The sequence below is a fragment of the Pinus tabuliformis genome, chromosome X, assembly GCF_031772625.1.
Source record: "Pinus tabuliformis cultivar Carrire ecotype Pingquan chromosome X, CPIR1, whole genome shotgun sequence".
Taxonomy (NCBI): Eukaryota; Viridiplantae; Streptophyta; class Pinopsida; order Pinales; family Pinaceae; genus Pinus; species Pinus tabuliformis.
In genome coordinates, this window is record NC_142308.1 from 1251868534 (window position 1) to 1251940622 (window position 72089).

Genomic DNA, 72089 nt, shown 5'->3' on the forward strand with positions numbered 1-72089 from the left:
CATTCCCCTAAGCTCTTAAACCCCTGAACCTTAAGCCCTTAACCCGTAACCCCCCAAACCCTTAAAAAATAGCCCCTTATCGCTAACCCCTTAATCGACCCTAACAAAAATAGTCAAATAATATTTCTAGGTCACATCAAGATGACAACATAGTTCAAACACCTCCCAAAAAAATATTATAAAATACATTTACAATACAAAGATAATACAAAGACATACAATCTAAAATACAATATACATATCAACATTTACAAAAACATTCTACAATACAAAGACATATGATAAATAACTTACAAATGGATGACATTCAAGTCCTTTGTCACCGTGTGCATAGTCTCTACAATGCTTTTTAGCTTATTTTACTAGAATTCTCCTTAGCCTCAAGCCCTTGCAATTTCTACAAAGGAAATAAAATTTTCTATCTTTAGAAGCCCTCCATGTTGATCCCACGTATCCTTGGTCTCCTCAAGGAATGTCATGTGATATTTTTGTCACTAAACTTTCAATGATGATTTTGTTCAAAAATTAACCTCAAAATAAGCCTAAAAACCTTTCAAAACAATCACAACTAATATATATAACAATTATGTCAAAGTTATCTAATGTTGGGGCATGCACATGCACACACACAAACATTAATCTTTATTATAATTAGAGTAATATATTTAATAACTTTACATATATAATTTATATTATAATCATCTAATATTATATTAATATTAATAGATATTAATTAATATTAATAATATTATATTTAATTATAATATTAACGTTATATTTATTTTGATTAATTAAACCAACCAACATAAATCGGTCTCATATTAGACGTTTTCTATGCAAAAGCCATTAATGGTGGAATTGAATGCTATGCAACGGTAATTTGTCATTTGTCGGAAATTGGACAACACATTTTCATATTAGATATAGCGTCGAATATCCAATTGTAAAATAAATCTTGTTGATTATTCGACGACAAGAGGGATTATAATAAAACATTTGATAATCAATGGAATATGAAATTCCATCAAATATTCAACTGTTGAATAGCTCCCGTTGAATAAATGGGAGTCAGGATTTTAGAAAAAACAAAAAACAAAACACATTTAACCTCAGACACCTTTTTTTATTATATCTGTTTCATCATATTCCACCGTCAGAATTTCCCCTGAAATGTAGTAGTGATTCTCAGGCTGAGTCAATTCAAAAGATGAGGAAATCCTACACAAAGAGAAGATGAGAGATCCATTGAACTACCTTCCAATTTAACCTGATCTGCAATAAAATCAATCTCAATAAATTATAGTTTACGTTATCATAAGATCTTTCTAGATCCAATTTGAGGACAAAATCCTTACGATATTTAACCTTAATGCTCTGGATTACTTCCTACGCAGTTCAAATTGCATCATGAGTCGTCCTTCTAGAAAGGAACCCAAACTGCTCCATAGATAGCTTGGAAGATAAAATATTTTTAAGCTGATTTGAAATCACTTTGGAAATAATATTATAGATTAAATTAAAAAGTAAGACTGACCTAAAATCACTAAAAGAGACATGCTTGGATGTCTTCAAAATCATGGCTATAAAAGTAGAGTTAATTTCCCAGAGATATTGCCTTTTAATATAGTTTCCTCCACAACATTTAAAATGTCATGCCCCATGTTGTAGCTTATATTGTGTTTAAGCTTTATTTATCAGTTTTATCACAAAACAAAACAAAAAGATCAAAAGAAATGAGAAATTAAATCATTGTTTAAAGGTTGGTCAGGTTCAAGAGGTGATGAAGCCAATAGCATATGTTGCAGGGTTCAATCTCAATAAAGTTCTCTTACCCCGAAAAATCTTAAATAATAATAAAGTTTTTGTTTGATGGAATTTCGAAATAATAAAGAGAAACAAGTGATAAAGAGTGGCAGTTATATGAAATCACCCCTGGCCGGACCCGAAAGGCTATATATCGCGTTTATTACTTCCACGGGTCCGCAAAGCAATGGATATTGGTTCCACCAATTGCGATTTGCGATAAGCAGATCCAAAAACATAGTTAGTGCATTTTATAAGCCCGGCGGGTCCGCGATATCGCATAATGCTTTATGCATATGCGTTGGGTTCTGCCGATTGTGATCTACGATAAGGGCTGGACCCAAATATATATATATATATATATATATATATATATATATATATATATATATATATATATATATATATATATATATATATATATATATATAGATATATAGATATATATATATAATGTGTTTAATAACTCCGGCGGGTCCGCAAAGCCTTTTATGCATATATGTTGGTTCCTTTTCCGATTGCGATGAACGATGGAGATTCCGGACCCAACAATTTATATATTATGTTTAATACTTTGATGCGTCCATCATATCACAAGTTGTAAAGGATTGGGTTAATACACCATTGAAAAGGGTCGATTGCGATTTGTGAAGGGAAGTTAATGTAATGCTGAACGGCGGATCCGACGGAGTTATTAAACTGGGTTAATTCTTTTTCAGTTCCACTTTTGCGTGTCTGCGTTAATTTTGTTGTGTAAAGGGAAAAATCAGTATTAGAGCCGAACCCAAAGAGGAATGCAATTGGCATTGTTTCCTTTGTATTTTGGCCAATCAAAACACCTGATACATACGTAAGTCCATTTACGCACAACTAACATAGTTTATCACGACTAAAATGGATTAATCATTATTTAAGAATATACAGAAGAACTCAGCGACCGATTAACAGAGTAAGCTAGCAGTTATCCTCATCTTCTAGTTCAGTTATCTTTTGTTATTTGACATTCTTGTAGGTGTCTTTTACCCTATGTAAAATTTTGTAACAGTTCTTACTTCATATAGTTAGAGAAGCAGTTAAATAATTTGGGCAGTTTCACAAATCAACAATTTTTCCACAATGTATAAAAAGATGAAAATTTACAAAGAAGAGGTTCGAATTTTGGAGAACCCGGAGACAAGGCCATTGTATTCATGATATAATTGTTGATTAATGAAGAATCAGAAGTTTCCATGCATTTGTTGGGTATGATTTTGTGACTTCTCTGTTATGTACCATCTTATGTTTTCTTCCTTCAAGTATGGTAATGAAGCTGCAGGTCTTTATTTGCTTAGGTAGATAAAGTTAAAGTTTCTTTCTAAGTTATAGATAGTAGTTTCTGTGCAAGGCAACATATTATCTTTAACTTCTCCAAGAGTCATAGATAGTAGGTTCTGTGTTAAATAGCATATTGTCCATGATTCAGTTCTCACCTTCATAATTCTTCTAAGTTACAGATAGTAGTTTATGCGCAAGGCAGCATACTATTTTTAACTTCTTCAAGCTTTCTTCACTTATCATTCATATTCAGCTAATCAAAAGGCATTCTGATATTTCCTTGTCACCTAAGTATTGGGGAAAAAAAGGTCTCCAGTCCTTTATTCGAGAACACGACATATATCTAAGTGACAAATAAGTGACAGTAAATAACATTTTTTTCCCTTAGAAAAATTCGTAATTTCTATTAATAATGAGAAATTACATTCTATAGATGCCATAGCATATGCATATTGAGGTTGATTGCCTCCCCAAACTGTTTGTCGAACCAGCAACAAAAAAATAATTTCACTGTATTCTCCACGCAGGGAGATCATGAAGGTCTCAAAATTGTTGTCACTTATCAGATTTTAACCGACAAAAAACAACAATAAAACCAGTAAACTGAATTCTCCATGCAAGGAGATCATGAAGGTCTCAAAGTTTTAATATCATTGAAACAATCCTTACTGAAAGGTTGTCAAAATAGTCTCTAGAAGAGAGTTATGTAGGAGCATATGTACTGAAATATAAACAGCATACGAAAAACTAGGAAAACCAAAAAATATAAAGACAAAGAGCTTATGTCCCCAGGTGAACGTGAAGATCTATGAACGGTCTGTTATAAAACTGATGGAAGGTTCCATCAATTTCTTCTTGTATCAACCAGTCCTCTTCATGTCGGTGCGTTGCCTCGTTTGCTAGGAAGTCTACCCCTGAGTTGCGCTCCCTATAAATGTGATGACAGACAAAGTTATCAAAGGATGCTATAAGTCTGTGAGCCTCATCCAAAATGTGCCTCAATGAGAATGCAGAGCAATGAGATGTTCTATTAAGCCAGTTGCAAACAAGTTTGGAATCCCCAAACAGTTGGAGATGAGTGCAATGTTTTTCAAGAGCAAAGTGGAGGAGATGTTTGGCAGTGGCTAGCTCAGCATAGTTGTTTGTGCCTCTTCCCAGGTTCATTTGGATTTTGAAACAGTGAGATTCCCTCAGGTAGAGGATTCCCCCCCCCCCACAGCCCTCTTCTTGGGCTGACCCATCAAAGTAGGCCCAAGGAATTGATTTATCTATGTGTTCCGGTTGTATGTCCCTAGGGGGAGGCTGAGAGACTTCCTCAGGCAGAGAATCAAAGTCGGCTATGATTCTAGTTCTGATGGAGAGCCAGTGGGGATCCTTGTGGTCAAAGATGGCCCGGTTCCTTGCCATCCAAAAAGCCCAACACATCAGAAGGGGTAGATTCTTGTCTTTTCCCCAGTGTCTACCTAACCAACTAAGCCAGGCCTCACATATAGTCCCCCCGCGCCATCCCTGAAGGGAGGGGTAATGTGCCAGGATGTTGTTCCATTGCTCAGAGACGATCGAATAGTCCAGGAAAAGGTGCTCAGTACTTTCCTCGTTGCTTCTGCACAGGTGACACCAGAAGGGTCCATGGAAAGATCGCTTCATTAAGTTTAGACCGGTTGGGATTTTGTTGAAGAGGATGGACCACATGAGCAATCGCGATCTAGGGGCCGCTTTTAGCTTCCAAAGGACTTTCCACCAAGGCTCAATATGCTCAGGTTTTGTAGCTTCCATGAGCTTTAGGTACCCATCCTTAGGCGAGTATCTTCCATTTTTTGCATGTGCCCACACAATTTCATCCTCCCCTTCTGATATCTGAATATGTGCTTGAGTTAGGGCCTTGGTAAATCCATCCCAAACCTGATGCCATTGGGCCGGAAGGTGGAGGTCCAGGGCCGACTTCTAGGCCTGCTGAAACAAAGTTGTGTTTGTAGGGTCAGCAATGTGACAAAGATGTGTGTAGCCTTGATCCGCTAGAAGACCAGTCACCTCTGCTGGGAGCCTGTGAGCATTCTCACATCCAATCCAGGGGTCGACACCTATTCGAACTGCATTCCCCTCATGGATCCTCCATGTTAAACCTTCACGAATGAGGGGAAGGGAGTTTAGCACCGCCTTCCAAATGATGGAAATATTGTTGTTACCCGATGGTCCATCCAGATCCAATCCATAGTATTTGAAGGGGAGATATACTTAGCATAGGCAACCTTTGTCCAGAGACTTTGTGTTGTGATTAGCTGCCAACCCAATTTTGCTGCCAACACTTTGGCGAAGATGTCCAGTTTTTTGATGCCCCAACCCCCCCATCTCTTGGGTCTAGCAATAGTATCCCATTTAACCCAGGCAAAGAGACTTCCCTATTTGTTGTGTTTCCGTAGAAATCTCCTGCAGATACTTTGTAGCATGGCCAGAATCCCCCTAGGGATCCAGGCCAAAGTCATAAAATATACTGGTGTCGCTTCCAGAACCACTTTAATGAGGATTATCCTGCCAGCTCAAGAAAGATATCTATTGAACCAAATGTTCAATCGCTTTTTTGCCTTAGAGATGAGCCAAGTTTAATCCGCAATTTTGTAGCCCTGAGGCTTCAACCGGAAACCTAGGTATTTCAGCCCCTCCTCCAGAGAGTGTAAAGAAAAGGGTAACCGGTGAAGTGCAAATTGTACTTCAAGCTAGGAGCATCGTGCTGCAGTCAGAGTAGACTTGTGAACACTGATAACCATGCATGTTTCCTTCTGAAAGAGATAAAAAAAGTTCTATAGAACTATGGTGTCTCCAATACTGCCATTCAAGAAAATGAGAACATCGTCCACAAACAGTAAGTGGGTTAAGAAGCAGTTGTCCATAATCTTTATACCCACTATTCTGCCCCTTCTGTGCTCAGCCCCTATAGTTCTACTAAGGCCTTCCATGATGAGAAGGAATAGCAGGGGAGAGAGAGGGCATCCCTACCTTAGGCCCCTCTCGGCCGAGAAAAAAGGAGTAGGAGCACCGTTGAGAAGAACATTGTATGAGACATTGGTAATACAACTCATGATCCATTTGATGTATATGTAAGGGAAGCCCAGGTGCGTAAGTAGCAGTCGAATATAAAGCCAATTTTCTCTATCAAAAGCCTTAGATAAATCCACCTTTAGGATCATACCTTTTAGGTTCCTTATGTGCACTGAGTGAAGAAGTTCTTGTGCAGTTCCCACAGCTTCATGGATTTGGCGGTGCTGAAGGAAGGCAAATTGCTCGGGGGAAATATGAGCCGAGAGGATGGGCATGAGCCTGTTCGCTATGATTTTGGCAATAATCTTGTAAAGGAAATTGCACAGCGAGATGGGGCAGAAGTCATTAAAAGAGGAGGGCTTGTTAGATTTGGGGATGAGCACAATGAAAGTAGACTTGATATCCAGGGACATCCTTCCAGAGAGGCGACAATTCTCCACCACCTTGAGTAGGTCATGGCCTAGGATGTCGAAAAAGCAAGGTAGAATTCTATGGTCAAGCCATCAGGCCCAGGGCTCTTATCTCTTTGAAATCCTTTGATGGTGGCTTCTAATTTGCCCAAGGTTACCTCCTTGGATAGTTCCTCCGCTTCCTCCAACTCAACAAACCGAGGGAAGAGTTCTGCCATGCGCATGATCTCCAGAATTCTGGCCTCTCCAGGGGTCGAATATATGCTTTTGAAATGTGAGCTAGCTAAGGATGCCAACTCTCTGGAGGTATTAACCTTTTGTCCCTGATCATTCTGGAGCTCCCAAATGGTATTAATAGTCTTTCGCCCATTAGCAAAACGATGGTAAAACTTTGTGTTTTCATCTCCTTCCTTTAGCTAGGTCGCTCTGCTCCTGAGGCACCAACTTTCTTCTCTGTCCTTAAGAATTTGGGATCTCTGTTTTATTAGGAGAGCACACTACTCTTTTTGCTCCGGAGAGGTAAAAGTACCCTCCGATTGTTCTTCAAGATCTGAGATGGCCTGTTCTGCTTGTTTTAAGTTAATGTCCTCCTGTTCCCTCTTCTTGTGCGCCCATTCTCTAGATAAGCCCTTTAGATCCTTGAGATTACTGACAAACCCTTTTGCAGGATCCGCCTCCTCTGAGATCGGATGGGATTGCTAGAACTCGGTGACCAGCGTGATATAGGAGGGGTCCCTAAGCTAGCTTGAATTGAATTTGAATGGAGTTGTGATCTTGTGGGATCTGTCATCCAGTTCTAGAAATATAGGCCGATGGTCTAAGATTCCTCCATTTCCTACCCATTGCCTGGATCAGGAGTGTCTGGCATGGAAGGCCTCCTTAATAAGGAATCGGTCCAATCTCCTAGCCAGACTTTGGCTTCCAGTGCGATTGTTTTTCCAAGTGTGCTGGATCTTAGCAAATGGGATGTCGATCCAGTGATAATCCTCTAACATATGCACAAAAACTTCAGATAGTGGGTCTATCTGAGCCATATGGCCCCATCATTCCATGAATCCCAAAGAGAAGTTTAGATCCCCACCAAGGATCACATTGTTTGCCTGAAAGAGAGAGGTGCTGAAAAGTCGTCTCCAAAAAATCTCTCTGTTTTGACAGGGGCCATAAACATTGACAACCCTTATCTTGTCCTCCAAATCCTTGGAGAAGATATCAGCTCCGATGAATCCCCCACCACTTCTACATTGTTGGTTGACTTGGCCCCTTGATTTATCCCCTCAAAACTACCCAGAAAATTCTGTAAATTTAGGGTTGTGATCCCTACCAAAAACCTAGAAAGGGTTTGCTATGAATTTGACCATCAAAATTCGAACCCAAATAGCTTGGCCCCTCTCCACAACCAGAAATTATTGCTTGTAGCACAGAATGATGTTTGTTTCTCTGATACCATTGTAATATTCCTAATTGGAATTTAATATCTAATACCAAGCAATGGACAGATGTTCCTTATTTCAATTGTCCTATTCCTGAACCCTATAGCGACCCCCCCCAGATCGTCCAGAGGCATCTAGAGCATGGAAGGTCCAGTACAGAAACCAAGATTCCAAAAGGGGAATGATCAAATCTGCCATACTTAAGGTTTCTTGTAAGAAAATCACATCAAACAATTCAAACAGAAAAAGTCACTTCAGGGCTAATTTTTTCTCGGGGCTAGCCAACGCTCTATAATTGAAAGATAAAAGCTTCATGGAGGGGGAGGGGGGAGGGTATCCTTTGCTCTAAGAACCCTTTCAATTGTTTTCTGCTTTCCCTGGACAACCTCATCACCAGCTTGTGCAATCGCCTTGTGAAGGTTGGAAGGTCTACCCTTCCCTGGCCTGGAAGAAACCAGGGGAGAATCCACATCAAAGCCTACTGCATCCAGCTCTCTCTCCTTGGTTTTGGAGCGGGTAGAGTACCTTGGGGTAGAGTTAACCGAGGGGGAGGTTGGCGGAAGAGAAGGGATCAGGGTAGAGGAAATGGAGCAAGAGGAGTAAATAGGAAGAGGCACCGGGAGGGAGCAGGACATATAGGATTGTCCTGCTCGATGGGGAAGGGGGGGAATCTGGGGGCCCAGAACAGGGCCAGAGGGGAGAGGGGGAGGGGAAACCAAAACCTGTGGGGGAAACTGGGAAGAGAGTGATAAAAAAGATGCAGAATGTTGAGATGCTGAGACATTAGAAAATAGAGACATACCCGAAGAGAAGATGTCGCCTTTTGTAGCCCTGGAGTGCGTCAGAGGTGGGGAGGGAGGCCGAATAGGGTTCTTTCCTCTCTTCTTCAGAGCTGGTGCAAGCGGCGCTTCCACTGTATCTGGGTCTTGTTTTGCTTTATCACTTGGGTCTCCGCTGCCTGAGGAGGAAGTTGTTCAGCTGGCTGTACGTGTTCCCGCTCTTGTGAGACCTTCTTATGTTTCTTTAGGGGGGGCAAGCCTTGTAGAGATGACCCACCTGATGACAGCTTCTACAGTGATAGGGGATACCTTCGTAATCTAGCGGCTGTTTCCACGAGAAGGATCTCCATTGTATGGTGATGAATTCCTGAAGACCTCCTCTGGTATCTAAGTGTACAAGGATTCTTGCGTAGGCCATCATTCCCGTGGTCTGATATGACTTGTCGAACTCCATGAAAGTGCCCAGGGAATTCCCAATTTTCTGAAAAATGTCCTCTGACCAGTACTGTAGAGGCAGACCAGGGAGCCTAATCCAAACTGGGCCGACCCCAATTTTCTCAGTCTCCGGGTCGAAGAGAGGCATCCAACGCTTGAGGAGCACAGGCGCATTCTCAAAGTGCCAGAAAGAAGAGAGAACCCAGCTTGTATGGTCGGCCCTTGCAAAGCGTAAAGTAAACCATCCGTGAATGAAAGTTTGGATGAAAGGGATATCAGCCAAGTGTTGTCCCCAGATCTCCGTGGCCCATGATTTCAGTTTGGCCGCAGAATAGTTCCTCCCTCTAATTTGACCAACCAGAACTCTGTCTGCATAGTCCATTGCATCCCCCCACTGTATGTCCTCCTCTAGCCGAAGAATAACGTCAGCAGGCAGGGATTTGAAACACCACCGTTTCTTTAGGGGAAGAGAGGGAGGGTGGCTAGGGTTTACGGAAACCCTCACCTCTTCCGGAGCTTCAGGGTCGGGGGGGTTGGGTTTAGGGTCAGCGGGAAAATCAGGAACGACTTTAGAGAGGAGGGGAACTGAGGAAAAGCTACCCGAGGGGATGGAGTGGGCAGAGGACGGGAGGGGGGTGACCGGCAGGGGGGCTTCAGGTGGGGCTCCTAACAGAGGTGCAGACAAGAGGCTTGGCGGCACAGAAAGACCCGCGAAATCTAGAGAATGGTGAAAGCATTCCGAGAGAAAACCCAGGGTAGCCAGAGACGGCACAGAGAAAGGCGGCCAAGATGAGGGTTCTTCCGCAAAACAGATGCGGAGTGACTAGGACCAGAGGACTGAGGGAAATCAACAAAATTACCAGAGAGGCCTTCGTTGTACATACCTTCAGAAGCTGCAAATGTGGAGTGCCAGATGGAGCCTTCCTCTAGAGGATCCTCCAAATAATCCACCTCGTCAACGTCCATAATGACAACTGCAGTAAAAAATGGCTAACCACCTCGGAACCTGTTGGCCGACGGAATACCAGCACCGACAGCAATGGGAACGGAACCAGGCAAATACGAAAATCGCGGGGAGAGTAGAACGATACGGGATCTAGGGGAAGAACAGTCGCATAACCATTGGGGAAGAGGAGGGTGAGAGCAACCTACGCAAGCCCTCCTCAAGCAAACAAAACCCTAATTAATGAAAACAACCCGGCCGGAAACAAAATATTTTATGGTTTTTTAGGCATAAACAACGCGGGATTGGGTATCGAGGAACTGTCAGGGGTAGCTACAGGCCATGTGCCAACGGCTGCAGTACCCCATACCTGAAAACGCCATCCTGTTCAGGCCATTTCATTCTGTATCAGAGGGTCGCCATCATCCCGTTCATGTTCCATGCTATGCTTGAATCCGTCATTGCTAGTCCTATTGGATAGATAGTTGGAATCTATTGTTAATTCGGATGATCAACAACCTGACGATCGATAGTAAATAACATTTATTAATCTCTTAAGCACAATTTCTGTACATCCAGTAAATTGGTTCTTAAGGTACAACATTAATTGGCACCATTGTTGGGGAGAGAAGACAATAACACTTTTCCCTGGGTTTTTCAATATTTTCCTCTAGTTGTTCAGTGAGGAGGAAATATTTGGTTGTTTTGAATCAAAGCAGTAACTCTGGCTTCAAGAAGACCCCATACAAGATCAGACACTTCACAACAGAATGTTCAAGCTCTTTCAGATCCTGAAAAGCTAGTTTCTAAGAGGATTGGAAGGTCTAAGATTCCAATTACACCAATTCCTACATTGTCTACATCAGGCAGCAACTCACCTGAACATTCATCTAATAAAGAGTCATATTTTTCATCATCTTCATTTAAGAAACCTGACTGTCAAGAGAAATCTTTAGAATCTATTACTTTTCATTTATCTACTATAATCATTCAACCTCAACCAATATCCACATTACCACCTCTACACATTCCATCTACCTCTCAGTCAGGTTCCACATCTGTGGGTAATCAAAGTTCAATAAACATGGCAACACCTGCATTCTTGATGAATAGGTATGCACCTCTTCAACTGCCACAACTATTAAATCAAATGCCACAGGATTACCTCAAAATTCTTCCTTGTTTTACAGGGGAAGATGAACAAACTACAGAGAATCATGTGTCAATATTTTGCAATTTTGCAAAAAACAAAAATGTTGAACATGTAGATGTTTTTATAAGACTTTTTGTTCAATCCTTGGATGGAGAAGCAAGGAAATGGTTTAAAGGGCTTCCCAATAATTCTATTCCTTCTTGGGAAGAGATGTAATGTCTATTCATTCAAAAATGGGGAGAAAAAAGAGATCATGGGTATTCATTAATAGAGTTTAATGCCATAAAGAAAAAGTCTGATGAAACTGTGGTCGAATTTGTGAGAAGGTTTAACAAATTGTACAATAGTCTTCCAATGGAGATTAAGCCTCCTCATGCTGGTGCAAAAATAACTTTTGCAGGGGCTTTTGAATCAAATTTTGGATTCACATTAAGGGAAATAAGATCTCCAACCCTTGATCAAATCCAAACAGATGCATTAGAGATAGAAGCAAATCTAGTGGCTGCAGGAAAAGCGCCAGAAACAGCCTATCCAAGACAAGGGAAAGGCAAAGATAGAATCCTCTCAAAGTCAAGCATTTGAGGCTATGTGTAATGTAATTAAAACTTTGTCAGATAAGGTAAATAAATTAGAGTTAGAAAATAAGAATTTTCATAAGCAAATGCAGTATAGTAAGAACTTTATTCCCCAATACAAAAGACAACCTTTACAAATCTTGCAAATGGAAAGAAAAGATCAAGATCAAATTCAAGCACCATTATATATAGAAGCATATCCTAGTGAAGAACCTGAAGATCAAATTTCTACGTTATATGCAGTGGATGAAGAAGAACTTGGCATCGAAAAAGAAGAGTATTTATATGATGAAACATATGCCATTCATGATGAAAATGAAATTGATGAATATTGGAAACAATTCTCTGAATTTATGTAGGTTGAACTACATAAGAAATATGACTTGAGGTCGAGGAAAAGATCAAGAAATCAAGAAAATGAAAGTGAGCAGCAAGTTTCAACTTCCTCACCAAAGGTGACTCCACAAAAATCTCAGCCTGCAAAACAAGTGAATAAAGGAAAATCAACAACAGAATGCAAATGGCAAGACACAGATACTTCAATGTGAGTCTTCTCAAGATCAAACTGAAAAAATTCCTTTGGAGAAACTTGTTTCAATTCCTCAAGTAATTCCAATCATGAAGAAAGGTGAAGATGAGAACGAAAGGACTGTAAAATAGGGTCACTTGTTTAGTCTTACTAAGGTGTTGGAAAAGGTAAGAATACAAGTTCCCCTTACAGAATTCGCAAAAACACATATTTATCAAAAGGAGATTGCTGAGTTTATTAATTTAAAAGAAAATGAGACTATAAATGACATTATAAATTTGCAGGAAGATAAGCCAGTAGTGGATTTTGGTCCACATGTAAAGGAAGTAGATTCTTCAATACCTTCTTTTTATATTTCCTTATTGGTTCATGATTTCCTCCTACATAATTGTATGTTTGATTCGGGAGCTTCACATAATCTTATGCCTTTGTCAGTGATAAAGTAACTAAATCTACAAGTGACCAAACCTTATAGGGACTTGTATTCCTTTGAATGGAACAAAGTCAAGTGTTTGGGGGTTATTAAGGATATGGCAGTGTCACTAGCCCAAATTCCAGCTAGAAGCTTGGTCATGGATGTAGTAGTAGCAAATATCCCAGCTAGATTTTGAATGCTTCTATCTAGGTCCCGGGGGGCTAAATTGGGTGGTGTTTTGAAACTGGATTTTACATATGTTGTTATACAGATTTTTGGTGGGGAAGAGAGGAGATTGTACAAAGAAACTAGATTTGTAAAAACAATTACAATAAATGGAGCAAATAATTCACCTGTATATAGCTAGGAGAAGGATGACTTTGCTTGTTTGACACTGCATGATAATGTAGAGCTGGTTGAAGATAATCAGAAGTAGCTTACTTTAGCCAATGTAACTACAAAGCTGCAAACTAAAGGAGTGTGGAAATGCTTCTTTGATGGAGCTTATTCCAAGGAAGTAATAGGTGTTGGTTTTCTTTTAATTGCACCTGGAGGTAATATGTTCCCTTTTTCCTTTAAATTAGAGTTCAAGGCAACAAACAAGGTGGCAGAATATGAGTCCTTGATTATTGCTTTACAAACAGCTAAATAGATGGGAGTTAAGTCAATTTCTGCTTTTGGAGATTCGAAGCTTATTATTAAGCAAATAAAAGATCACTGACAATCAAAGCACCCTAGGCTTAGGGCATACAGAAATGAGGTATGGGATTTGATTGAGAGCTTTTTTGAAGCTTTTAACATTCAATTCATTCCAAGAGATGAGAATAGATTAGGATATTCATTAGTTGTGGTTGCTAGTACTTTCAAGCCTCCTATTAATCCAAGACTAAGATATGAGGTAGAAATGAGGCACAGACCCTTTGTTCCTAATAATGTTAAAAATTGGCAAGTTTTTGAAGATGATCAGCAGATTAAAGAGTTTTTTACTGTGGTTGAAGAGTTTGAGAGCACAAAAATTGATCAGGATGAGGAAGAGACAACAGAAATCGTAGAAGTTAGTGATTTAAAAGATTCAATAGCAAATCAGAAGATCTTTCAATTGAAAGATAATATTCTTCCAAAGGGACTTGTTCCTATTGAAAGGCTTTTTAATTCCAATGATGTGGTTGTTGACTCAGGGAAAATTTTACAAGATGAACATATTTAGGATCACAACATTGGAACTCAGGAGAAACCCAGGTTAGTAAAATTGTACGATGGAGTTTCACCTAATTTTCAAGAGAGATATATTAAACTTTTCAAGAATTATGTTGATGTCTTTGCATGGTCCTATGAAGATCTCAAAACCTATGATGTAAATATTATTCAGCACAAGATTCCCTTGAAGGAAGGAATTAAACCCTTCAAACAGAAGCTTATACAGATAAATCCTTTACTTCTACCATCAATTGAAAAGGAGGTCAAAAAATTGCTTGATGCGAAAATAATAGTTCCGCTCAAGTATTCTGATTGGGTGGCTAATTTAGTGCCTGTGAGAAAGAAAAATGGAGAAATAATGTTATGCGTGGACTTCAGAAATCTCAACAGGGCTTCTTTGAAAGATAACTATCCATTGCCCAAAATGGATCATGCACTGCAAAAGGTGATGGGATCTTTTAGAATGTCAATGCTAGATGGATTTTCTGGTTATAACCAGGTGGTTGTGGATAAGACGGATCAAAAGAAAACAACGTTCACAACTCCCTGGGGAACCTTTATGTATGCTAGAATGCCTTTCAGATTGATGAACGCAGGTGCTACGTTTTAGAGGGCTATGGACATTGCTTTTGTGGGAGATAAATTTGTAGTAATATATTTGGATGACATTATTGTTTTCTCAAAGTCTAATGAAGAACATTTGGACCATTTGAAAAAGACTTTTGATAAATGTAGAAGATGTGGGCTTTCCCTGAATCCCAATAAATCCATTTTTGCTCTGGAAGAATGAAAACTATTGGGGCACATTGCTGCCGGAGATGGAGTAAAGATAGATCCGGCCAGAGTACAAGCCATGCGAAAAATACCACTGCCTAGAAGTAAAAAGGATATCCAAAAATTTATGGGAAAGATTAACTTCTTAAGACGATTTGTGTCCAACTATGCAGAAATCGTGAAAGAAGTCACTGATATGCTAAAGAAGGAGAATGAAGTGCGTTGGACCAAGGAAGCTAAAGAATCATTTTCCAGGATTAAAGAGGCATTGCAGACAGCTCCAATCCTAATTAGCCTTGATTATCAAAAGCCTTTCCAAGCTTTTTCATTTGTGTCCTCAAATTATATAGTCGTTGTCTTATTGCAGAAAAATGATGAAGAGAAAGAACAACCAGTCGCATTCTTCAGCAAGATTCTCAGGGACGCTGAGCTTAAATATAATATTCTTGAGAAACAGGTATATGCTTTGGTAAAAGCCCTGAAATCTTTTAGAACTTATGTGTTGCATTCACAAATCATTACTTATGTGTCAAATGTTGCAGTAAAAGATGTATTAGTACAGGCTGACGTAGAAGGCAGAAGAGGAAAATGGATAGCCAAGATCCAAGAATATGACTTGGACATAAAACCCACAAAGTTGGTCAAAGGGCAAGGATTGGCAAAAATGTTAACGGAATCAAACTTTTAGGCATTGGGAATCAACTTGCTGACACCTATGAATGAAGGAGCAGCTGAAGAAAATGGAGGAAAGCAAGACCCAGGTATGAAGATCAGGTACAAGTTTTTGTGTTTAGAATGGTATAAGCATATAATTCATTATTTGTGCTTTCTTTCCTACCCCCAATCTCTAGATAGAACAAAGTATAGAGCACTAAAGATCAAAGTGCAGCCATATATGATTGTGGAAGGCAGTTTATACTGGAAGGATCATGTTGGAATTTTATTATTATGCTTAACAGAGGATGAGTTTACAGGAAAAATCAAAATATTATTATGAGGGGTTATGTGGAGGACATTACAGTTAGAATATGGCTGCACATAAAATCCTTCAGGCAGGATTTTATTGGCCTACTTTATTTGGTGATACATATAATTTTTTAGAAGTTGTTAGAAGTGTCAACTTTGCTGAGAAAAAAGAGATTGGCTCCTTTACCTTTGATTCCATTTTTCATAGAGGAACCATTCAAACAATGCGGATTGGATTTTGTAGGAGAGATTAATCCACCTTCAAGTGGACAACACAAGTGGGTTCTCATAGCAACTTATTACTTCACCAAATGGGTAGAGTAAATCCCTACTAAGAAATCAACTGATCAGATAGTAATGAAGTTCCTGGAGGAGAATATTTTCAGCAGATTTGGATGCCCCATTAAAATTATAACAGACAATGCTCAGGTCTTTAATTCAAGTAAATTCATTTCTTTTTGTCACAAGTATAATGTTATTTTGTCCCATTCAACAGCTTACCATCAGCGGAGAAATGGATTAGCTGAATCTACTAACAAAACTTTGATGAAGATCCTTAAGAAAACCATTGCAAAAAATCAAAGAGACTAGAATTCTAAGTTAAAGTTTGCTCTATGGGCTACTAGAGTAACTACAAGAAGATCTACAGGGAAATCACCTTTTGAATTAGTAGATGGGACTCAGGCTTTATTTCCAAGTCAACATGTGAAGCCGATGATTGTAATGATTTAGGAGGCGAAAGAAGAACCAAATGCTTTGATAAGAAGAATGAATAAAGTGATGGAGCTAAGTGAGAACAGGGACAAGGTAAGAGATAACTTGATCATGTATCAATCCAAGATGAAAAATATTTTTGACAGAAAAGCCAAGGAAATTGACTTTAAAGTTGCATATTTAGTATTGAGATGGATACCAGAAGAGAAGATAAGCGTAAACATAGGAAGTTTGATCCTCTCTGGTATGGCCCTTTTATAATTGCTGAAGTAAGATCCAATAATACCTTCATTCTTGAGAATCTTGATGGTGAAACTCTACAGCTGCCTGTCAATGGGCAATACTTAAAGCATTACTTCCATTTTTTAGGAATAAGTGTCATTTCGTTGTAAATACCAGAGTGAAATCAATGTACAAATGCCTTAACATTTAAATTTATGCGAAGCAATATATGACTCCATGCCCAAAGTGAAGGCACCAATCTGCGGTTCTTAGTGCTTCTGTGGCAAAAGCACTATCCCCGTGTGGAGCCAAATGTTGTAGCTTATATTGTGTTTAAGCTTTATTTATCAGTTTTATCATAAGACAAAACAAAAAAATCAAAAGAAATGAAAAATTAAATCATTGTTTAAAGGTCAGGTGGGTTCAAGAGGCGATGAAGCCGATAGCATATGTTGCAGGTTTCAATCTCAATAAAGTTCTCTTACCCCACAAAATCTTAAATAATAATAAAGTTTTCGTTTGATGGCATTTCGAAATAATAAAGAGAAACAAGTGATAAAGAGCGGTAGTTATATGAAATCACCCCTTGTCGGACCCAAAAGATTATATATCGTGTTTATTACTTTTGCGGGTCCGCGGAGCAATGGATATTGGTTCCGCTGATTGCGATTTGCGATAGGCGGATCCGAAAACATATATGTTGCATTTTATAAGCCCGGCGGGTCCGCGATATCGCATAACGCTTTATGCATATGCATTGGGTTCTTCCAATTACGATATGCGATGGCCGGACCGGAAACATATCTATATATATATATATATATATATATATATATATATATATATATATATATATATATATATATATATATATAATGTTGTAAAGTTCCGGCGGGCCCGCTGTATAGTAAAGTCCCTCATATACATGCATATGGGTTTCGCCTATCACGATTTGCAACGACAGACCCGAAAAGAAATATATTGCGTTTATAATGCCAGCGGTTCTGCAATAACACAGAGTGCCTATTATATATGCATGTGGTCCCGCCGATGTGATCTGCGATAATGGTCAGACCCGAATATATACATAATGTGTTTAATAACTCCAGCGGGTCCGCAAAGCCTTTTATGCATATATGTTGGTTCCTTTGCCGATTGCAATGAGTGATGGAGACTCTGGACCCGACAATTTATATATTATGTTTAATACTTCGGCGCATCCGTCATATCACAAGTTGTAAAGGATTGGGTTAATACACCACTCAAAAGGGTCGATTGCGATTTGCGAAGGGAAGTTAATGTAATGTTGAACAGGCGGATCCGATGGAGTTATTAAACTGGGTTAATTCTTTTTCAATTCCGATTTTGCGTGTTTGCGTTAATTTTGTTGTGTAAAGGGACAAACCAGTATTAGAGCCGAATCTGAAGAGGAATGCAATTGGTGATATTTCCTTTGTATTTTGGCCAATCGAAACACCCGATACATACGTAATTCCATTTACGCACGGCTAACACAGTTTATCACGACTAAAATGGATTAATCATTATTTAAGCATATATAGAAGAACTCGGCAGTCGATTAACAGAGTAAGCCAACAGTTATCCTCATCTTCTAGTTCAGTTATCGCTTGTTATTTGATGTTCTTGGAGGTGTCTTTTACCCTCTGTAAAATTCTGTAACAGTTTTTACTTCATATAGTTAGAGAAGCAGTTAAATAATTTGGGCAGTTTCAGAAATCAACAACTGTTCCACAATGTATAAAAAGATGAAAATTTACAAAGAAGAGGTTCGAATTTTGGAGAACCCGGAGACAATGCCATTGTATTCATGATATAATTGTTGATTAATGAAGAATCAGAAGTTTCCATGCATTTGTTGGGTATGATTTTGTGACTTCTCTGTTATGTGCCATCTTATGTTTTCTTCCTTCAAGTATGGTAATGAAGCTGCAGGTCTTTATTTGCTTAGGTAGATAAAGTTAAAATTCCTTAAAAGAGTGCTCCTGTATTTGAAATTTTCACTTTCTTTCTAAGTTATAGATAGTAGTTTCTGTGCAAGGCAGCATACTATCTTTAACTTCTCCAAGAGTCATAGATAGTAGGTTCTGTGTTAAACAACATATTGTCCATTATTCAGTTCTCACCTTCATAATTCTTCTAAGTTACAGATAGTAGTTTTTGCGCAAGGCAGCATACTATTTTTAACTTCTTCAAGCTTTCTTCATTTATCTTTCATATTCAGGTAATCAAATGGCATTCTGATATTTCCTTGTCACCTAAGTATTGGGAATAAAAAACCAAGTCTCCAGGTCCTTCATTCGAGAACACAACATATATCTAAGTGACAAATAAGTGACAATAAATAATATTTATTAATGTCTTAAGCACAATTTCTCTACAGTCGAGAAATTGGTTTCTTAAGGTACAACACCCCAGAAGCTCGAAAAAAGCAATATATAACTCCACAGTCCAACCATCAAGTCCAAGACTTTTATCCTTGGTGAATGATTTTAGAGTATCTTCAATTTCCTCCAAATTTATAGGATCCCCAATCCTATTTACTTCCTCTTCAAAAACAAAACACAGAAATTGTTTGATAACTTCTAACTGGTCCTGAATAGTGAAAACACCTTGATCTTTGTAAAGTGCCAAAAAATGATTCTTTGTTGTCATCCCCAAATCCTTCTGAGAACTAATCCAGTTTCCCCTTGTATCCTTCAAGTCCCAAATTGTATTTTTATTTCTACGAAAAGAGGCAAAATTGTGAAAAAAGTTTTGTATTACAATCCCCCTCCTTGATCGAGATTGTTGTGCTCTTTAACCACCAATTTATCCATTTGATTTTAGTATAGAAACTTTCTTATCAAACAAGATTCGAAGATGTGATCTAAAATCTTCAAGAAAACCCGAGTCAATGAAGGAAGAGGCATAGTAAGAAATCTAATTTTCAATATTTTCAAGATCCTCTTTTTTATTAGGAATATAGTTGTTTGCCCAAGTTTTCACAACAATTTTAATCCTTTAAAACTTATTATCATATACAAAGAAATATATTATGATTGTGGTAAGCATTGTTAAGTTCAAATAAAAAAATTCATATTATTTTGGTATTCAATGTGAAATACAAATCAAAAGATATTAGTGAGTTGTAACTATGTAAACTAGTTACCATTGAGATTATTGTTTATGAACTTGTCTATTATATGTTAGCTTAGTAGATCATGTTTACAAGCACTTAAACCTAAAGAAATTTAATAAACATTAACAAAAAAATATAATACACTTAAATCTTGTCATCTATAATTGTATGCACACAATAAATAAACAAATTAACATTATAATTTATGCTAACATGACAACAATATTAGCAATACATCACTTGAAAATTGGGCTAGGTGAATACTTATTGACAACTATTTAGTAAGCAATGTATCAATAAATACAACAATTTAATAGGTGATGTATCAAGTAGTATAAGGATTCTGCACATAACTACAATTAGTCAATAAGTGATATATCATATTGAGCATGTGTCACCTAAAAAAATTATAAATAAATCAATTGTTTTTTAATTAACAAATTTAAATAAATTTTATTATTATATGAAAATAAACTTCCAATTAAAAAAAATAAATTATCTTAATTGTTTTTAAACTAACGTATTCAAAAAAATTATTTTTTATATGAAAATACACTCTCAATTCTAAAGAAAATTACATTATAATAATTACAATACATGGTAATAATTACAACACAAGAAATCTTAAGGTTTAATATTTATTTTAGGGTTTATAATATTTATATTAAGGTTGTAAAAACGCTGTTGTGCGCGCGCTCGCTCGGCCCTGCATCCTGAGAGATCCGCACTCTGCGGAACTGGAATACTGCGCGCGCGCCCGCCCTCTGCATACTCCGATCCCTGTGGGCGGGTCCGCCGAGGGCTCTAACTTCTGGCTGCGGTTGGCTAGGGTTTGATCTGCTGGCTCTTCATGGAGGAGTCGGCTCCCCCCCAGGGGTCTTCCTCCCCTCCTCCATCTTCCGCCGCTGAGGCCTTCAGATCCTTGCTGGCCTCTTTGCTCAAGAAGAAAGTTGTGGAAGTTGCCAAGTTCGTGAAAAGGCTTGAAGATATCCCTGAGACCGCTCTTCCTCCTGAAGGTCCGATTCAAGTAGCATTATCTTTGGCAGATCGTGCTTTGGTCAGTTAGTTTACAGGTCTCTGGCCCTCCCCGAAATCAACAGAGAATTAGGTTGCTAGGAACTGGGCTCCGCTGATAAAAAACAAGGTTACATCTTACTTCCTCGGAAGAGGATACTTCTTATTTGAATTCTCAGAAAAAGAGGACAAGGATCTCATTTTCAGAAATGGCCCCTACTTCATGGGCCCTCAAGGGTTGTATTTAAATAAATGGACGCCAGACTTTGATCTGGCGGTGGATGTGCCTTCTGCGGTCCCGGTGTGGGTAAGGCTCCCCAATCTACCGGTACACTGTTGGAACTGGGACTCTTTGAAGCATATCGGAAACACTCTTGGGAAATTCATAGACAAGGCCAACAACAAAGACCAGTACGACTGCGCTAGAATTTGTGTGGAGGTAGATCTGGAGGTCGGACTACCAGAAGCCATCAAATTAAGGGTAGGTCCTTGGACGTATGTTCAGAAGTTGGACTATGAACAACTGTCGTTCAAATGTTGGAAGTGTCAAGTCTACGGACACTTCGCCAGAGATTGCCCGTCTAAAGGGGTAGAGGAAAAAGGGAAGGAAGAAGGATGGAATCAGAAAAAAAGACCCAAAACTTCATTCAGGAAGAATGCAAATGTTAACACTAGAGCCCCCCAAATGGGCCCTGACCAGCATCCACCCATGGAAAGCCAAGGGAACAAATTTGAGATCCTTGGATCTAGAATTATGATTACTCAGGAGACAGAAATTCCGAAAGAAGTGTCTCCACCTAAACCCAACAGCGTACCAGAGAGATCCAAAGGGAAGATCTCAGAAGAAGAGGAGTAAACCCAAGAGTCTGAGGAATCAGAGGAAGAAGGGGAAATTGGGGATTCACAGTCTACCCCCAGAAGATCTACAAGAGGACGAATGTCAACAAAGGAAAAGAGGGATCAAGAAACATACAAAGACAAGCTTCAGAGTAGCCAGCCAATGCTAGAGAAACTCCTAGCAAAAACCCCTAAGATGAAGAGGATCGAAACCTAGAGCTCCAAAGGAGCTCATCACAGCAAAAGTAAATGATGAAGATAGTCTCCTGGAATTGTAGGGGAATGGGCTCCAATGCTAAGGAAGAAGCAATGAATAGTCTAATAAGACTGGAAGCCCCGGACATTCTTCTCATCCAGGAGACTAAACTGGAGGATTCAGCCTTCCTCCAAGTAAGCAGAAAATTTTGGAAGAAAGACGGAGCGCATGCAACCTCTACCCGTGGAGCATCGGGAGGGCTTGGGTCGCTCTGGAATTCAAATAAGTTCTCTCTAATCTCTGAGTCCCTAAACACTCATTAGATTTTTTTAAAATTGCAGCACTTAGAATCTAAAGAAATTATTAGTCTGGTCAATGTATATGCTCCTAACAATGCAGGTGAAAAAAAACTTTGTTGGGAATCCATCAAAGATTTGGCAGATCTAGAAAATTTGGAGAACATAATCATAGCCGGAGACCTCAACCTCACCCTCCTCTCGTAAGAAAAAAGAGGAGGCAGTATTATCAGAGATCCGGCAAGAGAAGCAGTGGAAGGTCTCATGCAAGATTGGGACCTGATAGACATTAAGCCGACTATTGGCAAGTACGCGTGGTCAAACAAGAGGGCTAGCCCGGGTCACATAGCTGCAAGACTGGACAGATTTTTGGTGCAAAGTTCCTTCCTGCTTCTTGGATTAGAAGCTAGATCGCGCATTCTTCACAGCAGCATGTCAGATCACAAGCCTATTAGCTTGGAACTGCTAACCCCCAAGGACCTGGGGCCTATTCCATTCAAATTCAGCTCTCTCTGGATCAAAGAGGCAGACTTCATGGACAAGGTCAGAGACTGCTGGAAAGACCTAGTCAAGGGATCCGCCTTCTATGTGTGGGAGGAAAAACTCAGAAGAGTCAAAGCCATGCTAAAAAATTGGGCCAAGACCCTGCCCAACCCTACTGTGCAAAGGAAAAAATCCCAAATCGAGCTAGAAAACCAGCACCTTCATCTTGAAGCAGCGAAAATTACAAAAGAAGAGTTGGAAAAGGAGGCCAGGCTCCAGCAAAGCTTCCACAAGGCCTGCCTAACAGAAAAGGAATATTGGAGGCTCAAGTGCAGAAGTCTTTGGCTTAAATCTGGTGATATAAACTCCTCCTTTTTCCATAAACAAGCCCAAACAAGGAAAGGGCGAAATTCCATCATGGAAATAAAAGAAGAAAACAACGTCTTGAAGGATTTTACATGCATAAAAAAGGCAGCCTCTAAACACTTTGGGAAGCTGTACAGGGAGGATCTATCAGCTGAACACAATGACAGCCTGCTAGACGTTGTCCCTAGCCTCATCACCTCCAAGACGAACCAGACACTTGAAAGCAAAATCATGCACAAGGAAGTCAAGGAGGCCCTTTTCGCAATGGATCCCGACAAAGCCCCGGGACCGGATGGTTTCACGGCTAGATTTCTTCAAACCTGTTGGCAGATCGTCGAGAAGGAGTTCCTCAAAATGATTCAAAAGTCCCAAGACTGCCAGAAGATTGGAGGTTGCACAAATTCAGCCTTTCTTGCCCTCATTCCCAAAGAGAAAGGAGCAAACTCTTTCAGCAGATTCCGCCCAATTTCCTTATGCAATATTGGGTACAAAGTTATAACCAAAGTGATAGCCAACAGGTTGAAAAGAATTCTACCCAAAATCATCCCCGACAGCCAAGGAGGATTTATTCAGGGCAGGCAGCTGGTAGACAACTTTGTGCTGGTTCAAGAGGCGATCCACTCCAGCCTTCATCGAAAGGAAAAAGGTATGGCTATTGAATTAGATCTTGCAAATGCATTTGATCGTGTTAGGCATAAATTTCTGTTTGATGTGCTTCATAAACTGGGGTTCAATCAAAACTTCATCAAGTGGATCAGAGCATGCATTTCAGAACCTTGGATTGCCCCCCTGGTGAATGGTAGGGCGGCGGATTTTTTCAAAGCCTCAAGAGGACTGAGGCAGGGGTGTCCCCTTTCACCCCTCCTATTCGTCCTTCAGGCCTCTGTCCTCAGTTTCAACTTAGAAAAAAAGCAACAAGACCATGAAATCGCGGGCCTATGCATTGCAAGAGGGGTAAAAAATATCAATCATGCCCTCTTTGTGGATGATACAAACTGTTGGGGGCTGCTTCTCTCCACTTAGCTAAAAAAATTAAAGAAATCCTGGAAGATTACAATAAGGTTTCAGGCAGCATATTAAACAAGGGCAAAAGTAATATTTACTGTTGGAATACCCCTGTTTCAATTGCAAACTCAATAGCCAGATGTCTAGGATTTGCTGCCTCCTTTTCCTAGTCCTCATTTAAATATCTTGGGCTGCCAATTTTCCACTTGAGGGCCCTGAGCAAAGACTGGTATCCGCAGTTACACAAATTCAAAACCAAAATGCAAGCTTGGGGAGCTTCTTGGCTTAATATCGCCGGAAAATCAGTGCTCATTAAAGCAATGCTCAACAGTCTTCCTTTATTTAAATTCTCAATCCTTCTGGCACCTATGGGAATCATCAAAAAGATGGAGGAGCTAATCAGACAGTTCTTTTGGAAAGGAGGCAAGCAAAATGAGAAGAGGATTTCTTTAGTCAATTGAGAAACAGTCACCAAACCAATATATGAGGGAGGATTGAATTTTAAAGAGCTCAGAGCCCAAAATATAGCCATGGGAGCCAAAATATTATGCAAAATCATAGCGCCTAATCCAGGTTGGGTACAAGTTGCTCTATGGAGAAAATATTTTTAAGGCACGAGGCTCAGATGTCTAGAACATCCAAAAAATGAACTCAGAACTCCCCTCAGTTTATTCATCAATAGAATCGGCCCTCTGATAACCAATCATGCTTTCTAGATCCCGGGGAATGGCAAACAAATTCAATTGTGGACTGACAGTATCCTGGGCAGACCACCGTTGGTTGAGCTGAGAGGCACGTCAAAATTGAAACACTGGATGTCTGAGCAGAATATCATCACTCTGTGGGATGTTTCTACCTAGAAGGACGATGCCTGGGCGGGCTGGAAGCAGCTCCCTGTTCCTCCCGCACTGATCTCAGAGCTGGCTACGCTCTACACGAATTTACATGGGCTGGCTCCCACTCACGCGCGCAGGCAGGATGTGAGAGGTTGGGGCTCAATGCGTGCAGGCTACACAGTTGCTCAGGGTTATGCCAAGTGCCTAGAGCGTCCCCATGTGCCCCCCAATCCTGCCCCCTCGGTTGGCGTATGGAAAATCCCATCAATTCCAAAAATTGATCACTTCTGTTGGCTCCTCTGCCATGGAAAAATCCTCACAAAAGACAGGCTCCAGAAAAGGGGTATCCATGGCCCCTCTAGATGCATGATGTGCAAAGAAAACTCAGAAACCGCCCTCCATCTTATGGTCAAGTGCCAGTTTGCAACCTCCATTTGGTAGGAACTTCTTGAGGCCTGGAAATACAAGTTCACTTTCCCCACCTCAATTTTGGAACTGTTCGCAGGTTGGATGACCAGATATCTAGGTCCACTCCCAAAAAACAAAACAATCAGGGAAGTGTGGAGTGCTTTGCCTAAATTTATCAGTTGGAAAGTCTGGTTGGAAAGAAACAGAAGAATATTCCAGAGCAAGGAACAGAACCACAGATTAGTTGTCAACTCAGTGAAAAGCTAGCTAGCTGAGTGGCTGGCAGACAAAGAAGATGATTTAAACCTAAATCAACAGGACAGAGATTTAGGAGTTGTCCTCAACTTCAAATTTCAAAAATTGAGCAGCTCCCCTCCACCACTCAAAGATTGGCAAATCAGGAAAAACGAAGAAGACTTCCAGCACTGGTTGTCCAACCAACCTCTTCCCTCTCTCTTCTTTGATGGGGCAGCAAAAGGGAATCCAGGAATTGCTGGCGCGGGAGGGCTTATCACCATTCCAAATGGTTATTCTTCACACAGATTTGCTTGGGGATTAGGTCATGCCTCAAGTATACAAGCCGAGGCGATGGCCCTCTTCCAAGTTGTAAAACTCCTCAAAGAGCTGGGACTTGAGGAGGCAAACGTCTTTGGAGATTCCCAAGTTATCATAAATACAGTGGTGAACAATTCCAACCCAACTGATCTGCTTCTTGCAAGGATCATCACAAGGATCAAAAGAATGGCCAACTCCCTAAATTTGAACTACTTTCATGTCTTAAGAAACAATAACAAAGAAGCTGACGTAGAGGCAAACAAGGTAGTTCACTTAGACGCCGACACAATTCTCAGAGACAAAGAAACCCTTTGGGACCCAATCCCTTAAAGCGCCATGATTTATTGCTTTATATTACAGCAGTTTGTTTGTATCTTCCAGCTCGGGAAATTAGCAGCTAAAGCTCACTATCTCAAGTGTAAAAAGAGGAAGCTGAAAAGAGTAGGAGACTTATTCCTTCTGTTGAACAGCCATGCAGAATTTTGTTCTTTCTCCTGTAACCGAATTTAAGGCTGTTAGCCAATCAGTTAATAAAATCCCATAACCGTTCTTGTAAAAAAAAAATTACAACGCAAGCCACTTATTATTAGAATAAGCCATATTCTTTATAAATGATATAAACCATTATTTCTTGCAATATTTTTTTAGAGTAATAAATTTTAAAAACAACAATGGCAATGGCGTATATTATTTGAAAAAACAAAAATATTAAATGATTAGTGCACCGTCATTATAAATAACTTTATTAAAAATCAACTTTTCAAAACAACCATGGCAATGGTTTATATATATATTTATTGTTTAACAATTTTAAATAATATTTTTTTATAATTATATATTTTTAAATGGAGAGTTTTTATAGATTTTTGGCGAGAATCTTGTTAAAAAAATTGTGGTCAAATCTTTATTTGTGTTGTTTAAACTAATTTTTTTTACTACATATATAGGTTGTAGTCCAACTATTATGCTTTTTTGTCCTGAAAGTTATGGAAATTCCGGTCATATTTTGAAACAATTTGGCAATGATTTTTGTAAATCCAAGTAAAAGTTGTCAAAATTCATAATTTTAGGTGCCTAAGAAGTTTCTGATGGTGCTAAATCCATTTCCACCATCAAAAACATGATTCAAACACTACATCTACATGATTTTTTGAAATTTTTTTTGCTCGGATTCTAACCACTTTTGGTCGTCCGGGAAATTCCTTCGCCTCTGTAGACAACTCCCATATATAGATTCAACACCCTCAAAAATCCCAAGGCACTTCGATTGTGAAGAGTTAACTTATCAAACTTGTGGTTTCAATGAATCCTTATTTTGAAAGTAAAATTGAGGATCGCCCCAGGGGTGTGGCATGTTGGCCAACAAATGCATTGCTAAGATGTTCGTGACGCTATGCATGTCACAGGTTCAAACATTGTCTTACCCGTGCGATGTGCTCGAGGGCAGAGCAGTGTCACCTGAAAGTTATAGTGGAAATCGTGGGAGATCGCGCATTGCCAATTCCACCAGTAAAAAAAATAAAAAAATTTAATGTAAAATTAGATAATAATCATACAGGTAGAAATAATAATGATATGTGAATCCTTACTATATTTTTTAAAACGAAATAATATAATTATTTTTTATGGTTATAAGAATTTTAAATAATAATTCTTAATAATTATAAAATTTCGTAAATAAAAAGTTTATTTATTTATTTTTAAAATAAGATAAAATTAGCTAACCATACAAACTAGTAATAATAATTTGTGTTAACTTTTAATTTCCAATCAATTATTTAATAATATATTTAAATTAAAAATAAATATATACCCATATAAACATATATTTTTTAAATTCATAAATTATTTAACTATATTTATTAAAATATTAATATATATTTAAATTTATAAATTATTTATCTCTATATATATAACTTTCGACTTGTTCATGTTATAGCTGAAAAGGATCATCCAATGCGAGTGGAATCGAGAGACATCACCAATCAATAGAAGTTTAGAACTCATAAACGACAAAAGAACCAATGAGAGAATGCATTGTTTCTTTAGAAAACTTGTTTGGTCTTTTGTTTTCGTTTTTTAATAATTATTATTCAATATCTAACATTGATACAAATATTTTTTTGATGCATATTATTTTTATAAATTATTTTATTTATTTAATAATAATAAAATATTTTTATATTATATATTTATATATATATATATATATATATATATATTTAAATAAAAATAAAAATATGTATTTTTTTAATTTAATATTTTTTATATAATATTTTTAACTTAAACATATATAAAATTCAATATTTTTTTTACAATAAAAATTGTTCTTGGTTTTTATAATTAATCTCAATTCTCCCAAAAATTAAGCCTATATAGTTTCCCACCTACTTTAGTGCTTTTTTAGAGTGAGATTTAAAAAAAAAAATCACTTTTGAAATCATAATTATATCTATGACCAATTACAATGATAAAAAGTGATTTAATAATTGTGTTTCCAACCCACTATGATAGAGATGTTTTTTTTCCCGAGGAAAAAAACGAACTTTTTTATAAGAAATAAAAAAGTTACAAGCATATGAGTTAACATTCAGAAGCCTTAGTGATCACTATGATAGAGATGTTGTAATGTAATGTTTAACATTTTGACTAAGTCAAATTACATAAAAATAAAAATAAAATAAAATAAAAAGATTAATGTAATGTAATTTAAACATTTTAATTTGATTAAAAAATAAAAATAATGAAATAAAAGTAACCCTAAAAAATAAAATAATAATAATAATAAAAATGGTCATGGTATTTACCCATGGTAAAAATGGCCATGGTATTGAGAACTCATGGTATTCATGTGGAATATAGTCTATTTAAAAGGAGAGATTAAACAAGCCTAGATACATCTTAACTTGGGATCTTCCAAGTAACGACATAGGATCAAATCTCTTGATATGTGAACCTTTTTTTAGAGTGAAAAGATATTTGATCCCTCTCGGTGCTTGGTAGGTTAGAGTTAAGATGGATTTGGGATTGTGAGCAACTACAATAATAAGAAAAGTTAAATAATTAAAATGTGGACAATCTGAATAATTGAAGATTTGTACTTTGTTAATATAAGTTGGTTTATTATTATTGTTCTTGGCTTGATTCATAGAGACATCAACCTTGAATCTCATGGTTTACATAATACTTCAAAACATGGCACACTAATTGAGCTACCCCAGGCGATCGAGCTCGCAAAATTTTTGTGATAACATCCCACTGTGGGTGATCATTCTTCTTCCATACAATAAATGGGTTGACCTCAACCTAGGATCAACCTAGTATCCTTTCTCATTTTTCTTTATATATTTTATGTGTGTATGTTGTTGTAGATAATAAAACAAATTGACTTGGTCATTTTGAGTGGTGTTATTTGGCTTAGTTTCTACATCTATAAAATATTTGTCTTTTGTCACACATTGTTGTCATTGATATCTATCAGATGATGTATAAGGTGCAAGTTGGTATGAAACTCATGCCAATGGGTAGACTTTGGAGTATCCTATTAGAAGTATAAGGGGAAATTTGGCACAAAAATAATGCTCACTAATGCACTCTTGAGACTTTTGTTGGAGAACTTGTTTCCTAGTACCCTACTAACATAAGGTTGTTAATGTGTGTTGGACTACCCTTTGTTGGGCTCTTAATTCATATGCTTCTTATGTGGTTCATGTGTACATTGTGGTAGATAATAATACAAGCTAGATCAATGTAAGTAGTTCCTTGGCATTGGTGTTATGACTCACAAATATCCATCCTCATCTTCCCACATTGAGGTTGTAAACAAGTCCACAAGTGTTTATAAGGTGTAATTTGGCATGAAACTTATGTTATTGCAAGTGCAACACTTGAGCTTTTTGGAGGAGATTTTGTCATATGTTGCACATGTGGAACTTCAAAAAGATTCTAGAGGTTCCAAAACCTTATGACTAATTGAGGGTTGAGGATGTAAAAACCATAACCCAAGATGACTACCTATACTAGACAGAGTGTTATATGTACATGGTTTTCTTAATGTGGATTAGGCTGGAGATCTAGATCATAGAAGATCTACAAGTGGTTACATATTTAACCTTTTTACGGGTGAATGCATGAAGACGGGTTACACTTTTGTGCCAAATGTGGCGATGAAATTTCAATTTTTTATTTTTATTTTTTATCAAATGAAGCCCTCAAAATTCATATTAGCATTGTGAATTTTGATTCAAAGGATTATGTTGTTTTCCTAATGATATTTTTTGCAAGGACTTTTAGTGTTGTATAATCTGTCAATTTTCCATTAAATGAAATGATAGTCCTTGCAAATTTTTGCACATCTTGATGTAGAAGCATTCAGGCCTAGTCAGCAATGTGATGGCATGATCACATGTTGTGACTAACAAAGGGTTGGAAGACAATAGTTTAGTTAATTTTATTTATTTAATTGTATGAGAATGTTTATTTATTGTAAAATATGATAAAAACAGTATAGTGGCTGATTGATCCTCCTTGTGTGGAGATTAGGCCAAATAGTTAGATTTATTTGGTTTGAATAGGATATGAAGGATTTGAAAGCTTGATTTAACATTTGTTTATAAAAGAGTGGAGTTGAAGAGATTCTCTAGGAGAGAGTGAGAGATTTCTAGATCTGAACCAAAATTGGTTCATGAATCCACTTTTGTATAAATATAGTCTTTTTTTATAATTCAGAGGTTAGCTAGGTTAGCTTAAGAGATCAACTAAAGGTTAGGAGAAAGAGGTTAGCTAGGTTGGAGTCGAGTAAGAGAGAGCGAGGATTTCAAGAAAGAAACAGGGGGTTTCTTTATTGTTGTAATCAAGCTGAGGGTGAGACCTTATAACTGTATTGTATTGAATAAATAATTGTGTGTGCATGAATGTGTTATTTCTCTTCAAACCCTTCGCTTGTCTCTGTACAGTTGCCTGCGGAACAAAATAATCAATTGAGGTCCTTAGTGTAAAGAGAAATGTTTGAGACGCTTTAAACCTAGTCATTGATCCAAAGATATCGGTGTTTTTTTTTTTTTTTCAAACGCAGAGTCTATCAAAAACAAGCGAGATCAAGACAAGAGGGAATAGATGCGGGAAGGAACAGTGGTTGTTGGATCTCATGGATGAACGGACCGGATTAAATCACTTGAAGAAGGAGCACAGGATTTTAATCAGCAGAAGATAGTTTCCATACGCGGTAAGTGGAATATCGGGTGGCCGAAAAGTGGTAAGTGGTATTTAGGGCTAGTCACCTAATACCATTCATCAATCGACACGTAGCAGCGGAGGAGAGAGGAAAAGCTGCTTTATCAGGCAGTTAACCATTGTGCAAGTTATCCACCCGATATTGATGTCAATCGTTAGATCAAGCAGGGTTGATTGAACAGTCGAGATCGAGCAAACTGTTTGGTTAGATCGGGTGAAGTGTAAACCGTTGGATCAGAAACCAGATCGATGGTGGAGAATAACGCGAAAAGGTTTGGCATTAGCGAACCCGAGAGATTTGTATATGTGGTTTTAATGTATTTGAAGTCTAGCTTATGTGTGTTGAGCGGGTTTTCTATGTATTCCGATATGAAGTGTTGTGTCCCGATTTATTAAGGCTAAAGCAATAATCAGCAAGAATGTTTATTTTGATAATTTTGCAGAGATGTGTTTTGAATGTCTAAAGAACAACAAGGAATTGAAATTTCAAAGGAGAAGATGTTTTCCTTTTAGGAAAATGAAATTCCCATGTAAGTTGATTGAATAATTGGTTTGATTAAAAGGAAAATTGAAGTAGAAGGTTTGGAATTTAAAGCTAAATAGAAGAGTGGTTTGCTATGGCATTGAAGTCATTTAAATGATTTGAAGAATTTTGTGAAAACTGAGAATGATTGAGGATTGCTTAAAGTATTGTTGAAGGCAATGATATTGATGATTGAAAGAACAAAGATTGGGTTTAATAGGACTGAAAGAAGAACCACTACAAGGAATGAATTTTGGAATTTGTAGAAGCAAGACAAGATTTGCTTACAAACAGGTTATCAGAAGGAATTGATAGTGTCTGTCATGAATTGGTAAATATAATTGAAATTCAGATCTAATCTTAATTGATCTTGAAAGCTGAAGAGTCCATTGTGAAAAGTAAGAGGAAAAATAGTTGTTGACTGTATGAAGGCTTTTGAATGGAAATTTTAAATGAAATAGTGAACAGATGAATCATTTGGCAAAGATTTAATTGATGGAATGGGAATTAGTTTTAAGACATATTTGAAGAAAAAGTTACAGGTTTAAAAGGTTACTTTGATGTATCTTGAGATAAGATTGTGCAGGTCAATAGAAGCAGTGGAATTGCTGAAAGGTAGAATGAATTGTACCAACATCATAGCATATGAGCTATGTTAAAGAAGATAGAGCAAGAAGAACTTTCAGATGAGCAAAGGTGACAGTACCCAACAGTAAATAAAATTACTGAATGAAAGAAGGAAGTGAGCAATTGAAGATGTAAAGCCTAGAGTAAGGAGTGTTCAAGAGGAGATGAGAACAACTTCCAACTATGGTTGGGTAGAAGTTGTTGAGGCAGCTCCACAATTGTGATTGTGGATAGGAGATAACAATTCCAACAAGAGACAACTCACTTCGGAATGAGAACTTGGTGTTTTGCTGGGAGATCGCTGGTCTGATCGAATTGCCGCTCTGCATCTGATCCCTGTGCCTGAAGCCATCACCTCGGCCTTGAGGCCGTTTCCGAGGGCTTAGCCTTCTTCCGCGAGGCGCTTTTCCTGCGAGGTGTTAGACTTCCTTAGCGGTGGTTCGGCCCTTGCTCTTCTGACCGTTTTCCTGGGGCTTCTTCTGAGCAGATCTGAGGGCTATGACCGCTGGACTTAGCTGATCTTGATTCGATCGAGCTAAGGCTGCTTTAATGGATTCTTCTTCGCCCCCCCTCTCTGAAGCCGAGGCCTTTGTCAATCTGCTGAACTCTCTTCCAAAAAAGAAAATGACCAAGGCTGCAAAATTTGTAAAACGCTTGGATGACATCCCTGAGATCTCGCTTCCCCCCGAGAAACCGATTCAGGTCGCCCTTTCGTTAGCGGAGCATGCTTTGGTTGGACAGTTCACTGGACTCTGGCCCTCCCCCAAAACTACAGAGAGCTGGGTCGCAAGGAACTGGGCACCGCTCATTAAAAGCAAAGTCACTTCGTATTTTCTGGGGAAGGGTTTCTTCCTGTTTGAATTTTCTGAAAAAGAAGATAAGGAGCTGATATTCCACAATGGCCCCTATTTCATGGGTCCTCAGGGGCTATATCTTAACAAGTGGACGCCTGATTTTGATCCAGCAGTTGACGTCCCCTTAGCTGTCCCTATGTGGGTTCGTTTTCCCAACCTGCCAATGCATTGCTGGAACTGGGAATCCCTCAAGCATATCGGAAATACCTTAGGTAAATTCATTGATCGAACCAACAGCAAAGATCAATTCGATTGTGCTAGAATCTGTGTTGAAGTTGACCTTGAGGTCGGTCTACCTGAGGCAATAAAGATTAGGGTCGGAAGCTGGACGCATATTCAAAAGCTGGATTATGAGCAGCTACCGTTCAAGTGCAGGAAGTGCCATGTCTACGGCCATTTTGCTAGAGGCTGTCCAAAAAATAGTGAAGTAGAGAAAGGCAAGGAGGAAGGATGGACGCAGGTTAAAAGAACAAAAAAAAAGGCCCCAAGAACTGGCAATAACAATGGTAAAGCTCCCCAAACAGGCTCTGGGCTTCAAACACCTCACATGGAAGAACAAGGAAATAAATTTACCCAATTAAGCTCAGCAATAGAGGATACTCAAGGAATAGAGATGCAGAATGAAGGATCGCCCCACAAAGAGCCCCCCTCAGGACCAAAGCAAGTTGAAAGTAATGCAGAAAGAACAGAAGAGATACCCACAGAAGAGGCTGAGGAAGTGCAAAGCTCGGAGGACTCAGAAGAAGAAGGTGAAATAGCAGGTTCGCAAACCTCGGCCAGAAGATCATTGAGAGGCCGAAAATCTGCCCGTGAAAAAAGAGAGCAGGAGACTTATAAAGACAAATTACAAGGAAGCCAGCCTACCCTCGAGAAACTCTTGGCTAAAACACCGAAGATGACCAGAAATCAGCTCCAGAGCTCTAAAGGAGCTCCCCACTCCAAAAGCAAGTGATGAAGATTGTCTCCTGGAATTGTAGGGGTATGGGGAGCAAAATAAAAGAAGAAGCCATCAAAAGTCTGATAAGATCCGATTCTCCTGACATACTCCTCATCCAGGAGACTAAAATGGAGGATAAGGCCTTCCTCCATATTGGAAAAAATCTATGGAAGAGAAGTGAAGGACAGGCTATCTCAGCTCGAGGTGCCTCAGGAGGCCTGGGCACCCTCTGGAACGCAAACAAATTCTCAAGGGTTAAAGAGGTCACCAACACACATTGGTTGTTCACAAAGCTGAAAGATGTTGACTCAGATGAGACCCTCTGTCTCTTTAACGTGTATGCTCTAGTTAGCGCAGGAGAGAAAAAGATCTGTTGGGATTCCATTAGAGGATTGGCAGATTCTGAAGATTTAGGAAACATCATCATTGTCGGGGATCTAAATCTCACATTAACTTTGGCTGAAAAACGTGGAGGAAGCCTAGTAAGGGATCCAGCGTGAGAATGGGTGGAGGACCTACTTCAGGATTGGGATATGATCGACATCAAACCTTCGTCGGGCAAGTACACCTGGTCCAACAGAAGACTCGGTCCGGGTCACATTGCTGCAAGGTTAGACAGATTTCTTGTTCAAAGTACTTTCCTTCTTCTTGGTTTAGAATCTAGAATGCATATTCTCCCTTGTAGTGTATCTGATCACAGACCCATCAAACTTGATCTTTTGGCCCATATGGATTAAGGCCCTATCCCTTTTAAATTCAGTCCCCTTTGGGTCAAGGAACAGTCCTTTATGCAATTAGTAAAAGACACTTGGAAGCAACCTGTCAACGGCTCTGCCTTCTTTGTTTGGGAAGAAAAGCTCAGGAGAGTGAAAGCTGCATTGAAAACTTGGGTAAAATCCCTTCCTAACCCAGCAGTGGAAAGGAAAAAGATTCAAGAATGTCTCGAGAATCACCACCTGAACTCGGAAAATGAAGTGATCACAAAAGAAGTTCTTGACAAGGAGGCAGAACTTCAGCAAAAGCTACTCAAAGCAAGCTCGGCCGAGGAAGAGTATTGGAGGGTCAAATCTCGTAGGCTTTGGCTCAAGGCAGGAGATAGGAACTCTGCCTTCTTTCACAAGCAAGCCCAAGCTCGGAAAAACTTCAACTCCATCTCCGAAATCAAGGAAGAGAACATCAACCACAGAGATATACAAAGCATAAAAAATGTTGCCTTCCTCCATTTCAAAAATCTGTATAGTGAAAAAGAGGGCCTGGGGCAGACTTCAACTTTAGTAAATGAGGTTCCCACTCTGATTTCGGCTAGAAAGAATCAGTCTTTGGAAGCAGAAGTCACTAATGATGAAATCAAAATCGCTCTCTTTGCCATGGAGCCCGATAAGGCCCCAGGCCCAGATGGCTTCACTGCCAGATTCTTGCAGAATTGTTGGCAGATTGTGGAAAAAGATTTATGTAGAATGGTCCGGAAATCTCAAGCTTGTCAGAAACTAGGGGGAAGCACCAACTCGGCTTTCTTGGCCCTTATCCCTAAGGAAAAAGGAGCCAACACCTTCTCCAGATTTCACCCTATCTCCCTTTGCAACATAGGTTACAAACTGATAACAAAAGTGATTGCCAACAGGCTGAAAACTATTCTTCCTTACATTATTCGAGAGAATCAGTGAGGTTTTATTCAGGGAAGACAGATAGTGGATAATTTTATCCTGGTCCAAGAGGCGATTCACTCAAGCTTGACCAGGAAAGAGAAAGGAATGGTTGTCAAATTAGACCTTGAAAGCGCCTTTGATAGGGTGAGACACAGATTTTTGTTGGATGTCTTGCACAAATTTGGGTTTGGCCCCAAATTCATCAACTGGATCAAGGCATGTATCAGTGAGCCATGGATCGCCCCCTTGGTGAATGGGAGGGCCACTGACTTCTTCAAAGCCTCTAGAGGGCTGAGGCAAGGGTGTCCTCTATCCCCCTTGCTCTTTGTCCTCCAAGCTTCTGTCCTCGGTTTCCTCTTGAATAAAAAGCAGTCAGATCAAGAAATAATGGGACTAAACATCGCAAGAGGTGTCAAAAGCATAAACCATGCACTATTCGCGGATGACTCTCTCCTGCTGGGTGCTACCTCCTTGCCCTTGGCTAAAAGATTTAAAGAAATGGTGGATGCCTATTGTGAAGACTCAGGAAGCAGCCTCAATAAAGGCAAATGTCATATATTCTGCTAGAATGCAACGATCAGAATGATTCAAGCCATTTCTAACTGTTTTGGTTTTGCAGCCTCCTCTACTTGGTCATCCTTCAAGTATCTGGGGCTCCCTGTCTTCCAAAAAAGAGCCCTCAGCAGAGATTGGCTGCCTCTGTTGGAAAAATTCAAGTCTAAAATTCGATCCTGGGGATTCAACTGGCTCAATCTAGCAGGTAAGACAGTGCTAATAAAAGCTATTTTGAATAGCCTTCCCATTTATCAGGTTGCAGTTATGATGGCTCCTATTGGCATAATGAGGAGAATGGAGGAGTACATAAGAAACTTTTTTTGGAAAGGTGGCAAAGCAAATGAGAAGAGAATTCCATTAATACGCTGGGATACAATCTCCTTGCCCAAAATGGAAGGCGGATTGCACTTTAAGAATATCAACAAACAAAATATCGCATTGGGTGCAAAACTGTTATGGAGGATAATTGCTCCAAACCCGGGTTGGGCTCAGCTTGCGTTATGGAAAAAATACTTCCGTGGGCAGAGAGCACGCTGCCTGGACAATCCTATCACCATCTCTGGAACTATGATACATAAATTGTGTGAAAAAGCCTCTGCCTTAATTAAATTGCATGCGCACTGGATTCCTGGAAATGGAAAGCACATCAATATCTGGGAGGACCGCATTATGGGCAGCGACCCCCTTGCTGATGATCGCTCTCTGGTTCTGTTAAAAGACTGGATGGATAGAGCAGGCGTTAAAACGTTGTGGGACTTATCACAATGGGAGAATAACAACTAGCAGAAATGGGGAAATCTTGAGGTGCCATCGCACCTTTCCAAAGATTATGCCACCCTTCTCACCCACTTAAAAGGCAAAGCCCCTTTGAATATCAGAAAAGCAGATACCGGGGATGGGGTTCGATCCTTGGAAGCTACACAGTTTTGCAGGGTTACAAACATCTCTCTCAGCATCCGAATGTTCCGCCTGACCTGAAGCCCTGGTAGGGGATCTGGTCTCAGACAACGATCCCCAAGATAGACACCTTTTGCTGGCTTCTTTTCCATCACTGAATTTTGACCGAGGACAGGCTTCGCAAAAGAGGCATTATTGGACCCTTTCGCTGCTCGATGTGTGGAGACCATGAAGAAAACGCCTCTCATATGATGCTCTTTTGTAAATTTGCAGCAGATCTATGGAAGGAGGTGTTAAGCCCTTGGAACATTGACTTCGCTCCTCCTAACCATCGCTCAGATTTGTTCTCAAACTGGAAGCGCATGTATCCTGGTGGCACTTCTCAGAATCTTCATATCAAAGAAGCCTGGCTCACCCTCCCTAAATTAATCTGTTGGCACATATGGCTGGAAAGAAATCAAAGGATTTTCAAAGACAAAAGGAGCGATCCCAAGATAACCTGGGTAAAAATTAAAAGTCACTTGAAAGAATGTTTGGGAGACCAGCTAGATAGGGCAGATCTTAGCAATCAAGAAGCAGTTTGGGGTGACTCTCTCGGTCTCCATTTCGTTGATAAAGTCAGGCTCCCCTCTCCGCTAAAGCATTGGCAAATCCGTCTCAAGGCTGTAGAACTCGTTGAGTTTTGCAAAAAGAAGGCAAGAAAAACTCTCTTCTTTGACGGTGCTGCAAAAGGCAACCCTGGTAACTACGGAGCAGGTGGTGTTATTAAAAGCGCAGATGGCAGAATTGAATCTAGATATGCTTGGGGAGTGGGCTTCAATTTCAGCATTCAAGCTGAAGCTCTGGCTCTCCTCCAGGGGCTCAAGCTGCTTATTTTTCTGGGTATCAAAGATGCAATTATTTTTGGGGACTCCCAGTCCATTATAAAGGCCATTGCGGATAATTCTTCTCCTTCAGATTTAAGATTATCAAGACTTCTGAACAGAATTAGATCCCTGACAAATACCTTCCAGAATCTGGAGTTCCTTCATGTAAAGAGAGACAACAATAAAGAAGCCGATGCTGAAGCCAAAAAAGCGGTTCTTCTCCCCCTCAGAGTTCTCCTAAGAGACGGAGACGAAGGCTGGGATCCCATCCCTTAACCGTCTATTTAAAATGTTTTACTGTCTTTTATTGGAGCAGTTTGTTTGTATCTGCAATTTAGGAAAGATAGATAAAGCTACAAGAACTACAGCTAGCAAAAATCACAGGCTCATTAGAGGGGAAGTCACTTGGTTCCTGGCCGAGGAGAAATCTGATCTCTGTTTATCTCATTGTAATCTGAATTAAGGCTTTCCAGCCAAGAATCAATATATCATCCTAACCGTTTCTGTCAAAAAAAAAAAACAATTCCAGTAAGAGGAGCGCTGGGTAGAATTATTAGTCAGTGAAAGGTTTGAGGAAAGAACCAATAGGTTCCAAAAGGCTACACTTAGAAAAGTTTGGTGAGGCATGAAGGAGACTTGTTACAGATGAAAAAAGCTAGTTGCAGCTCACTAGTGAACAAGGAAAGTTCACAAAAGGAAGAAATGGAACTGACTATTGGTAGTTATGATAGGGGTACAGAGGAAAGTCACAGACAGAGGAAGAAGAGTGCTGAAACAATTGGAGTCAAAGTAATGAGTAAAGAAGAAAGGAACATAGAGTTGGTCGAGATGAAGATTGAACTCAGTCGTTTGAAGAAGCTGGTATTGAAAGGAATTAGAGAAAAATGGAAACGAGGATTTTATGTGGGAAAAAGGGTTAAATGGCCTGTCAGAGAATTTTTTGCTGAGAAATTAATACTCCGAACAATTGAGGATGAAGGAGTAGAATACATCTGTGAACCAGAAAAAAGGATCTCTCCTTGGGGAAGGAGATAGTGATGACAATGATGAAGAACTGATCTATGCATATCAGACTGGTAGCATCCTCACAGACAAGAGGATCTCATATTTTTGGGATTAATTATTTATGTGAATGTAAAATTACAGGTATGCAGCCTAATGAATTTGAACCTGTGTATGAAAGGGTGAAAGAGGCAGAGGCAAGAAAACCACAAAAAGGAGATGCATAAAGATTTTCAAGACTTCAATTGGTGGAAGAAATTAAAAGGTATGGCTGAATGGTTGTGTCTTTTCTTAGTGAAAACTTATTGGATCATATTTGAAGGAATTTTAGCATGGATAGAATCCCAATGGGAAATGGAAACAGGAAAGGAAACAAATGCATTGCAGATTTGTGAAGTGAAGAAAAGGAAAGCTGACACAGAGAACTTAGTTGAAGAAGTTAAGTCAAGGAAATATTTAAAAGATCAAAGTCTTATCAGAGAAGAGGAAGAGACATTGTTGTCTTATTTGGATAAACTGAGTGTTGGACGAAGTTGTGTAGAACAGAAAGGTATTCTACAAACTTATGATGAAGTTGCCAAGCATAGTCAAGAAGTTGCAGTCCCAGAGGTTTTCTTTGATGAGGAATAAATCAAAGATGTTGAGGAAGAATTTTTCAATAATTTAGTGAACTATCAGAATAGTTCAGAGAAACATGAGGAACTGATCACTGAGGCTTCAAATGAAGAGCCTTGTATTTTTTAAACTAACATGTTGTGTATGTTTTCAGGTTTGATAGGTAATGAACAACAATTGGACAATGTGCTTATGCATGTTGATGAAGAAGTGAGATTACTGGAAGAAATGGCTGAAACAGAAAGATATTTTGAGCATGTATTTAATAATTTTGAGAATGATGGTATTGACAGGGAAATTGTCATGATTAAAGAAGCTAAAGATAAGCAAATGAAAGTTTGTGACGATAACCAGAATGAAATGTCTTCAGTAGAGAATCAAAATGAAAGTATTATAGAAACTGTGAAGGAATATATGATGATGTTGACAGATGCAAAAGTTCAGGAATTCTGTGATTTTAAAGTGGATTATTTTTATGAATCTGTAAACCATGAAGAAGCTTTAGAAAACTAGAATTTTGTTTCTGTTGTAGGAGAAGATAAAACAACATCATTTTGTTGCAATGGTATAAGTATAGAGGATGAAAGGATACTTCACAATGACATGCTCCAAGAAATCCTAGCTATTGAATTGTTGAATGATAGTCTTTTTTTAGAACAAGGAACACTGTGTAATGCAAAGGAAAGTATTGGAATGAGAATTGATGACAATTTCATAACTTTTGCAGAAGGACAGTATAAAGAGTTGATGGCAGAATTACCTATGGAAAGTGAAAACCATAGTTATTTTGAATCTGACAATTGTGATGGAAATTATGTTTTATAGAGGAAGGAGGAATCATATGTAATTGACATGTTTATTGAATATGAAGGAATCTGTATTTTGTTGGAAAAGATATTAGATGAACCTGATAACATAGAGGAAATGATTATCTTTAATGATAATGAAAGGGAAGCTATAGAGTACAAACAACAGTTTGTAAATGACAGAGGTGAAGAATATTTGGACAGAAATGTTATAATTTATATGGTAAATGAGAATGTATAGTAGACAGATGTCATAGGAGTTCAGATAAGAATAAATGGTAAGGAGGAAATTGAGAAATTGTGGAAGATGAAGTCAATGAAGAAGAGGGACAGCAAGAAAGAGAAATCAACAAAAGAAATTTGTTCCAGCAAGAAAGAGAAATTAACAAAAGAAATCTGTTCCAGCAAGGAAAGAGGACAGCAACAAAATAAGATTGGGAATCCTAGAGGAAGAGAAGTGAAAGTGGCAGAAGAATTGAGTCAGCAGCATGATGAAAATGATGACCAGTTACAAAGTAAAGTTTGGGATACTGGATGATTAGCAGAAGAAACACATGACCAGGAGGTCATGAAAACTTTCAACTTTGGGAGTCTGATGCAGGAGCATTCAGGCCTAGTCAGCAATGTGATGGCATGATCACATGTTGTGACTAACAAAGGGTTGTAAGACAATAGTTTAGTTAATTTTATTTATTTAAATGTATGAGAGTGTTTATTTGTTTTAAGATATGAGAAAAAGGGTATAGTGGCTGATTGATCCTCCCTATGTGGAGATCAGGCCAAATAGTTAGATTTATTTGGTTTGAATAGGATATGAGGGATTTGAAAGCTTGATTTAGCATTTGTTTAGAAAAGAGTGGAGTTGAAGAGATTCTCTAGGAGAGAGTGAGAGATTTCTGGATCTAAACCAGAATTGGTTCATGAATCCACTTTTGTATAAATATAGTCTTTTTGTATAATTCAGAGGTTAGTTAGGTTAGTTGAAGAGATCAGCTAAAGGTTAGGAGAAAGAGGTTAGCTAGGTTGGAGTCGAGTAAGAGAGAGCGAGGATTTCAAGAAAGGAACAAGGGGTTTCTTTATTGATGTAATCAAGCCGAGGGCGAGACCCTGAAACTGTATTGTATTGAATAATAAATAATTATGTGTGCATGAATGTGTTATTTCTCTTGAAACCCTTCGATTGTCTCCGTACAGGTGCCTGCGGAACAAATTAAGCATTCTTCTCTGTTTTTAAAGAGCAGTGTTTGAGCCACTTTAAAACCAGTCACTAATCCAAAGGTATCACAGAGAATCGGTTTTTTTTTTTTTTTTTTTTTTTTTTTAACGCAAAGTCTATTAAAAACAAACGAGATCAAGATAAGAGGGAATAGATGTGAGAAGGAACAGTGGCCGTTGGATCTCATGGATCAACGAACTGGATTAAATCACTTGAAGAAGGAGTGCAGGTGTTAATCGGTAGAAGCCAGATTCCATACATGGTAAGCGGAATATCAGGCGGCCGAAAACTGGTAAGTGGTATTTAGGGTTGGTCACCCGATACCATTCATCAATCGACATGTAGCAGTGGAGGAGAGAGGAAAAATCACTTTATCGGGCGGTTAACCATCGTGCAAGTTATCCACCCGATATTGATGTCAACCGTTAAATCAAGCGGGGTTGATTAAACGATCGAGATCGAGCGAAATGTTTGGTTAGATCGGGTAAAGTGTAAACCATTGGATCAGAAACCAGATCGACAATGGAGAATAACGTGAAAAGGTTTGGCATTAGCGGACCCGAGAGATTTGTATATGCGGTTTTAATGTATTTGAAGTCTAGCTTATGTGTGTTGAGCGGGTTTTCTGTGTATTCCGATATGAAGTGTTGTGTCTTGGTTTATTAAGGCTAAAGCAATAATGAGCGCTTCCGAGGCAAAAGTGGCCTTCGCTCATAGGTCCACATGGGATTTATGAAGGGATGTAAGTGTGTTGGCATCACATCTTAAGAGGTATGTGTGTGTTTTCATAGTATAACTTAGTCTATCTATATATATATATATATATATATAAGCATGATCTACAAGGATAGAACTAAGCTTTTCATATTAATTTTTTTCCTTTTTTGCAAAATTATATTTTTTAAAGTTGGAAAAGTAATAATTCAATTTCATTTTGCAGACACGTGTTTGCGTAAGATTTTTATCAACTATTTAAAAATATTGAAAAACCAAGAGCACCCATTTGAAGAGGTCTCATAAGCGAAGATATTGGTATATTTTGAAAATATTTCATTGTTTATAATTTATGTTACTAATTTTTTATTCAACACCTTTGAAACTATCCAAAAAAATTCAAGCATTATGTTTAAAAGAAATTAGATGAAAAATATCATATGAATTCGAAAGTGTCAAACTCATATGACATTGGAAATATGATTCTTTCACAAATCCAACATGATCAACTCCACCACTTAAGGACAATTTTTTCCCTAAATCTGCTACGGTACAAAATGGTGTTACAGAGAAATCTGCAAAAGGGGTGCTAAAATTGTGATTTTTAGGACCTCAATAGCTCGATCGAGTACTTAAAATGCTCAGTATAGTTCTTGAGTTCTAAATTCAAATAGCTCGATCAAGGGTTAACGAAAACCTTGATTGAGTCGTGAATGTGATTAACTAATAGCTTGATTGAGCCATTTAAAAAGTAAGTGTGCACCAAAATTTATTAATGGCATTGATGTTAAATGCTATGGACAAGGATCTCAATCGAGGGTTTGATTAAATGTTCGATCGATCTACGTTTAAGCCCTCAAGAAGTTCTATTGAGTGCTTAAAAATTACTTCTTGAATGCTTACAATGGCTCGATCGAGCTCCATTTTTTTCACCAAAACATACCCTTGCTTTGCCAAAAAGTGTAACCTAACTCCATGCATAGGCCCTTATACGAGCAATTAGTTTGATGAGAAAGAGACAAAGTGTAGTTTCACTCATGACTACAAAAGTTTAATACATGGAAGTATCTCATTCAAGTAAGGAAACATAATGGTTACAGAGATTGTGCCCAGGTATTGGGTTTATACAATAACATGTAAGGCTCTGTTGTGAAATTCAGTGTGAAATATTCCTAGCAAAGATCCTTGCTTATCATTCTAAATTGAATCATATTGATCTTAAGTACCACTTTGTGCGATACATGGTTGAAGACAATATGGTTTTGTTAGTGAAGGTTAACATTTTGAAGAATATTTCAAACTCATTTACAAAGTCTATTTGTACTAGGAATTTCCCTTATTTTAGAGAAGTAATGAGCATTTTTGCTTTGAATTGTTGATTTTATAAATCATAGGATTCATGTATGCAAAGAAAAAAACAAGGGGGAGAATGTTCGAAACGTGTTGCATGACATATAGCTATGTTTTTTTCACGGTGCATGGCCATAATATTTACGTGTTTGCATGGGTGTCTTCTAGCTATGCATGTTATTACATGTGCTTGCATGGTTGTCTCCAAGCTATAAATGTTCTTAGATAGTTATCTTCAGGCTATGCATGTTCTTATATTTGTTCACATGGCTATATCCATGCTACACATTCTTACATGTGTATGCATGGATATTTCCATGCTATCATATGTCTTTCCATTATAATATAATTTTGGTAAGGAATCAGAGCTTTAAGAAAATATAAGTAAATGCTTAGAGGTTTAGAACTTACAACCAAACCAAATCCATAGGTTTAGAACTTACAAAATTTACCTCTAAGCATTTACCTTACCTTTAAGGTTTGAACATGTAAAAATTACAAAATTAACAAAGCTACTTATATTTTCACTTCAGAAATGTTTTAATGTTGTAATTGTATATAAATCAAATACAAAAGTTAAAATAATTATGCAAGACTAGAAACTTCTAATATGGAAAAACTCAACCTCATATTCAATTCTTCTAATGTGGTTCACAACAAGAAATTAAGGAGGATTGGGTTTATTATGTACCCTATTGATGAGAAGCCTGTGAATCCATCGATCAGTGATGTGCATGTTGCACCTTCAAGTTGAGAGGTATAGGGAGAGTAATTCTATATTTCTATTTATTCAATTTCTATGAAAGGGTGACTAATCTTGGTATAAACCCTTTAGTAATTATGGTATTCATTCAATTGAGATTAGAGCCCTCACATTCAAAGTACATTCCTTGTTCAATTTTCTTTTTAAAAATAATTTAAAGTCTCATTCTTAGAATTATCATGAAAATTCAAGTATTATGAAACTTCGTTTCTTAGAATTATCTTGAAAATTCAAGTATTATGAAACTTCATTTCTTAGAATTATCTTGAAAATTCAAGTATTGAGTGAATCTCAATTCTATTCTAAATGGTTGGTGGTTGTCTTTTACTTTTCATGAACAAATTGATCTTCCTAATGCAAGAGGCAAAGCAATATGTGTGTGTGTGTGTGTGTGTGGATATGAATTGTTCATGTAATTTACTAAAACACAAGATTCAAATCTATTTCACTCATATGTGAAATTCAATTCATGATCGTGAAGAAAAACCATAAACATGCATCAAGATTTATCACACATACACATAGATTTATCTAGGGAAAGAAATTGCTCAAAACCCTTTCCTATCTATATTGCATTAATCAAATAATAGAGATGAAATACAATGCTTTCTCAAGCCTGAGCACAACCTAAAACTGTATAGTCTTTCCCTCTGCCTGACCGACTGACTCTGGCCAATACTTAGCCAATTTTCAAGCCCTCTAAACTCGTATTTCCTTGCATTGTTCCTTGAGGAATTAGGCCCCTATTAATTAGGAAATTCCTCAATTGGAATTGCGCAATCCATCTAGGCTCATCCTCTGATTGGATGCACCACCAGTACACTTCAAAATAGTCTACAACTGATAGTACACTGCCTTGGAATCTCCATATCAACTGGGTAACTCGAATTCTCTGCATGCATGAGCTAATTTAGGCTGATTGATTATTTAATTGTTTGATCATTGAGCGAGTTGAAGTTACACTTCCACAACTTGACCTTCCACTAGTTCCTCCAATAGTTAGAACTAGTTTAACTGACCATAACTCAATTTAACTGAATTAAATTGTTACAATTGAAGTTAACTCAACCTAGCCTCCTAAAATTTAGGAATCACTACACACAACTGAATTTCAAGCCCCTAATTTGAATTAAGTAAGATAATTGAGTGATAAAAACCATGTCACCTCAGTTAACTCATCCAAGCTTTTTATTGATGTGGAATTTCGAATTTTCTCAATTTGACTAAGCAAAATCAAATTAAGAATTTCTCGCTGCATTTTTCAACAACATATACATGCATACATATAGACTCTTGGATGAGTTTGTATATATCTAAGCCATCTTAAAATTTAGATTCCCGCAAAGTTAAAACGTTAATAAAAAAGGAACCTACAAAATTAGTAATTGACTTGCTTAAAATCCATTTCAATAAATATAATAACTATCATAACCATATAAATGCAATAAGTTGGATAAACATTTATTAAATTGGTTTAGGAGATATTCCCTCGAGATATTTTGAAGTATGTTCCAAAGTCTACATTCCTATAGTCTATCGACTAACTAAATCACCTTAATTCTATTTTTTCTTTCAATTTGATCATTTGGTCTTTAACAATATGGGTTGATTCAAAAACCATAAATTGTACTTTAGTCACCATTTTGAATTGATAAAATTCGCGCGTGTAGATTATTACAATTTTAATATCCAGGGATGTGGGACAAAATCTCCCTAAAAGGGAATAAGTGATCTGGTTTCATTCAATTTCATTTTGTACTATCCATCTTTCATTTCATACCTAAAAAATGAATGAACATTCCTTAATTGACAAATTAAAATGTTATAGAGTTAATGGTCTCTCTTTCCTTTCAATTTGATTTTGTACTTAGCAAATAAAGAAATATGACCCATTTTATGAAGTGAATTGAATTGAATTATCAATAACATAATATGACAAGATAAGAACATTTCAAAACAAAATGACATTCTCAAATTCAATAAATAAAACACAGATCGAAAAAAGCAAAATTTAATTAAGAAAGAGCCTTTTGAAGTATTAAATGATTATTTCAACCTCATTAACTATTGTAAATTCCAAAAAGAAGAAGAAGAAGAAGAAGAAGTTACCAAATTGAAACAATAAGAAATATATCTTTCATTATTTCAACCTCATTAACTATTCTAAATTTCAACTTCTAAAAAAAAAAAATTTACTAAATTGAAACAATAAGAAAGTTATCTTTAAAAAAACTAAATCCAAATTCATGAAAGAAAGAGACCTTCTGAAATACCTCATGAGTTTTTCAACCTCATTAACTATTGTGAACTTCAACCTTTATAAAAAAATATATTAAATTGAAACAATAAAAACAATATCTTAAGAAATACTTATAAAAACTTAATATTCATTGACTAAATTAGCTTCAATCTCGATAGAATAACAATCTAAATATTCTATATTTATTTATTTGATAAAAAAATAAATTTCAGAAGGTGAACAAAAATATCAACAAGAAACTACTTCAATCTCTATAGGAAAACAATCTAAATATTCTATATTTACTAACAATTGCCCCTAAAGGTGCAAAGAAACACCAAAGGTATGGAAGGTTTGGGAAGATCATCTAGACAAGATTTGGGAAGATTTGTCTTTCATCGTTGTGCTTGAAGTAGCAAGTTTGTCTTGTGGTTATGCATAAAACATCTTGAATGAATTATCACCAAAATATGTGAATTGTGCGTGCAACTACAAAAACTATCCCAAATTTAAGGATTGGGAGTGTGGTACCCCAAAAGTCTGCTACTGCACAATATAACCGTGGCCATGTAGGGCCTATAGATAACCCTACTAATGCAATATCAACACCCTAACAAAAGGTTGAAAGCCATGCTAATCATTTAACTATTGGAAATTGGCTAGAACAACCATATGATTGTGAGGACATGAATAGGTATGTTTAACATGACTTGTTTCAATGTGGTGATTCCCCTAAAATGGTCTCTGTAGAGAGTGTTGTTGCCCTCTCATCATCTGATTCAATTCAGTTTTTTTTTTGTTTTTTTTTTTTTTTTCCAGTTTGCCATGTAATTAGTTGGAGTTAATTTATCCGAGTTATGCAGTCTGTGGGGTCTATTTCTACTTATTATTGTAAGGTTTTTTGTTTTTGTTTTGTTTTGTTTTGTTTTTTTTTTTTTTTTTTCTTCTTCTTCTTCTTCTTCTGCCTTGCAGTTTTTTGGGAAAAAGTGTAGTTTCTTATACCATTTGGAAATTCCATGGTTTGGATCTGAAATGATTTTTCCACCCTAGTGTGGTGAATCCAGTAGCATATTTGATCACATCTATGGTTGTGAAAGTGATAATTAAATCTCTCACGCTTTTTGTCTACGTTTCTTTTGACTTTGAGGGACTCCATCAGAATGATTCTTGTGTAGACTAGGAAGAGGCAAATCACAATCAGATGCAATCTCTATTGTGTATGCTTTCTCATGTATGTTTGAACATCAAAACAACCCATTACAAAACATGAAGGTTGTTGTCTTTCATATTCATATGATTTTCTTGCGTTTGATGTCCAATTGAAAATGTATTCAATTTATGCATGTAGAACATCCTCAAACCACATATAAAGAAGAACCTAATGTAAATGTGCACTGATATTTTGCATCATATAAATTTACATTAATAGTACTTTGGTCACCATATCTAGTAAAAAACATAGAGGCAGAGTGTAAGGGTGTCCCTCAAGGACTAATCAAGATTCATTTCGATGTTTAGACCCAGAGTGGGTGGCTGTGCTACCAAATACGGATGCCATCATTCTATCCTCTGGCCAAAGTTTTATACGATCAAGTGTCTACATTATGAAATATGAGCTAGTGGATTGTCACAAGTGTCAAGAAACTAAATCCAAGCAGTTGGGCTTCTATTTTTCCTTTATACATTTTATTCAAGATGCATTCAATGGGATCCTCTTACTATCGGGATTGAAAGGCATTGCCTTCCTGCAATCTTTCACAGTAGACCATTTTGAAAATGGCCAATGGGACTCAAGAGGCACATGTAATAGTTGATCCAGGTGGATATTGGTGGCCACCCACCTATTCCACTTGGACCCCCACCATTGTTTCTTTTAGTTTTTCAGTTTCCTTAATTGTAGAACATTTTACTATTTTTGGCATTTTTTCGGGTCCTGGGCTTCTGAAGCCATTTTGAGGCCCTAAATGGTTTTTTTTGTTTTTTGTTTTTTGCTTCTTCTTCTTCTTCTTCTTCTTCTTTTTTTTTTGCACGTCAAATGGAGATCATATGCCAAAGTTACGACCCCGGGAAATTGATGTACCAATTTACCCCAACGGGGCCCATAGTTTTGGTGCTTTATCTCTTAGGGTTAGGTTTTTGGATGTTTAGGTTTTTCCATTGTTTTTCAATAATAAACGGGCCTCCAAATCTCATTGTAACACGGTTTAGATGCATGTATTCGCCACATTTCTTCTCAGAGATAAGCTACCATCACCCGAGCTAGCTTACTTCCATTTTGTATGTAAGCATATTTCAGATCTTGATATTAATAAAATGAATTTTTATTTCTGCTGCATCTTTGTTTTTATGTTTATATCTGTATTCCGTTGCGTTCCTACATAATTCTGGATCAATAGGACAATGTTGTACAAAGAATGAGGTAAAGCTCATCAATGTTGAGAAATAGACGCATAAGATAATTGTGGATGAATTCAAGTATGGAACAAAGGAAGAGGCTCCCAATGGCCTAATCACAAAGCTGGTTGATACATACTACAATCTACTTAAGCTAGATGGGCGACTAGGAAAATACAGGGACTCTGATTTTATATCAAAGAGCAGAAGTAATCAACTTGTTCCAATTGACTAATTGCATTGGTGATTGCCTTGCCCAATTGATACATAGAATGAAATTTACTGCAAATGAGCAAGGATATTTAATGATTTCCTTTCATAAAAGTTATCCATGCTTCCTTGCCTTTATTCTATTTGAAATGGTTTTTATCTTAGCATTACTGCATCATTTATTTTTTTTCCATAAATAGCAACAGGAGCTAAACTCCAAAGAGCCCATTATTTCATTATGTTCATGGAAACATGCATCTAGGATTATCATGTTCCTATGACACATGTTAAATTTCCTATTTAGAAGGTTCAAATAATTTATGAATGCTATATTGTTGTTGTAATAGGCTATGAAAATTATGCAGATAGAAAACAAAGAGATGTGTATAGATGTTTATGGTGGAAAACAACTATTGGTAAAATTGTCAGTGGTTTTTTTCACAACGTTCTGCTAGAAACTCAACTTTGCAGGCTCTCTTGGTATTGCAATGTCAATTCCTAATCATGTAGTGTTCCATATTGTATTTTTCCAGTGATAATGGCATTCATTGACTTGTTTCACAATGACATTACTTTGCATTGTGTTATTTGAAAAAGTTTCAAAGCAATTAAATATTTAAAATATGGCAAGCATTTAAAGATTGCAAAAGAAAATTGTGTCAAGGAACAATTTTAATCAAACCCATCCATATAACTAGGTTTACTTGTTAATAGTATTTGGTTGGTTGGTAAAGCAATGTCATTATAGTAGGCACTTGGAATGTTGGTAGAACTGTGTCACCCAATGATTTGGATATTGAGGACTCATTAGGTATACAAGAGCAAGTAGATATGTATGTCCTTGGGTAATTTTCCTGATTGAACTTGCCTTATTTGAGTCACGTCGTTGATTATTCTCTAGCTATGCAGGATCATTATTAGTTTTTTTTGCAAGAGAAAAGTAGTATTTATATAATATATATTTTCTTTTAAATTATATAAAATATTTGCTCCAGTTTTTCTGTTCTTTATCGATGTAACAACTCTGATTCAAAATTCATATAAAAATATATAAGACCATGGTCATGGGACACGTATTCCAAGTTGAATGGTGGGCAAAAACATCCTAGTGGGTGTTCATTTCGGTTATTATGGCTAAGGAAATTGGCAAAGGCAATGGAAAAATGGCATTTTGGCACATGTATTTATGAAAAATAAAGGAAAATATGAGAAAAGGGAGGTAAAAGGTCACAGGTTGCATGTGAGGAGGAAATTGAAGGAAAATATTGGAAAATGAAGAAAATAAAGGCCTCATTGATAAAAAGGCTTTTGAGGATCACTTGGCAAACTTTTGCTTAGCTTTGGAGCAAGGAAGGGAAAATCAAGCAAAGTGTTATGAAACCAGCTCAAGAAAAGATAGAAAAGATAGATCAACGCCTTAGAATTCAGCCTCTTCGAGGGGGAAACCTCCTTTACATTACATAAATGAACAATTCTTGGATGATTCAAATGACAAAACCTCCTTTCTATATATAGGAGTCTAAGGAGTCACAATATAATCCAGCAGACCTAACAATAATAATATAAAGCCACAAAAATAACAATAGAGGGATTCTATGGGGCACAGTAATAACAATATGGGGGCAATAGGGGCACAACAATATTAATAAGGGGTATAACTACAATAGTAATGGGGTAATCACTAGTATTATAGGGACCCAACATGCCCCTCTCCTTCAAAAAAGTGTTGTCCTCAACGCTTGAGTAGTTCTGGATACTTCTGCATAAAATTCTCATCCTCCCATGTGGAATCTTTAGCGGATAAGTTCTTCCGCTTGATAAGATACTCTGAAATTGATCGATTTCGTAGCTGTCGAGTTCTTGTTTCTGTGACTGCTTCCGGTTCCAATATAATTTTTCCTTCCTCGTCAAGTTCTGGCAATATTGTTTGAACTGGGAGCTTGTCGCCTATAACCTTCTTTAAACATGAAACATGGAAAACTGTGTGCAATCAAGAAGCTGCAGGAAGCTCCAATTTGTATGCCATAGTACCAATCTTTTGCAACACCTTGTACGGACCATAATACTTTGGTGATAATTTATTATCCTTCTTAGCTTGCTTGAGGGACATTTGCTTATATGGTTGTAGCCATAGGAATACCCAATCACCTACATCAAAACTTCTTTCACTGCGATGTTGATCTGCCTGTTGTTTCATTCTATTCTGTGCCAACATGAGGTTATCCTTTAGGAGTTGGAGGACTTGTTGTTGATGTTCGATGTGATGTTCCACTGCCTGAACCTTAGAATTTTCTCTTAAATATGATGTGATGGATGGTGGTTGATACCCATAAAGTGCCATAAATGGGGTCATTTTTGTTGTTGTATGGAAGGAAGTGTTATACCACCATTCAGCTAGAGGCAACCATTTGACCCATTGTGTCTGTTTATCATATACAAAGCAACGAAGATATCCTTCCAAACATTTGTTTACTATCTCAGTTTGCCCATCAGATTGAGGATGATAAGATGAGCTACGAGCTAACTGAGTACCAAGACAAGAAAATAATTCTGTCCAAAAATTTCCAGTGAAAATGGGATCTCTGTCACTTACAATAATCTTTGGGTTTCCATGTAGCTTTTGAATTGTTTCCATAAATTCAGTAGAAACTGTACTGGCTTTAAATGGATGTGATAATGCACAAAAGTGTGCATACTTGGTAGGTTTGTCAACTACCACCATGATGACACTTTTTCCCTCAGACTTGGGTAAACCTGTGATAAAATCCATTGAAACCTCCTCCAAACGTTGGCTTGGAATGGATAAAGGTTGTAATAGACCCGGTGTCTTAATTGTTTCAACTTTATTTTGTTGGCAAACCAAACATTCTGCCACAAACTTTTGAATATTTGATTTAAGGCCATCCCAAAAAAATTCCTTCTTAACCCTGTGGTAAGTATTTAAAAATCCTGAGTGCCCTCCTAAGGGAGAAGTGTGCAATTCCATAAGAATCTTTTGTTTTAGCTGGGAATTCTTACAGAGGTATAAGCGATCTTTGTACCATAACGAATCATTTTGCCAGCTAAATGTATCAGACGTACTGGAATCTTGTTGTAACTTTCGAATAAGTGCCCACACTTCTTCGTCATTCTTCCATTCCTCCTTTGCTTCGTTTATCCAATCTGGTTGGATAATAGAAATGGCGCACAACAATGCTTCCACATCCTCATCCTTTCTTGAGAGTGCATCTGCCACCACATTTTGCTTCCCTTTTTTGTAGATGATTTCAAAGTCATAACCCAACATCTTTGTGACCCACTTTTGTTGCTCTTCAGAGGATAATCTTTGTTCTAAAAAGTATTTAAGGCTATCATGATCCGTTTTTACCTTGAAGTGTCTTCCCATTAGGTAGGGTCGCCATTTCTTAAGTGCATGGAGTATTGCCAACATTTCCTTCTCATAAATAGCTTTGCTTAAAAACTTTCCCTTGATTGGACGACTTTCAAAAGCGATGGGTCTTTCATCTTGCATTAGAACAACACCAATTCCATTTCCTGAAGCATCACATTCCACAATAAAGGTTTTTGTGAAGTCCGGTGTAGCTAAGACCGGTGCTTGGCACATTGCCTCTTTAAGATGTTCAAAGGCCTTTGTTGCTTCCGGAGTCCATGAAAATGCATCTTTCTTCAATAATGTTGTTAGAGGTGTTGCTATTCTCCCATAATTCTTAACAAACTTGTGATAATACCCTGTCAACCCGAGAAATCCTCGCAGATGCTTTATGGATGTGGGGATTTTCCATTCCTTAATGGCTTTAATTTTGCTAGGGTCTACCTTAACTCCTTCATGAGATACAATATGACCCAGGTATTCCACCTCCTGGACTCCAAAGAAACATTTGGATCTTTTTGCATATAATTGTTTCTCCTCCAATAGTTGTAGCACCCTGTCAACATGTTCAACATGATCCTTCCAAGACTTGCTGTAGATTAGTATATCATCAAAAAATACTAACACAAATTTTCTAAGGAATGGTTTGAAAATTGAATTCATCAAACCTTGAAATGTTGAAGGTGCATTGGTAAGGCCAAAAGGCATGACCAAAAATTCATAATGACCCTCATGAGTTCTAAATGTTGTTTTCGGAATGTCTTCAATCTTCATTCTGATTTGATGATATCCTGAACGAAGATCCAACTTGGTGAAGTAAATTGATCCATGCAATTCATCCAATAATTCATCAATGACAGGAATGGGGAACTTATCTTTAATAGTGAGCTTGTTGAGCTCCCTATAATCCGGACACATGCGCCATGATCCATCCTTCTTGTGCACCAATACTACTGGAGCAGAGAAAGAACTTTGACTCGGTTGAATTATACCAGCCTCTAGCATTTCTGCAACCATACGTTCAATTTCACTCTTTTGGACATAGGGATATCTGTATGGCCTGATGTTTGAAGGAACACTTCCTGGAATCAGATGAATAGCATGATCATGATCACGCAAAGGTGGGAGACCTTTGGGAGTCTCAAATACCTTGGAATGATTGTCCAGGACTTTTTGGAGATCTGGAGAAATAGATGATTCCGATGTGGAAACATCTAGCGAACATAATTGTGCAATTACACCTCTTTGCTCCTTTTTTAGAAGCTTTGTCATACCATTAGAGCTGATTATCTTTCCTGGTTTCCCTGCAATACCCCTTAATTCAACTTCCTTTCCTTCCGTAGAAAATTTGATGAAAAGTTCTTGAAAATTAAAAGCTATTGTACCCAAGGATTGTAGCCATTGGACTCCTAGTACAACATCAACACCTCCCATTGGAATGGAAAGCATTGGGCTAGTCATACATATTCTCCCATGGATAGCTTGATATTATGGCACTTTCCAGAGCAATTTATTGTTCCTCCATTTGCAATCATCACTTGACACTCTGGTGCTGGATATAGGAAGCAATTCAATTCTTTTGCTACCTTACAATGAATAAAATTGTGGGTGCTTCCTGAATCAATCAACACTATTACCTTTTTCTTCTTGATTTGTCCTTCTATCTTGATGGTTTGAGGAGTGGTAATTCCCGCCAATGCATTACAAGATATGGTCGGATTTATTTGTTCTTCATCTAGGCTTTGTTCCTGGAGTATATCCTCTTCTTTTGACCTTTCTTGCTCCTTTTCTTCTTCCTCTTCACAATCTATGTAGAATAATTTCTTCTCAGCACACTTATGACCTTTAGTGTATTTGCTATCACAACTGTAACAAAGCCCTTTTGCTCTTTCTTCTTCCAATTTTTGTGGTGTCAACCTTATAGGTTGTGGAAGACTAGGGGCAACAACACTTCCATCTTTATAGTTGTGAGTGGTATGCTTCCTGGTTGCCATAATTTTGCTTTCCATTTTTCTTGCTAACCTGAATGTCTTTTCTAATGAATCAGGTTCCCAAAGGCGAACATCATGTTGGATATTATCCTTTAAAGACCCTATGAACACATCAATCCTATGCTCCTTTGGAATATCTTTTACCCTTATGTTCAATTTTTGGAACTCCTCAATGTGCTCCATTATTGAACCCTTTTGTTTGAGACTTATCAATTGGCTAAAAAAAGTGTTGCTTTTTGTATCCTCATAATGTGCTATCAATTCTTCCGTAAAAATTGCCCAAGTGATAAATTGTTTACGAGAGCAAAGCCATTGATACCATACAAACTGATTTGGTTCCAAATATAAAGTTGCCATACGTACCTTTTGTGTGTTTTGCACATTATTGAGATCGAAGAATTGCTCCATCTGTAATATCCATGTGGCGGGATCCTTGCCATCAAACTTCCTCATATCGATTTTTGGAATATGGTGGGTCTTCGATCCAACATTAGAGTCTATGGAATCATGATTAACATTTCTTTTGTTGTCATCATGAGTTTCCTTTACTACCCTTTCACCATTAGTGACCATTTCTTGTAGCAACTTATTCATATTTATCTTCATTTCATCCATGTCTATCTTCAAATCGTCCATCTTAGCTTCTACGCCTTTCTTTAAACCATCCATCTTAGCTTCTAAATCTTTCTTTAAACCATCCATCTTAGATTTTGTTCCTTTTTGTGCAAGTGACAATTGTTGCACTTGGTCTCGTAATTTTGATATATCATGTTGCATTTCTTCCTCTTCTTCATGGGTCATGCTAGAGCTTTCAGGTTGCCTACTAGGTGTTTGCATTTTCTTTCCTCGGGGCATCAATTACCAATAATAATGCTTTACTATGCCCTTTGAATTCCTTCAAACTAATTTTTCAAATCAATCTTATGCAAAAATTTTAAAAAAAACTACACACCTTTTTTCACTTTGTAGGAGCCTGATATTGAATCTGATGTATCTTTGTAATTTCGGATCCTCCAGTTCTGAATTTGTGACCTGCAGTATCTATCTGTGTCCTCTTTCCAATGCCACAAGTCTGACCCAAATTGGATTCTCCAAGGAAAAGTTATGCGAAATCTCCCACAGTGACTTGATTATAGACTAGTTCAATAGAGCGAACTTGTACGATGTGCCATGAGTCACTGTTTCGACCTTTGGATCTGAAAATTGCATACAAGAAACTAAAATCCGTCCTCTTTCTGTACCTTGTTACGAAATTTCAATCCGATCCCCAGAGAGAAAGTTATGACGATTTTCCCCAGGTCACCTGTTTGGAATGTAATTCAGGAGTCTGCAAAAATACCAACTTCCTCATATCATATCTCCGCAAATATAGGGCGAAAAGCTCTGAAATTCAGACCCGAGGTTCAGCGTGATTTCTTCAAATGGGTTTTTTTTTGCAACTTTTGAAACATCACAGAAAAAAAAATTATAGCGAAAATGCCACGATGACCTGTTTGGAGTAGCGAAACCCTAGAATCCAAAGCTCTGATACCAAATTTTATGAAACCAGCTCAAGAAAAGATAGAAAAGATAGATCAACGCCTTAGAATTCAGCCTCTTCGATGGGGAAACCTCCTTTACATTACATAAATGAACAATTCTTGGATGATTCAAATGACAAAACCTCCTTTCTATATATAGGAGTCTAAGGAGTCACAATATAATCCAGCTGACCTAACAATAATAATATAAAGCCACAAAAATAACAATAGAGGGATTCTATGGGGCACAGTAATAACAATATGGGGGCAATAGGGGCACAACAATATTAATAAAGGGTATAACTACAATAGTAATGGGGTAATCACTAGTATTATAGGGACCCAACACAAAGGAAGGACAAGGAAAAGGGAGGAAAGCAAAGATCAGGCAAGGAAGAGCAGGATCAAACAGCTTCAGCAAGAATACTTGCAGGTAACATATTGCATGTGAGATTTCCTAGTTGGTTTTGACATGCATGGATTTGCATGTTGGTATATGGTTCTGTTTTTGTCGGTGGCATGGTTTTGCTGGGTTATGACAGTGGTTTTCAGCCTAGCCTTACCTTTTTCCAGATAGCCATGGTGTGATGGGATTGTTTTCTCGGGTTTGAGCTTTGGAATCGCTAGATGGTTCTAGAATCTGGGGCAAAGGTGGTATCAGGAAAATTCCCAAAGGCCTAGGAATCCCTTGACTAGTTTTGGCAGGATACACGGTAAACCCTGAGGGTGGAATCTCAATTTAGGGAATAGTGATCTGGTGTGGATTGTTGTAAAGCCTAAGAGACTGATGTTTAGGTTTACGGCCTAGTGATTTGGGATTGGATTGCGGTAAATCTTGAGAGACAAGGAGACAAAAAATTCCTCAAGGACAGTGATGGAGTCCAGAGGCATTCCTGGCTCGATTTGGTTTTGTGATCTCAGTGTCAATTTTGGTGGATCATGGTTTGGTGACGGTGCACATGGTTTAACTTCTGAATTCCCTTGGTTGTTCTTGGATTGGTTTATCCATGAGATCCCACATTCATGCTTGGAATATGGAACAAGGGTGAGTGGCTAAAAAAAAGATTTGTTTTAGCCATGTCTACAGTTAGGTGGTACATGGAAGTCCCGAACCTCGTCGGATTTTCCTATATTTAATAAAAGCTAAGTTCTCTTTCTTTTGTAGTTTTTAATATGTGGCTTTAACGGTTGTTATCTCATTGTTATTTTCATGGTTTAATGTTGGTTATAAGCATGGTTATATGACTGGTTATTGTCATGGTTATTTCATGTATTTACTTGTAACAGAAAGGATAATGGGTGCAATACCTAATTGATGTCAAAACAAATAAGGGAAGAGGGTGATGGTCCTTCTTTTCAAGTATCATATGATTTATCAGCCATTTATGCTCTGTCTTGTATTCATTTCCTATATACTACATTGATGCCAAGTGTTTGACGAAATGTCAGTCTCGGCTGGGGATGGTTGGGCTTATTCCTGGATTCAGTTTATGATTTGCAAGACTTGTTATTATGTAAATCATGGATTCTGGAAGTGTTATTGAATTATGGGCAGTGACCCGGGCTTAGGTCCTGAAAAAGAGGCTCAAATCTCAGGGACGTTGGCACAACACTAAGAAAAATAGTCCACGGACGTTGGCATGCCATGTTATGGGAGCGTCCAGAGCCCTCTCAACGTTGGCATGCCCATAGCATCGAATATTCTGGGGGTTATTGGTCAAAAAACTAAGTGGGACTCAGGGGCTAGTTACATAAGAGGTTGGGATGGTTCACGATGGTCTTATTGTTGATGTGGAAGGTCTATATGGTGTGTTTTCGTCGATTCTATTTCCTTAAGGTGACTTAGGAGGTCGAATAATATCATAGTAAATTCTCATCACATGTTTACCCTAGTTGGCTGGTTACTTGGGTAGATGTGGGAGGAGGGTGTTACAGAGTCGTACCAGAGCATGGTTCACCCCTCAGATTGGATGGGCGGTGTGTTGGTCATGCAACCATGTCAGTTGCACATGTGTTGCTTATGCTTGTAGTCCATGTGCTTGTTGCAATTGTATGGTGTTGATCATGGTTATTGTGGTGTCGCCATGTGAAAGGTGATGGTGTTGTTGTGGGATGTGTTGTCATGAGTGTATGGTTGTATATGCATTTGTTATGCATGTAGGTGTCTATATGTTGTTATGCATGCATTTTCATGGTGAAGGTTGTTGTGCATAAAGGTCATTGTATGCAATTAGGTCATCATGATGATATTGGTATGTTATTATGCTAATGTGTTGGCTGAGATAGAGTAGGAGATGCAACTCATTAAAATGAAGTTGCAGCATTGGACCTTGAGGCAAGAGCATGTTGTCATACAGGTTTGTATGTTGGGAATGCATGTATCTTAAGTTAATGGATTGGTATATGCATTATGGTTATGTGTATGCCTTTCATTCTAGTGATGTTTGTTAGGGTCCAACCCTAACCCCCTTATTTATGTAATAGGGTTGAGTCATAGTTATAGTTAGTTAAAGAGTTAATAAAGCCCATATTAATAATTGTAAGTGGTTGACCCACATTTAAAGAAGGGACCACAGTTAGTTGCAAATGGGCCATGATATTAGATAGATGGTATTAATAAGAACCATGGTACTGACCCATGGTATTGCATGTATGAATCCTATATAAAGGACAGAGACTCCCCTTGAGGAGCATCGTGTCTTATTTTGTAATTGAGCCCAGCTCTATTAGAGGTTGCCCCCTCGAAGAGGCAAGTGAACATTGCTTTCCTTTCTGAATAATAAAATACATGTTGTTATTTCTTATTGTTCCGTGTTCTGGGTATATTTCTTCGCATACTTGGTATTCTGATATCTTCTCGTAGGTCAAGAGCATAACAATGTTATGGTTACATACATGATAAATGCTAGTTGATTAGCATAGTCATATGCACATGTGTCAGATAGTCATGAATGATAGTAACTTGTGGTTTTATGCATTGCTATTGTTGTTTTAGGTTAGATAACTTGATGATTATGTTATATGTTGTTATTGAGTATGTTATAGGTTAAATTGTTGTTGGTATATCATAGTTAGCTTGATGATTATGTTATATGTTTTTGATGAGTATGTTATAGGTTAATTTTTTGTTGTTATATGTTAGTTAACTTGATGATTAGTGTTATAACATTAATATCTTGATGTTATATGTATCGTGCTAAATTGGATTGGCCTATGCAAATGGTTAGGGTTATGACATTCAGGTATGAGTCAACTTATTTGTGACATTGTGTTGTACTAATCTAGACTGATTGAGAAGATGTGATTATTATGTATGAATGATAATTGTTTATGCATTTATGATATGAACATGTTAGCTAATGACTATTATGGATATCATTACCTTATTTATGTTTGAGTTGATATGTTGTGAAGTTATATCGTGCTAACTAGATTGATTGTGTAGACACGATAGCCTCCCCTGAGATACTAAAAGGTATGAGTTTTCTTATGTTGTCTATTTGGTGTTTGAATGTTTGACTATGTCATTTATTTGGTTTTTGAGTGTTTGGTGTTTATTATGTCATCAATTTGTTGTCTAAATGTTTGATTACTTAAATGATATGAATATGTTCCTATAAGATTGCATGCATGAATGATTTTGTTTTAAGATGGTCATACTAACACACATGTGTTGAGACAGTTGATATGTACTTGAGTGTAGTAGGTGAAAACTGTAGCATTATGTCTAAAGGCTATGAGTTGGCTATGGATTATGACATGATTTTTAGTCTTGGTAAAAGTTGATTTCAAATTAATAGATGTGATTGTCTTGATATTTGGAACATGTGGTTGACATGTGTGAGTAGTGGCAGGTTAACATGCTTGGCATTAGTATGACAAGGTAAGGTAACTAGTATGTGGTTATGTTTACTTATGCACTAGAATTTATGTGTTTATGGTAGGATGATGCACGAGATTGCATGGAGAAAGCGATTTCCATGAGATCTTGGAGAAGGATCAGGTTGACCTTTCCTTTGGAAGCACTAGGAACCATGAGGATTGATTCATGGTGTCTATTGTTCGTCTTGTGATTTTGGTCTTTTGTGATTTTTTGAGCTTGATTTGTGGTTTTGTTTATATTTGGTGCAAGTCCTTGCCACTTTGTTTGTGATTTCGTATTGCTATTGGTTTTCATGGTTTTATTCTTGTTTGTTTCTTGTCTTTCCTTTTATGTTTTGAGTCTTGGGAATTGGTTGGAAAATAGGAAATTTATTGGAGCTCAAGGAGAGATGAATGAACGCTAACAGGTAATGTAAGACCTAGATGAAGCTTAGTGCATGTATAAGGGCAGTTGAAGGCAAGAGTATGACAATCAGTTGGATTGGTTCAATCCATTGGTGTAAATGGAAAGTGGCAGTACAATCATGAGAAAGGTAATCGGGAAAGGTAAGATAAAAATATATTTGATTCACCAGATGCCTTAGCTATTTTTGGAATCGTTTTTCTTGTTGGCTTAGTGGGCCCTGACTCAGGTTCGGAAGAGTTATTTAGCCAAAAAAATCCTGCAGCTACCAGCCCTTTCGGCAACAACCCGTAGAGCGCGGACTAAGATCTCACCCGAGATAGCGGGGGAGGGTGTTGGAACCAGGTTTTCGCACCCTTGGGATGTATTGGCATGGTCTGGATGGTTCGCACCCCATTATGTGGCTTCGTGCCACTCTACTTCCACGTAGATCTGGAACAAAGCAATTCCTTAATACTTATTGTTAATGAGTTGTTATAGATTAGATCTAAATTTTACGGTATTTAAGCAAATATTTATTAGAGATAACCAGTGCATGCACCCAAAAAAGTTATAGATTTGCATAAACTCATAAAATAAGCATAAGCATACAGATCAAACAAATATATCAACCATAAATTAACCAGATCCACAATATTTCAAATTCAACACAGTATTTCAGAACCAACTTATCTTTATTCAACTCTTTCGCCAATACACCCAGATCTGCCCTGCGCACTCAGCTGCAGGGGTCCGTGCACATAGTTGCGGACTCTACCAAGCCTTTGTGCACACAACTGCAGAGCCTCTATCTACACACCAACACCCTTGACTCCAACTTACAGATGCAGAATATACTGTCTTCACAGACCCATAGCACTAAGATTTGTTCAAACCCAAAAACTGCCTTCTACCATTAGAGCCTCGCTCTATTTATACATTCCCATGGTCCGCGGACCATGGGCAGGCCGACTTACTTCCTATTATTCTTTATTATTTCTTGGGTAGACAACCCTTAAACTCGACCTATTACATTTCGCGCTCTGCATATTTTGGAGTTTTACAATATTTTCGTCCTAACTTATAGGCTTAAGCCCAAAAACTATTACGTGGGACCTCCGCTACCCAAGAATCCCCCAACACAATTAGCGTGACTCGTCTTGAGTCACTCGTCGGTGCGGCGATATGCGTTGCCTAGGCTTCGCAGTTCACCTTCCTGTGAGTGACGTACTGTCCCACTTTGTCTCCTACAACGCTTCTTCCGGCTCCTGCTCCATTGTCTCTACCACTTCATGCAACCGATAATGCTCATTCTGCTCTTCTCGGTTAACACAGAACACCCCCTCATAGGATTTTAGCTCTAGCTGGGTGCCGCATACGGGACCTCCTCATACCACCGCAGCCAATTTCCAATTTCGTATCTTCTCTTTGCACTGTCTGCTGCATCTTGTGTTGCAATTTTGCAAGACCATTGCTGTTGTCCGCAAGATCTCAATCTTCAAGGTACCTTAGGGACGACTTGTTAACTGCAATTTCACCATTTCTCTCTGTATTTATAGCCTTTCCCTTATCTTTTATGGTTCGCTGACCAGCCCATGGGTGAGGCCGCAGCATCCGGACCAGTTCTGCTTCGTGTCTACAAATTTCCAACACATCCCCTACCGTCGATGCTAAACTCTGCGTGGTGCCTGCAGCTGTCAACATCGTATTCTTCAGAAGGCCCTGCATTTCCATTGGCCATATCACAACCCTCGGGCTTACTCCTTGAGCATAGATAATGAAGAGTTCCATAGCGGTGGGAAGGCACAACAAATTAAGCGCAGCTCGTTCAGTGGATGCCCCTTGTGATTTATAAGTGTTTCGAAATTCAAATTCGTTGGCTCCCGCCTTTTCTAGTGCCCTCATGTTAAGCCTGCGCAGATCGTTCCAGATCTGGCTCGTACCCTGTCTCTTAATTTCCCGCCGCCCACTCCCTTTTGCCATAACTCAAACATCTTGTCATGAATAGTGATAGCAACGGTCACCTCTCTGCTTGTCAGCGCAGTAACGCAACCCTTTCCGTGCAACCGCAACCCTTGTGATAGACCAAATCTACGTGCACCCCGGTGGTCATGCAGCTCCCCCCCAAATTGCTTTATCATCTTGTGCTCTCTTTCAACTGGCTGGAGCAGTGAGACTGTCCTTTGGTCGATTAGTCAGGCGGTTGGCCCACCCGTGTAGAGCTTCAGGCGACTACCATTTACTCTTCCTGGGAAGGGGTTTCCCTTGAGCTTGGAAAGTTGGACCGCGCCTCCATCTGTAACTTCTTTGACTACATAGGGACCCAACCAATGCATTCAGAGCTTGCTAGGAAATTTCTCGAACTTGCTGTCATATAGTAATATTAGATCATTCTCCACGAAAGTGCGCACCTTGATATGGTGATCGTGCCACGCTTTCTCTTGTTGTTTCTGTACTTGCTGATGGTATCTAGCCAAAAATTGTTCCTCCTCAAGTTCCTCCAATTGTGCGAGCTGTTCCTCCAAAGCCCTGCGGTCTGCCATGCCTGTTATTGTTGCGATTCGCAAACTAGGTACAATGTATTCCATGGGCATGACAACTTCCTTGCCATAGACTAACCAGAAAGGTGTCTGGCTCGTCAACTTCTTGCACGTGGTATGCCCATAGCACAACAGGGATGCGCAAGTCCCAATCGTTTCATTGTGCATTACAGACCTTGGTCAACACAGTGTCCAAAATTTTGTTGAACGCTTCGACAGTCCCATTCGCTTGCGGATGGTATGGCGTACTCTGTTGATGATATGTCTGGAATTCCTCAATGAGCGTGCTGATCGTTTCATTCAGAAAATTTGTTCCCTGGTGGCTCATTAGAATTTTGGGACATCCAAACCGTGTCAACACATTCTCAAACAAAAATTTTACAGTTGTAGCAGTCGTGTAGTCCTTAACCGGCTGTGCTTCTACCCACCAGGTCAAGTATTCTGTCGTGGTGATCATATAGTGCGTGCTCGTCTTCCCTTGAGGTGAAATAGGTCCCACAAAGTCAATTGCCCACTTCTCGAACGGTTGCAGCGTCATCTATGGCTTGAGCGGCATTTCATCGCTCCGCGATGGTTTCCCAGTTCGTTGACATACGTCGCAGGCCCGACAGTATGCTTTCAAGTCTTGATGTAGAGTTGGCCACCGTAGTCCTACGCAAAGAATCTTCTATGCTGTGGCGCAACCTGCATAATGTCCTCCAACAACCCTCCCCCCCCATGTGCTTTGGCCAGGATTATGTCCTTGATCGAATTCAGGTACATATCTGCGTAATATTTCGTCGTTGCCCATTTTGTAGAGGTGCCCTACAATAACAGTAAAATCTGTTGCACATATCACCAATTCTTTCTTTTGTTGAATGGAATATCCCTGTGGCGCGGTTCATGTGGTTAAGAAGTGGATTATATCCTCAAAATGGCCATCCACGATGCACACCGCATACAACTGTGCATCTAGTAGTCTTTCCTCTAAGTTTGTGGGCTCTTCGTCATTCTTAATTCAGGACAGGTGATCTGGGCCCGCATTTAGATGTCCCGGCTTTACGAGAACTTCAAAGTCATATTCTTGAAATAATAGTAACCACCTACAAATGTGCCCCCCCAACACAGGCTTATTCACTAGGTCTTTTAGTGTAGAGTGGTCAGTATATAGCTTAAAGTGTCCTCCGAGCAGATAGTGGCGGTATTTTTGGAGCGCGTATACCATTGGTAATCCCTCTCACTCAGTAGTGGAGTAATTCTTCTTAGATTTTGATAATCTTTGACTTGCGAACGCAATCGGGTGATCAATTCCCTCCACTCCTTCTTGAGTGAGTACTGCACCCAACATGATACACGACGCGTCGACATGCACGTGAAATTCGATGTCCCATTTCAGAAAGACCTTTATAGGGGTTGATGCCATCTTTTCCTTAAGCATTTCCAGACTTTTGTTGCATTCCTCATTCTAGTAATAAGTAGCATCCTTCTTCAACAACTGTTCCATTGGTGTCGTGATCTGTGCGTAGTTTTTTATGAACTTCCGATAGTAACCAGTGTGTCCCAGTGTGGTGTGTAGTTGTTTGACACTTCACGGCGCTTGTAGATTGAGTATGACAGTGATCTTCATCGGATCCACCATCAGACCTTGCTTACAAACCACATGGCCAAGCAGGTTCCTGAAGGGGATGAGGAAAGTACACTTCTTTAGGTTTAGCGTAATCTGGTGCCGTCGGCAAGTATCCAACATTAACTGTGAGCTCGCGGTACGTTTCTTAACTAGCTCGAATATGGTCCAATCATCAAGATATGCCTCTAAGAACTTGTGTATAAATTCCTTGAATGCAGCTACCACAACGCGGGAGAATGTCGCCGGCGTGTTCTTTAGTCCAAAGGGCATCACCATATACTGAAAATAGCCCCATTTGATGGTGAAAGTTGTCTTACTCTTGTCCACTGGCGCGATCTTGATCTGGTGGTACCCCGAGAAATCGTCCGTGAAGGAGTAGGCTTCCTGTCCACCCACATTTTTCAGTACTTTGTCTGTAAATGGCGTCAGAAATGGATCGTTAACACATGCATCATTAAGCTTCCTGAGATCCACGTAGATGCGAATTTCACCCTTCTGTTTCTTCTCATGCACAACCATAAGACTTACCCAGTCGGACTCCTCTACTGGTTCAATTATTCCTGCTGTAAGCATCTAGTCCAACTCTTCACAGACCTTCGCTTTGTATTTTGGATTTAACCGGTAAGGTCGCTGCTTAACTGGCTTTGCATCAGGCTTCAAGGTTATCTTCATCATTCCCAGGTCACCGAGGATCCCTTTTAACTCCGTGATTTTTGTTGGGAATAAATCTTGATATTCTCGAAGCAATTTGACGACCTTTTCCACTTTGGTATCGTCCCAATAGTCCCCAAGCGTTGCATACTTCGACTGTTCCTCCATTCCAATGTTTACTTGTTTCGTTTTCAGTGGCGGTGATGTTTGGATCCTCGATTACTGGTCTGAGCACCTCGTGACTCCCCTCTGTTTCCAGAATATTGATGTTTCTAAGGTCATCCTCATCATCTTCTACCTGCACATTGTAACATTCCAGGGCTTGGCTCAGCTGTCGTGACCAGTCTGGCTGCACGATTTCTTCTAGTTCCAGTGGTATTTTGAAAATAATGGCCTTCACAACCTGCAACGCATCGTCCACAGTATCCATCCATTGATCTTCAAAGAGGAATGTTGACAAAAGGCCCTTCACGCAACATATCCCACTCGCCTGTGCCATGTCGAAGCTCTATTTTAGCATACCAGTTCCTTGGAATGACATCCAGGGTATGATAAAATAAGTGTACCCACTCTGGTTGAGGCTCTTATCCATAGGCTTGGACCCATCTGGTAAGGTGCATGCGTGAATCATCACGTCCATCGTATTTCTCAGTTATTCGTAGTTCTGACCTCCCAAATCTTATCTGCATCATGCGCCTGCAGCCGCGCTAATCTTTGAAGGTTCCTTCATGTGTGCCCCACCATCACATAGGTGTCGCACGCAATGCCCATCTCAACGCATCAAACCGTTGGTGCTCTGGTACTGTGCTTTCAAACTTGGTCAAGAATTCATCTACTGCTGTCAGCCCATCATACATCGGCAGTTCGTGATCCTAAGCTCTAACGCAATACAATGATTTAGTCATCATATTACAGTGTAACGTGGTTACTCTGTTCAACCGGTTATGCCATCGCTTGTCTTCTTCATCTGAATCTTCAGTGCAGGACTCTGCATGGCCCCACGATATTCTCCCTTCCTCCGTTGGCTTGACCCACTCTTGATTTCATGTAGAAATTTTGTAGATACAATCTAATTCATCGTCACTCCCTTCGTTGCGCACGGGTTCAGTGTAACGCATTCCTTCAGCCGGATCTAGCGAATGACTACGCGGAGCGACTTATTCTTAAATATCATTTTCTTCTTCTTTAAATTAATAACCCCATTCATATCGGTGGCCCAGTCTATCCCTAACAACGCAGGGTAAGGGCTACTTTCATCCACAATTTCTATTACTTCAAATTTCGTCCGGGTGCTCGCGCCTTCTATATCTACCGTAATTCCTTGCAGTCTTCCCATGGGCAGGATCTTCTGTTGGTTCACCATCTGCAATTGAATAGGAGACCATTGTAGTGTGGGCTTGCCCATGCGCTCCCAAGTCTTTTTAGGTAGTACATTTGCATCTGAGCCCAAGTCCAGATGATCTAATCCATCTCATAGTCGCCAATCTGCCGTTAATCGCATTTCCCGCCCAGTCCGCAACACATGTTTTCCCAATTTTCGGACTACGCGAGGTTCACTCGACCCTGCGCACCTATTTATTAATTCTTGCAAGCCCTTAACTGCCCTATTGTCGTGAAGCAATTTCACGCATGTCTCTAAAAAGGTAGTTAGCATCGAGGGATCCCTTTCCGACTCGGGTTGATCCCTACTACCTAGGGTAGAGACCTCCGCGAAGCTCTCCCTAGCTTCCAGACATGTCTCCTTGTGAACCCCTGTGTCTTCCTTGGTTAGTTTCCCCTTATCCTCTCCTGTGACCGTGCCACTTCTGAGCACCATGTTTACATTGGGGTCTTCCTCACGCAGTTCAGACCTCATCATCTGGACGTTCTGTGTCGTCGTAGGTTGTGCTACCCTTTTCTCACGAATCTGCACTATCAGTGTGGGGCAATCTATCAGTTCATGATCGAATTGCTCGCAGTAAGGGCACGATATTTTGGTTGGGTTGGTACAGTCCCGTGCGTAGTGTCCTGGTCCTCCACAGTTGTAACAGATTAGCTGCCCGCAACCCCTTCCTAGCCCCATTCCTCCCCGTCCTCGTCCACGTCCCTGGAACCCACCGCGCACTATCGCCGCGACTAGATCCTAACCTCGCGCTTTAGTATGCATTCTGTAGGCAGGTGACTCGTCCATCAATAATTGATAACTACAACAGTCTCGCTCCTCATGGCCCACCGATCTGCAAAAGTTGCAAAATAGCTGCTGGGGGGTCTGGTTAAATTTTGGCAGTAGATGACAGTTGTCCGTGTTGTGCTTTCCTCCCACCTAACAGATTGTGCACCAGAGCGAGGGTTTCATGCTTGGCCCTGCTTGTGCCTCTGGTCACAACGATGTTGGTCCCCCCGTTGCTACATAGTTCACAAATACCGGATAGTGATCTTTATCATGACCCTGGCTTCTACACTTTATTCACCACACTTCTTCCCGGGCTTCTAGGTAGGGTGCCTGTTCTTGTTTTAACTTCTGCATTTCTAAACACAAGTTTTGTATTTGCGCGTGGATTTGTTGAACTCCCAACCCTGGATCCTGTATCGGAGTTTCGTGCAACCTCATCACTGTCTCTAATGCTTCAGCCTGGGTTGAGATCTTTTGCTATGACGGAGTCGTCCTCAGATGTGGCGTCAATGACGCCACAAACCACGCGCAGTGTTGTGCATTCGACAATGTCATGTTTGCTTCGCGGATTGTACTTTTCAATCTCTGATCTAGATCCCACGGAGTTTCACCAGGCATCATCGCGATCTCTTTGAACCCTATGATCGACTGCGTTTCTGATTACGGCCAACTAAATTCTTTTTTCAATTCGGCCCGGATATCCGGTGTCCCTGCATTCGGGTGATCGCTTGAGTACATTATATACCATGTCAGCGCTCAGTCCTGCAACGCGCTAACTAAGGTAGCTTTTTTATGTTATCGTTCGTAACCCCGTGTGCTTCCCATACCGCCGTTACCACGAACCAAAATTGTTCTGTATCTTCGCTTCCTGCTCCTTTGAATACCAGTAACTGGATCGCACTCATCATTTTTAACCTCTGGTCAATGTACTATGAACTCGTACCACTCCTGATCCAATGAATCCTCAAACTCTTTCTCCGTAGGGTTCCAACATTCTGAGATCAGACATCCCTTAGGCAGATCTCGGTCCAGCAACGGAACCATTTGTTAGCTTAGTGGGCCCTGACCCAGGTTCGGAAGAGTTATTTAGCCAAACAAATTCTACAACTACCGACCCTTTCGGCAATAGACTACGGAGCGCGGACTGAGGTCTCACTTGAGGTAGCAGGGTAGGGTGCTGGAACCAGGTTTCCACACCCTTGGGATGTCTTGATGTGGTCTAGATGGTTCTTGCATCGTTCTGTGGCCTCGCGCCACACTACTTTCGCGTAGATCCGGAACAAGGCAATTCCTTAATACATATTTTTAATGAGTTGTTATAGATCAGATCTACTTTTTACGGTCTTTAAGCAAACATTTGTTAGAGATAACCAATGCGCGCACCCAGAAAAGTTATAGATTTGCATAAACTCATAACATAAGCATAAGCGTACAGATCAAATAGATATATCAATCATAAATTAACCAGATCCCACAATATTTCAGATTCAACACAGTATTTCAGAGCCAACTTATCTTTATTCAACTCTTTCACCAATACATCTAGATCTTCCCTGCACACTCAGCTGCAGGGGTCCGCGCACTGTTGGGTAGCGGAGGTCCTGCGAAACAGTTTTGGGGCTGAGAGCCTATAAGTTAGGATAAAAATATTGTAAAAACTCTGAAATATGCGGAACGTGAAATGTAAAAGGTCGAGTCAAAGGGTTGTCCGCCCAATAAATAATATAGAATAATAGGGAGTAATTCGGCCTACCCATGGTCCGCAGAACATGGTAATGTATAAATAGTGAGGCTCTATGGTTAGAGTAGCTAGTTTTTTAGGAGAAATTATTTGAATTGTAATGGGTTCATTAGCTAAGTAGTTTTGGAGCATTTGTAAGTCCGAGTGGAGGGTGTTGGGTAGTAGATAGAGGCTTTGCAGCTGTGTGTGTAGAGGCCTGGTAGAGTCCGCAGCTGTGTGCGCGGACCCCTGCAGTTGAGTGCACAGGGTCGATCTGGTTATATTGACGGAAGAAGTTGAACAAAGATAAGTTGATTCTAAATTACTGTGTCAAAGCTGAACTATTGTGGATCTGATTGATTTATGGTTAATATTTCTGTTGAATCTATCTGCATATGCTTATGTTCTGGGTTAATGCAAATCTTTATCTCTTTTGAATGCGCGCACTGGTTATATTAATTAAATGTTTGCTTAAAGATTGTCATAAGTAGATCTGACCTATAATAATTCATTAAGTAATTAGTATCAAAGAATAGCCCTGGTCCGGATCTACGCGGAAGTAGAGCAGCGCGAGGCTACATAATGGTGAACGAAAACCTCCAGATCACATCTAGACATCCCAAGGGTGCGGAAACCTGGTTCCAGCACCCTCCTCTGCTACCTCGGGTGAGACCTTAGTTCGCGCTCCGTGGGCTGTTGCCGAAAGGGCCGGTAGCTTCAGGATTTGTTTGGCTAAATAACTCTTCCGAACCTGGGTTAGGCCCCTCTAAGCCAACACGCACACAGTTGCGGACTCTACCAGGCCTTTGCGCACACAGTTGTAGAGCCTCTATCTACCCACCAACACTCTTGACTCAGAGTTACAGACGCAGAATATACTATCTTCACAACCCATAGCACTAAGACTCATTCAAACCCAAAAACTGCCTTCTACCCTTAGAGCCTCACTCTATTTATACATTCCCATGGTCCGCGGACCATGGGCAGGCCGACTTACTTCCTATTATTCTATATTATTTCTTGGGTGGACAACCCTTTGACTCGACCTATTACATTTCGCACTCTGCATATTTGGAGTTTTACAATATTTTCATCCTAACTATAGGCTTTAAGCCCCAAAACTGTTACGTAGGACCTCCGCTACCCAACAATTCTCAATGTTGTGCATGAAATGAATAGATAAAGGGAGTTATCTTAACCTATACCATATGATATCTAGTAATTATGATGTGATCATGATTTCTTTATGCTAATGTTTATATGCATATATGTATGTATGTACGTTGTTATCTAACAAGGTCATTAAGGATCATGATTGTTTTATGTTAATGTTTATATGTATACATGTATGTATGTATGTCGTTGTCTAACAAGGTCACTAGGGATCATTCTTGTGGAGGAATGATTGCTTATGCATGTGAATGACATGAATAGATTCTTGGTTTATGAGGAATCAAGTGGGAAGAGTAGTCATGGCAAATTTATGAGGTCAATATCTTGTGGATATGAATTGATATTGTATGCTTGTAGTATGCCTATGTTTATGTTATGATAGGTATCACTGAAGGATACACCAACGTAATGAAAAAAATGTGCTTTGCGGCACACTAAGATAAGCATGGATGACATAGAGACACTAGAAGAAAGGTTGCTTGGTAGAGACAGTGTGGTTTTGGATGTGTGGTAACATTGTTGTGCATATATTGTATATGTTGTACAAGTTGCATCTGTGATGTTGTGCACACGCAGTGGTGTTTACATAGTGTGTGTACATGTTGTTTATGCAATGTTAGGTACATGGTGGTACAGATAGTGTTGTGTACATATTGTACTATGCACATGATGGATATGTGGTGTTGTGTGCATATGACACTATGTACATGTTGTATATGCAATGATATGTACATATGGCGTTTTGTGCATGTTGTACATGTGCACGGGGGCTTCACTGAGGAACCAATATGAAATCACGTGCGTTCATATTGGGGCATAAAAAGTAAGAAAAACATAAAATAATATATTGAATATATAACAAGGGGTTAGAGGGGTTTTCTATGTTATATAATAATATATATACTAGCATTTGCACCAGATGTTGCAAAGGAAACGTTGTAAGGCATAAATTGAGGAACAATCATGACATGTAAATGGTCATTGAAAATAAGAATTAATAAAGAAGACTCCATGCAAAAGTGGAAGATAAAGCTAAATGATTTACATTATATTTTATAGATAGTATAATGTTTATAACAAAGATTGGCTCTTGATCTTCTAAGATGTTTTTTCAAGTTTCAATAAAAAATTACAAGTAGTAGATTATAATGGATGACACTTTCAATTCGCCACATAGTATCTCTCCAAAAAAACATCCCTACAAAAAGTTTGTACAATACCTCTTGTCCATCTTTGTTAGGTCATTATGTTTACGCAATGACGTATAATGATTGCGCTTTTACAAAATTTACTTTAGGGTTAAAGGACTTCGTACCAATTTCTTTTGCTGACGTATGGCCGCTGCTAGCACTAGGGCTACAAAGCTTGAGACCATACATCCGTCATCCTGTTATTTCCCCTTCGTTGGCATTTACAATTTCTAGATGTAGATTTTGACTTAATGAAGACGAAAAACTTTGATATCATCAATCGACATAGAACATAGAACTTGCACTAAAATTATATTATTCATTTCAATCGAGATTTAATAATTTACAATTACCAAAATTATTTTTTTTGTTATCTCGACACAAATCCATCTCTACATCAGTAATGTGTTCGGTTGTTACTCTGTCGGCGTTAAAATGTCGGTCCCCGCACGTCGAGTTCTCTGTCATGCAAAGGCTTTTGTTTGAAAGGTTTGGCTTTCAAATTATTTAAATATTTGTTTACAAACATATTTAAATCCACTAAACATTAGAGTTGTATTGTGTTATTTCAAATATATATATTAAATTTTGAAATTATCGAAAGAATAGATTTAAATGTTTTTGGGTTTCATGTAA

General features: G+C 38.7%; 2 protein-coding genes and 1 pseudogene across 2 annotated transcripts; all 3 read left to right on the forward strand.

Moving 5' to 3' along the window:
- Nucleotides 1-34791: 34791 nt before the first annotated feature.
- LOC149144522 (uncharacterized) lies at nucleotides 34792-36987 on the forward strand. Its single transcript, XM_089452182.1, has 2 exons — nucleotides 34792-35428; nucleotides 36269-36987. Exons 1-2 carry the CDS (start codon nucleotides 34792-34794, stop codon nucleotides 36985-36987), a joined length of 1356 nt encoding a protein of 451 aa, XP_089308308.1.
- A 329-nt stretch (nucleotides 36988-37316) lies between these two features.
- On the forward strand, nucleotides 37317-38243 carry LOC149144523 (uncharacterized). The gene has a single exon (XM_089452183.1). The coding sequence runs from the start codon at nucleotides 37317-37319 to the stop codon at nucleotides 38241-38243; it is 927 nt and encodes a 308-aa protein (XP_089308309.1).
- A 426-nt stretch (nucleotides 38244-38669) lies between these two features.
- LOC149144524 (protein trichome birefringence-like 24) lies at nucleotides 38670-49372 on the forward strand (annotated as a pseudogene).
- The last annotated feature ends 22717 nt before the right edge of the window (nucleotides 49373-72089 follow it).

Bases quoted from the DNA above. Each gene is read 5' to 3' on its own strand.
- LOC149144523 (XM_089452183.1), top strand. From the start codon at position 37,317: ATGTGTGGAGACCATGAAGAAAACGCCTCTCATATGATGCTCTTTTGT.
- LOC149144522 (XM_089452182.1), top strand. From the start codon at position 34,792: ATGCAATTAGTAAAAGACACTTGGAAGCAACCTGTCAACGGCTCTGCC. The intron at 35,429-36,268 runs GTTGGCAGATTG...TTGGTTTTGCAG, and splicing joins TGCCAGATTCTTGCAGAATT to CCTCCTCTACTTGGTCATCC.